This window comes from Vicia villosa, linkage group LG6 (genome assembly GCF_029867415.1).
Source record: "Vicia villosa cultivar HV-30 ecotype Madison, WI linkage group LG6, Vvil1.0, whole genome shotgun sequence".
NCBI lineage: Eukaryota > Viridiplantae > Streptophyta > Magnoliopsida > Fabales > Fabaceae > Vicia > Vicia villosa.
The window spans coordinates 84,258,017-84,330,105 of record NC_081185.1 but is presented as its reverse complement, the minus strand read 5'-3'; the positions used below and the strand labels follow the sequence as shown (position 1 = coordinate 84,330,105).

Below are 72,089 nucleotides of genomic sequence, written 5' to 3'. Positions count from 1 at the left end.
ACCACGACATTCAATTGAACCCTTAAAAACTAGTATATAGAGCTTGTTACCACTCCGCATGAGTTTACTCTAACTCCATAACAATATTAAAAATATCTGACATCTCAACATTATAAAGGGTTGTCATGTATTATACTTTTATCAAGTACAATTGACGTCCCGTTTAGGGACCCAGTAAAATTTTAGGATTAACAAGATTGTCACTAATAAACTGTTTAGAGACATATTCTCCAAAGGATGGGATGTAATCCAGGTTGAAAAGTCAAGGAATGATCTTGGTATCTATATCTATGAAACCTTGTTGAAATCAATGCTACCTAGGAATCATGCCATGATAGAAATGCATTTCTCTCCCCAAAGACAACTATGGCACACAAAATAAGGCAAATTCTTTTATTATGATAATAGATCCCTCTCTAATCTTTCAAGTTTATCCTCATAATGAATCAAAATTCCAAAGAAATTAACCGGAAACTTCCCAGTCAAAGAAACTGATGAACCTAAGAATGTTGGTGAACTTCTTGTGTCCTTGACAAATAAGACCAAAGGAGTTGGTTCCTCTTTGTATGGGAATGTTAAGAGTAACATCACCATTGTTGAACCTTCTAGAGGAAGATCTGTCACTAAGAATATAATGATCAGAAATTTGAATCCCGAGAAGATAAGAAAGATAGAATTGCAGAACTAATGGAATTTCGTGACTCAAGTGATTCTGAGTCAGATGTGGACTGATTAGATTGGATTTTGATCTAAAAAGTTGAGGTTTGGAGCCTTCTACCTGGAGATTAAAGGCTAGTTATTACAAGTGTTTTTGCTTCATTTTGGCCCTTGTATGTGGGCATGTTTTGTTTGATGTTGTAATGACCTGATAGTCTTTGTGCTTTTGTACATATTATTGTCATGATGCTCTAGCATCGTGTTCAACATATGTACTATTGGTTGATGGATTGTATACCCTTGATATGGCGTGTGTATGTACTAACATACTAACCTCTATGATGATTGACCAAAATTACTAGGGAATACCTTTTCCAAATTGTGGCAAAAAGGGGGGGTAATGGTATGTTTAAGGGGTAATTTTTCTAAATACTAACTACTAAATGTGAGGGAGGTGATATTGCTGATCTTTGATGTGTTTAGTACTATATGATGCAATTTGTACTAACTGTTATGGTTTTCTATGGAAAGCACACATGCTGAAGTATCTGACCTTGTCATCTGGCCCAGATCGTATGTGTTGATCTTTCTGTGTGTTAATAGTAGCTCATGATCTTTAACTACTGGCTACTAAGTGTTTGTACATGCATGACTAACTCATCTTGACTGATTTCATTACTAACTGTTTTGGAGCATTTTAATGAATGATAATATAACATTCTCATTTATGTGTAACTACCTCATGACCTCTCACATACAAACTCATGTGTCTACAACTACCTCATGATTTTTGTCTCTGCTACAAATATGATGTTGCTGCTCTGACTACTACTGTTTTTTATATATGCTATGATGGATTTACTTCTTCTTCTGCTGCTGATATATGCTCTGATGGATTGACTTATGCTGGTGTTGATGTTTGTTCAAAGTATGAGATCTTTGATAATCAATTGTGTTTTCTACTGGAAGTGTTATGTTTCCAAAATTTGCCAAAGTGGGAGATTAATTTTCCTTTTAGATTGGTTTCATTATGCAAAACAATACGGAGTTTTTTAAGCTTGTTCTGGTGCGGAGGGACACATGTGGAACCCGATGTTCCAAAATGTGTGTTGTAACATCTAGTATGTTCAACATATAGATGTTATTGAAGTTTTGAGTCAAACTTATTTTATCCAAGATTCACTCTACAAATAAGTTCTATAGATGCATGATTAAAAGTAAATTTGGATGTTCTAGTGCAACATGTGAAACTTGATGTTCCTACATGTGTAGTGCTACATCTAGCCTTGACAGCATTCTACATGGATGTTGTTTGGTGCACAATTTCTGATTGGGATTTAATCACATTTGTGGTAGTTATTTTAGCGATGTTTGTTTGATTTGATTGACATCCACGGATGTTCAAATCAGGTTTAAATGGAGATTTAAATTTGAATTTGAATTAGAAACAAATCATATCTTAATATTAGAGATATTTGAGGAGAAGATCATATCCAATAGAATCAACTATTTTCTGGACTAAATCAAATCAAATAGGCAAAGGAGAAAATCCTAGAATACATTGCTATCTAAAGAGGCTCAAGTCTCATGCTTGAGACATGGATTTTGTGCACAAGGTTTAATATCTTTATGCTAGGGTTTTGAGTCTTTTTAACTTGTATTTTACGCTAATTCCATCATACGGGTTAATGTATAATCTTTGTGTACGCCACTCTATGTTTTAGTAACTTGGCATAATTGTTGGTTTGTTTTAGTTAAGTTGTAAACTTAACATTCAATAGGGTTGTTATTAAAGTTGATCACTTGGGATTAGTGATTGAGAGAAAGTGATATGGGTTCAAATATTTATGAGGAGACCTAAATAAAAGTTCACTAGGATTAGAAAGAGGTATTGAACATCATGGGGTTGGTGTTCATGGAAGACTAAGTGTAATAGTTCGAAGTAGTGAATTTCCTTTCTTGGGTAGAGTGTCTTCTATACATAGGTGTTGTGTACACCGAAATGGGTTACCAATATCCGGTGTTATTTATTTCTTTTACATTAACTCCATATTGCTTCCATTTGTGTGTTAAATCTAGTTTAACTTGTTGGACTAGTTGTTCCAACATTTGTCCCCTTAGGAACATAATTTCAAACATCAACAAACAAACCTAGGGCTTCTAAAATGGGTTCGTGAATATACCTTGTAGGAAAAATCCTACGACAAATCAAAATATCATATTGTTATTGTAGTTCTGAGTCTAGGAAGGTATTCTCGTAGGGTTTAATGTCACTTTTGCTGGTACCCATCTTTCTTCTTGTTTCAACCACTCTTGATGTTTTTAATGTAGTTTTCTTAAGTCCCATTACTAATTAGAGAAGAAGTGAAAAACAATGGTTTTTTAGTGTGTGAGTTGATGTTTGGTTGCTGGTGAGGTGGATTTTCGTGTTTAGGGAGATGTGAGTTATGAGTGGAGGTTTTTGAGTTTTAAGTTTTAGTTGTAATGGAGGATTAGTTATGAAGTTGTTAGGGTTTTTGAGAGAAAAGTGGGAAGACGAAGATTTATGAGAGAGGGAGAGAGAGTCTGTAATAGCTCACAAATTTCCTAAACTAAAGGTATTTTACATTTAGAGACTTTTACTAATGCCACTTACAATAGATTTCATAGTAAAGTTAGTGACTAAGGATGATTGAGCCTTTTGTCAAGAGACAAGAGGGTAGATTGAGAATAAGGTTTTGAGGCGATAACATTTGAGTCTTTTTACTGAGAGGACATAAAGCAAAAATAAGAGAGTATTCATTTCATTCTCCTATTTCATGTTCATAATTTATAGAGACGAGTGAGAGAGAAGGCACACAAAAAAAGAAAGAATAAATTCATCTCAAGTTCTCAATACCACATCAAGCTTTTAAGGATATTTATGCATGTAGGAAGAAGAAGAAGGTCTCAAGCATATAGGAAGAAAATAAAAATACATCAAATATCACAAAATTACCTGTATCCACTTCTTGAACTCATAATCTACATTTGAGATGGGGTTCTTTAGCCTTTAATCTCATGTAAAACAACTTAGGAATCTTACATGTTTTGATTCTTGATGAACACTATGTAGGTTACTTGGTAGGGTCTAAATTGTTGTTCTCATTAATTGGTTTTGAATTGAGGTTTTGAAACACTCTTGAGTGATGCATGTTGGTAAGGGTGAGTGCTGGAAATTTTATGGGTGCATGTTTGATGTGAGAAAGAAGATGAGGTGAAACCTATATTAAACAAGTGACTTCAAGCACAAGAAGGGGGGTTTAAATTATGATATTTAAAATAATTGATTGATGTAAAAACTTTATTACTTAAAACAACAATCTATAATAGTTTCAAAAGAACAGAGAGAAAAGCAGCGGAAAGAAAATAAAACAAGAATTTAAATGACTGAAATTGAACAGATATGTTTAGAGTGATGGTATTGATATTTATGGAGGTTCAACCAAACGATAGCCTTGTATTTCTCCCAAGAGATCTTCTTGAGAGTTTTAATAATAATATAAAGCATTTAAATGTTATGTCCATAATACTTTATTAAAATTAAATCGAGATATTTTTTACTAACTTATCCCCCAACCAAAAAAGAGATTTTCCACGGGATGAACTCATGAACCAATTAGAGATTTTACAGACTAATCTTAATGTTGTGAAATCGATGCTAAGAACATAGTATAATAGGGAACACAATAGGAAGAAAGAAGAACAACATGGAAAATGTTATAACTGTTATTCTTTACTTTTTCTTCAAATCATGATTACAAGTGTTACAAGAATAAAAATAACCCTCTCACCCTAAGTCACGATTTTCCGTATGCAATGATGAGAGACTAGTATGCTATGTACAATAAACTTAACATATTAAACTAATGGGATTTTTCACATATACCCATTAAAAGCTAACTTAGGTACAAGTTAACTTAAACTAGTGGACAAACAAACATGCCCAATTTGAAATACTAACAACCCTAGCATTTCGAAACTCACATACTAGAACACACTTCGACTGCAGTATTTAGGTCTTCGACAGAAGCATGCGAACAAGCTTTGACTTATTGCATATTCTCTGTCAAACCAGAAGCTACCCTTCGACATAATAGAGTTTGATCCAATTCTTACAAATCTCCACCTTAGAACAAACTATATAGTATCAAAGACCAAACTAGCTTTCTTCATGTAACTTTATCAACTGCATACAGTGGAAAAAATTGCAACTCGACAATGTCTTGGTGATCATATCAGCAACATCGTGATCTGTCAAAACCTTCAGCACTTGGACTTCTCCAAGCTCGACAACTACTCTAATGAAATGCAACCTCACATCAATCTACTTTGTTTGCTCATGAATTGTTGAGTTCTTCGATAGGTGTATAGCACTTTGACTATCACATTTAACAATGATACCTCGACCATGAAGTTTCATTTCCTTCGCAAAGCCTTCAAACCACAATGCTACTTTCACGGCTTCAGTGAGGATAATATATTCCGCTTCAATGGTTGATAAAGTAACAACCTTCTAAAGTGTTGCTTTCCAACTAATAATTGTGCCAAACATAGTGAAAATATGTGCAGAAATAAATTTCCTAGAATCCATACAACCTAAATAGTCAGATTCGACATATCCTTTGATTACTGCTTTACTTTCTTCACCCAAGGCTCCAACATAAATTAGGACTCTATTTCGAGACTCATTTATGTACCTTAGAATCAACTTCAATGCTTGCTAGTGAGCCTTTCCAAAATTCTCCATGTACCTTCTTACAAGACTTACTGCATATGCTATGTCAGGTCTAGTACAGACTGATTAATGCATTTTGATGCACATTCCTTTATGTTTGTACTTAGTCATTTCTATGGTTTGGTTTGTTTATTTTTCTAATTTATTATGTTGTTATTTTTTGAGTTTATTTTTATTGTTATTTGATTTTCGTATTTAATTTTCAGCATTTGCAGTTTGCACAGAAACGATCATAACTGGAGCTTCGGGAATCCGATCGATGCGTTCTAGTCATCTTCGAAAAGCTAAGAGAAAGAGCTACAACTTTCGTGTTGGAGTCAAAGTCATACTTGGAGCGCATATTTTCCAGAATCTCGTTTGAATCTGCAACATTAGTTTATTTAGTTTTGGGTCGTTAGTTTTGAGCCTGGGTTATGTCTGATTGACCAAGTTGGGTTATGTCCCGAATTCTTGCTTTTCTCCCATTTACCTAGCATCCGTTTTACTGTTTCGGGGTCACATTCACTATTCACGGATTATTGAGAAGCTTTTGTACGAATTTTTAATGGAGAACTAATCACTAGACTTGTCTATTGTAATCGGTTTCCACTGCAACCTTGAGGTTCTATAATTTTCAGTAATCACTTTTCCCTTTCAATACTATGCTATATATCTTGTTTTCTTAATTCAACTTATTTAGAACAAGTATTGATTAATTTCGATTGTACCTAATATTCCTTTACTTTATCGTGTTTGCTTAATCCGCGTATGTTTGATCGTGTTTTCTTAATTCACGAAGGATTTAACCCGTTTTATTAATTCGGGGTTTAGGAATACAAGTCTTTTAGTGTCAGTTGCGCTTGTAGATTGATACTATTATCAAAAGTGGATTAGAATCCGCTTAGGACGTGGAAATTATATGAACCAATGATAAGTTGGGAAACCGAAACAGTAGATCAGTTGTTTAGCTTATTTTGAGAATCACTTTTGTTAATCTTTTGCTTACACTACGCCAAATTTGGCTTTTAACAGCACACCTACGAAAGCGCTTTTGCCCAAAAGCGCTTTGGTAGGTTTGTCTAAAAACAAAATTAAAAATCACGCTAGAAAAGTGCTCTTATAGGGGGGGGGGGGGTAATGAAAGCGCTTTCTAAAAGCGCTCTTATAGGGGGTGGGTATGAAAGCGCTTTTTAAAAGCGCTCTTATAGGGGGTGGGTATGAAAGCGCTTTCTAAAAGCGCTCTTATAGGGGGTGGGTATGAAAGCGCTCTTATAGGGGGTGGGTACGAAAGCGCTTTTAGTAATAAAGCGCTGGTATAAAGGGGCATATGAAAGCGCTTCTGAAAAGCGCTCTGGTAGCCCTTTTTAAAATTTTCATAAAACTAAAACACGCTATTTTATTCAGAAACACAAAACATATCCGTACATCGTCTTCTTCTTCCTCGCTCACGTACTCTCTGCTTCCTCGCTCTCACTCCCTCCGCCGTGGTCTCAGCCACTCCTCCGTCCCTCCGTCGTCGTCTCACTCTCACTCCCAAACCAACTAGCCGCCGCTGCTACGCCGTTCTGTGGGATTTTAGGGTTTTCTTGGTCAAAATCAACATCTTCTTGCTGCTTCTGTTCAGGTAAAGTCTTCCCACTGTGTTGCTCAGTCTTTGTAAATAGAAACATTTCTGGTTTGTAAATAGAAACATGTTGCTCACTCTTTGCTTTCCGATACACACTACCTATGAGTTTCTTTCATCGATTCTAAATTGTATAACTGTAATCAATGTTTCTGGGTTGGTCTTCCATATGAATTGCAGTGTTATAATTATATATTTGAATTTAGTCTTCCAAGTAGTTTTTTGTTCTAAATTCTAAGGCTGACACTGATATGTTGTATAATTGTATGGATATTTTTCTTCATTTCATAACTTCTACTAATTGTATGGATAATTTTGTTCTAACTTCTAAGGCTGACACTGATATGTTGTGTAATATTAACTCTTGTCTTCGCAAAATAGTAGTTTTCTAAAATTAAATTTGAATAGAAGCTTAAACCATCATTAGTCCATCGTCTAAAGATTCAAATAGTAAATCTATTAATCTAGAATGAGAAGATGGTAATGTAAAAAAGAACACTCTTAAAGGAGTGTTCTTAAAGCATTATTTTAACGTAGTATCTAAATGAAAAGCTAGTAATGTCAACTGTTGAAGATATAATATTTAATGAAGATTTTAGATGAAAGGAGTGTTGTTTAATTGTCAATCATAATTAGTATGAAGCTATAGTTATAGAGTCATAAGAGAGAGGCCAAACTAAGAATTTACATAAGTGTTACGAATTTGAGAATTCCGACAAGTCACGAATTAGAAAAGAAATTATGTCTTATAATTATGGCAAGGTGGGGTACATAAAAATAAATTACATGTTCCTCAAAAGGTATTATTATGAGGAAAGATAGGAAGACAATGCGAATAAAAATGATAGAGGTATAGATGTATATCTTGTTTCTAGTGATAATTCCTTAAACCTTATATGTCAAGGTTAAACTTGGAAAGGATGAACCTTATATGTCAAGGTTAAATATCTTGTAGTTTATGTTAGCATGCATTAGTTACATGAGTTTTGTTTGGTACAGTGGATATTTGTATTTAACTGCATCGTGTGTGTGTGTTTAATTTTACAGTTACTTTGAAGTCTCTGGTTTCTACTTGTACAACGCCGATTCAAACCTACCCATGTCCCACATCAAGTCTAACTCAGGTTACTATCCCTTTCTTCTTGCTTATAGTTTGTTATTTTCTGCTTATAGTTTATTGTTTATGGTTCTATTTAATATCAATTTAGTGTCTCTCAACCAGTTTTTTGGTTTGTGGACTTATATTACCTTGAAATAAGGTAATGTCTTCTTTAAGAAATCGGGTATTCTGATTAGGTATTCTGATTAGGTATTCTGATTAGGTATTCTATTATGATGATAGCTATTTATTATCTTGACAGAATTCCTTAGTACCTGATAGAGAAACCAAGAAGCATTTGTTTAGCTTAATTAAGACATGGATAAGACATGGATGAATTCAAACCGATTGTCGAAAGAGTACGAGAAAGGGGTATGGGAATTCGTTGAGTTTGCGGTTGCGCACTCCGAAGACCCGCTTCGAATGCCGTGTCCTTGCTTGGGTTGCTGTTATGGGGGTAAGGTTGACGGGAATAAGTTGGCATCCCATTTACTACGGTTTGGAATTGATAGAAGTTATACATGTTGGACAATGCATGGTGAGAAAAGTAACGGGAATGCTGAGTCGAGTTGTAATAGGAAGTATGCTTCAAACGACGATTGCACAGACACATACGAGTGCGATCGAGTCGAAGAGATTGCAGAAGCGCTTGAAGAAGATCTTGAGGATTGTCCCAAAATGTTTGAGAGGTTGGTAAGCGATGCAGAGAAACCGTTGTATGATGGTTGTTCAAAATTCACAAGATTGTCTGCGGTGTTAAAGTTGTACAACTTAAAGGCGGACAATGGATGGTCGGATAAAAGTTTCACAGAGTTATTAGCCCTTATGAAAGATATGCTACCAAAGGATAATGTTCTTCCTAATCGAACGTATGAAGCCAAAAAGATGTTGTCCTCTATTGGCATGAGCTATGATAAGATACATGCATGTCCAAACGATTGCGTTTTGTTTCGAAACGAGTATGCAGCGTTGAATGAGTGTCCTAAATGTGGTGCCCCTCGATATAAGAAAAAGTTGTCTCCTGCTAAAGTCTTATGGTATTTTCCTATAATTCCGAGATTTAGACGCATGTATCGTAGTGAGACCGATGCAAGACACTTGACTTGGCATGCAGATGAAAGAATTATTGATGGAAAGTTGCGACATCCGGCAGACTCACCATAATGGATGAAAGTTGATACTGATTATCCTGAATTTGGAAAAGAAGCAAGAAACCTTCGGTTGTCATTGTCTACTGATGGAATGAACCCGCATGGTATTCAAAGTATCTCGCATAGCACATGGCCTATGATTCTTATGATTTTTAACCTACCTCCGTGGCTATGTATGAAGCGTAAGTACATGATGTTATCTATGCTAATTTCTGGGCCTAAACAACCAGGGAATGACATAGACGTATACTTGGCACCCTTAATCGAAGATTTAAAGTTTTTGTGGGAGAACGGTGTGGAGGTTTACGATGGGTATAGGAAGGAAAGTTTCAACTTGAGGGCGATGTTGTTTGGAACAATTAATGATTTTCCAGCATACAGAAATCTATCCGGTTACAGCAATAAAGGTCAAAAGGCGTGTCCTGTTTGTGAAGATGAAACCGATACGACACGATTGGATCTTTGTCAGAAGAATGTCTTTCTCGGCCATCGTAGATTCTTAAATTCTAATCATCACTACAATGGGTGGAGAAAAGCATTCAATGGAAAGGCCGAACATCGTACAGCCCCGCCTTTTTTGTCAGGTGATCAAATTTTTGAAAAGGTGAAAGATGTGAGCACTCAGTTTGGCAAGCCTTTTGCACATTCACTTGTCAAGGGTGGGTGGAAGAAGAAGTCAATTTTTTTTGAACTTCCATATTGGAAGTCGTTGTATGTAAGACATTTCTTGGATGTTATGCATATTGAAAAAAATGTATTTGACAGCGTCATAGGTACGTTACTCAATATACAAGGAAAGTCTAAGGATGGCCTTAACATAAGGAAGGACATGATAAACATGGGAATGAGAACTGAATTGGGACCCGTGACGAAAGGAAGACGAACATATCTGCCACCTGCTGTTTACACTCTATCTAGAAAGGAGAAGAAAACATTGTGTAAGTTCCTCAGTGAAGTTAAAGTTCCAGAAGGCTACTCTTCAGATATTAGAAGACTTGTGTCCATGAAAGACCTCAAGTTAAAGAGTTTGAAGACGCATGATTGCCATGTTATAATGGAACATTTTTTACCAATAGGTATACGTTCTATTCTGCCAGAAAAAGTAAGAAGCGCAATAACTAAGTTGTGTTTCTTCTTCAGGTCAATTTGCAGTAAGGTGGTCGATCCCGCGATCTTACCAACATTGCAAAAGAGATAGTTGTTACTTTATGTGATCTTGAAATGTATTTTCCTCCCTCGTTTTTTGACATAATGGTTCATCTAGTCGTTCATCTTGTGAAAGAGACACGATTGTGCGGACCAGCTTATATGAGATGGATGTACCCTGCTGAACGTTATATGAAAATATTAAAAGGGTACGTGAAAAACAGAAGTCGACCGGAGGGTTGTATTGCCGAACGATACGTTGTTGAAGAAGCGGTTGAGTTTTGTACTGAATATCTGTCAAATGTTCAATCAATTAGACTCCCCAAATCTCATATTGTCGAAAAAAAAGAAGGAAAAAGGCTAATTGGAAATAAAGTTGTGACAGTATCAATGGTCGGACGGGATCAAGCGCACTTGTATGTTCTGCACAATGAGATTGAGGTTGAGCCGTATGTTGAAATGCACAAGGTTGTTCTCCGAGATTTAAATCCAAATAGAAATGAGAGCTGGATAGTACGAGAGCACAATCGAAGTTTCATACCGTGGTTTAGGGATCATATTTATTCAGAGTATCGTTCAGATCCTGCTTCAGTAACAGAAAGGTTGAGATGTTTAGCCTATGGTCCAAGTGTAATTGTGCTTTCTTATAGCGCATACGCAATTAATGGATACACATTTTATACCAAAGAATAGGATGATAAAAGTACTATGCAAAATAGTGGTGTTACCTTGGTAGCTGAAGCAATGCACATATCAAGTGTGAATGACTTAAATCCGAAATTTGCAAATTTGTCATATTTTGGGGTTATCGAGCGCATTTTGGTGTTTGATTACGCGAAGTTTCAGATTCCTCTATTTGGTTGCAAGCGGGTTGAAAATAATAGTGGCATACGAATGGATAAGTCAGGATTTTTGCAAGTGGATCTCAATAGGGTAGGGTACAAAGATGAGCCTTTCATTCTAGCCTCTCAAGCTAAACAAGTGTTCTATGTCAATGATCCGACAAGTACGAAATGGTCTATAGTGCTTTTATCTAACAAAATAGTTTATGAAAACATTGAAGATCAAGGTGATATTGGTGTTGGCATTGAATCTTGTACAAGAAACGATCAAAATGAGAATGAATCTTGTACTAGAAATGATCATAATGAGGGTATTTGGATCAATCCAACCGTCCGCGTTGTTAAGAGACGCTGTGGACCTCCGATTTTTTAATCCCGGGCCATACCTCTGTTCTGTAGAGATACGTGAACTGACTCTTTTTTATCGCTTAATGCTTTCGCATTTTGAAAATTCACAGAGTCGCCACCGACCTTTTATTTTATCCAATTAAGGAAAGGTTTATAAAAGAAACAGAAAAAAGACCTTTAAGAAATTCTGGGTAAGGGGGTAGGTTATACAAAGGGAAGGTGTTAGCACCCTTTGTATCCATGGTTATCCATGGGCTCTTAAGTTTGCTTAGCTCACTTGTTTTTCGATTACTTTTCAATTGCTCTGAAATTGCTCATATGTGGTTTCAAATACTTTTGTAAATTGAATTTTGTAATGATCCGTGTGTGGATATATACAAAATGCTTTTTTATCTTTCGAAAGATGTTTTGAAAAGAACGTTGACTTTGTAATAATCCGTGTTTGGATGTATACAAAGTATTGAAAGTTTTGTTTTGAAAAACAACAGTGTATGAGAATTTTGTTTGTTTTGATTTGAGCAAGCAAACTAGGAGGTCTACCCTGAGTTGTAAGGTCTTTATCCTATTTCCTTTAAAAATCTATCCTTTCACCGGATATAAACGCAAGGTTCGATTTTGTACTCAAAACAGTAGAATTTTGACTTTGATTTTGAAAAGAATGAGAAGGGATTACCTTAAGAGGTGCAAGTGTGATTGTGTTTGTATTCAGATATTTTATCTTTGAAGTTAGTGATCTAACGGTTCAATTTTATCTTTGACATACACGCAGTTTATATGTGCGGGAAATTAAAATGCGGAAATGTAAAGTGCGGAAAGTAAATCTACGCTATTACATCGATTGTGCAGGAAATGTAAACTAGCCTATTTACATGAATTTGACATCCTATACATTTATCTAGGAATTTTAAATTGCAAGAAAAATAAAAGGCATGTTTTTTGATTTTTTATGATTGGTTTTAATTATAATTAATGCATGATTAATTAAATTAAAATGAAGAAAAAAAGATGAAAATAGATTTAAACCTAGAAATTAAGTTTAAAATATGTACAAAATATTTGTCAATTAATTTTAAAACAAAACTAATTTTTTTGGAATTTTTGGAATTGATTTGAAATTGATTTAAGTTAATTAAAACATAATTATGCAAATAATTATACAAATAATTAAAACTTAAAGAGAAAATTATTCAAAATATGTACAAAATTAGTTTATAATATATAAACAATATTTAACATTAAGAAAAATTTTTTTATGATTTTTTGATTGGTTAGAATAATTAAGAAGCAAATATATAAATATATACTAATTAATTATGCAAAATATTGAAATTATGAAGAAAAATAAAATATTTTTATTTCAGAAAATAAAATATTATTTTAGAAGTCTAAAAATATTTTTTGTGTATTTTTTGGATTTTTAAAACTATTTTCAATTAATTTAACAAAGAAATTAAAATAAAATAGAAAATAAAATAGAAATAAAAGGATACTGATCCTGTGTGGTAGGCTGGAGAGTGCATGATAAGGATTGTTTGATCTGGCGCGTTGAATGAGTCATTAAATGAAATCAGGTGGTCCAGATGGTGAGGCACGTGGGATACGTTACACCTGCAAAACACTGGATTAGTGGAAAGTTTAAAAACACGCGCGCGCTTCTGGACCAATGAGGGGGAGACACCTCATCGTCTTCAACCTTCAGACAAGGCCTTTTACAGCGCTTTTGTAAAAAAGCGCTATTGTAAGTGAGCCCTAATTCTGCAAATTAACGAATAGGGGTAAACAAGCAAATAAGTTTGGCGCGATGGTACCATTCAACTCGTTTTGTCCATACGAATCTAATGGTACTATTTAGAATCTCTAATTTTGCCTAATTTGGAAAGCCCTAATTTTGAAGCTATGAACCCTAAAATGGTGATTTCGTTTGTACGTGTCCAAACTTCAATTAAGTTTCCAGAAATGATCTACACCTCAAACCAAACTCAATAGTATGTCTACATCTTGTTAAACATGTGTGAATAACCAGATACGAATTGATTTTAGTTTGAACAAATTTTGACCTGTGTAGCTCGATTCAGTGAGCTTCAAGGCTTGTAATTGATTGAGATAGTTTCAGTGAAGTTCAAGGAAGGTGTATGAATGCTTAGTTTGTATTGAAATGGACTGAAATTACAAATTCGAATTTGAGTTTTCTTTGAATTTTTTTCAAGTGATTACAAGTGTTATGAGCTTATGTATGCTTCTGAACTCGCCTCCTCTTTGTTACTGAACTATGATAGCTTATTTATAAGCATTGAGTGCTTACAATTGAAGCTAAGAAGTGTCTTTAGTTGCCTTTGTTGAAACTTTGGTTTTTTAATATTAAAAACCTTGAATTCTTGACCAAGTCATCTTGCCTTCAATGCACCTTCCTTGCCCTTCAATTCTCTGCAGAAAGATGAAGATTCTTTGAGGTGAGTCATGCTTGATTTGTAAGCTAACCATTATCCATGCATTTTCCTTTTAATTTTAATCTTAAAATAAGATAAAATCATGCAAAAATGGATAAAAAAAGGTATGGGCTTAGTCTTGGTCGTGGGAGGCCCATAACATCATGGAAATGATGTTTGAATGCTGAAAACTTGGCCCCATTTCGAAAAAATACATTTTTGAGCAATGTTGATTTCATGTATTTTCCCAAAATTTAGCCAACTTCAACAAGGTGTAAATCCTTCAATTTTTGTCATATGAAGGAGATCTTGCACTTTTTGGAAACCTCAAAGAGTCCTCTAACCAATGACTTTAGTCTCATGTCAAAATGATTTTTGAAGCTCCTTGTGTGTCCTTTTGAAAAAAGTGTCTTTTTGTTGACTTTGAAAATGACCTGTAATGTCTTTGATCATATTTTTCAAATGGTGAATCCAATGACCATGGGATCAATGGCATTTGAAAGATAATTGAATTTCCTTCAAAACAAGCTTTGGTTTGAATTTTTTGGATGAAGGATGAGAGAGTTATGATCAGTCAAAGTTGAGTTGACTTTTCAGGCAAAAACCCTAATTTTGAATCTTAGGGTTTTGTTGATTTTTTATCTTTCCTTGATGAATTATGATCATCCAATGATCAAATGATGAATCCTTTGACAAAATATGGACTTTGACAAAAAATTTCATTTTTGACTGTCTGTTGACTTTTTTGGTCAAACGGGTCGTCTGTTGACTGTTTGAGCTGCTGACGATGCGTCTGAATGAATTGAAGTTTGAAAATTTGTATGATGGTACTTTGAGATATATGGATGTGTATGAAATCCATTTGAGCTCTCAAAAACTTGTTGCTCCTGTTAAAAACAAGAAAAACCCTGATTAGGGACTGTTTGTGTAGGAGACAGTTAAGCGTACCTGATTTTTGTGCAGTGTTGAGTCTCTGCTAATCGCGTGATATTCAGAAGACTTCTAGAACAAAAATCTTGGAATTTTGAATTGTGAAAGATTGATTTGATTGATGGTACAAAACACTGAGAATTGTACTGCCAGCAGTTTGGCTGTCAACTGACTGTTCAGGTAGCAGTTAGAGTGAAAAATCAACAGTCAAAGTTAATTTTCTCTTTTTTTTTGTTGTTTTTGTTTTATGTTTTATGTGAAAAATGAAAGTTTATTTACATGACCTGTTAAAAACATAGACATAACAAATAACTAATATTTACGGTATGCGGGCAAAATTACCGATAATAACCCCGAAAATCATTTAATGCACAGAAATAGGAATATTTGACTGGCAGAAAACACACAAAATATTATCTTAGTAATTAAGCAATATTATGACAAATAGTACAACATTTAATACTGATAGTACAAGTATCACATACTATATTGAACAGTACGACGAATAAACGGTACATTTAAGAAATAAGAAATACTGCAAATTTTAAGAATGACGATTAATGACCCATGCTATGAACAATAACATGTAGATGATTGGGAGTGCAACCATTGCAGGTCCACACTCTTCAGGACTATGCAGGCAGAAGAAAGTCATGATCACCGTAGCAATGGTGATGACTGTAAGAAATAGTGTCTCTATCCACTTTGCCATTCTTGTCAGGGAAGAAGAGAAAATAGATATGAGATAGGAATTTGAAAGATGAGTTGGAATTTGATGTGAGATTTTATGGAAGAAAATGAGAGGTATTTATAGAATGGAAAGAAAGAAAGAGACGTTGGGGAATGATGTGATTCCGTACAAAAGGAAAATTTGAGTGAAAGTAAGATTTGAAAGAAAGTGGATGATAGTGTTGGGAAAAAGAGAGATTTGATTTTTGAAAAAGAGATTTGAAAAGATTTTTGAAAATAATGGAATATAGTACAAAAATTAGTGGAAAACAAAAGATAATAATAATCTACTTGTTACCAGTACAGTCTGAGTTTCCTGATTCTGCGCCTGCAAAAAGATTTAACTCTGTACCAATTGTGTCAGTACTATTTATCTGTAAATAAATAAATAGCATGTGTGAAATAATAAACAGTATTTGGCGTTTGCGTAAGAATAAATTCAACTGCCAGCCAAATTACTGTAAGAAAAATTCTAAAAACTAAGTATTTCATATGTCAGGATATTTGTTGAAATAAAAATCCATGATTATATGAGACTCTTAATTTTCAGATTGGAGTTTTCTTGAAAAATATGTGGGCAAATTTTGGGGTATAACAGTTGCCCCTATTCAATCTTCTTAAACCTGAAGAGATTGTCTGAAATCTGAAGGTAGAAGATGATTGAATATTTAGATGCCCTGAAAATTTGCACTTACCTTGATCAGAAGAGATGTTGGAAGTTGCATTTGAATGTCATCTGCGAAATGTTGTTGGCAGATTGACACATTACCTGAGATGGGCTTTCAGATGCCACCTGGTGAATGGGTTGATGGTTTGTTCATCAGAATGAATCCATTGATTATATCTTGATGAAGGATTTGAAAGTCTTTGTGTTGATTGTTTCGGAACCGTCCAAGGTTACCGCTTTAAGTCTTGGAGGATGATCGTTACGGAACTTGTCCAAAGTTTTTTCGCTTTAGATTTTGAAAGTTGATCATTGTGGAACCGTCTGAGGTATCAGCTTTAGATCTTTGATGTTAGATCGTTTTGGAACCGTCTGAGGTATCGCTTTTAGATCTGTGATGCTAGATCGTTTTGGAACCGTCTGAGGTATCGCTTTAGATCTGCAACGTTAGATCGTTCTGGAACCGTCTGAGGTATCGCTTTAGATCTGCAATATTAGATCGTTCTGGAACCGTCTGAGGTATCAACTTTAGATCTGTGATGCTAGATCGTTCTGGAACAGTCTGAGGTATCAACTTTAGATCTGTGATGTCTGTTTTTGAGTTGATAAGTGATCAGAATGAATCTTTGGCTTGATTATATCTGAGAGAACCGTTCATGGAATTCAGGTGAACACTGCATGTGATTGAGAACATCTTTGTTGAAGATATTCGTCTACCTGAAAAATCAAGTTAGTGATATGCAATGTTTATGATGCATGTAAATGTATGATATTCCCAGAGAAATATGCAGGTTATGTTGTGTATGAATATGCGTATGAATATGCGCATGATGCATGATGTATGAATGTGAATATGAATGTGTGATGTATGAATATGTGAATGTGAATGTGTGATGTATGAATATGTGAATGTATGAATGTGTGATGTATGAATATGAATATGTGATGTATGAATGTGAGATGTCGAGCTTCTATTTGGGAAAATAAATTTCCGCCAGTCATCTGGATATGACTATATCGTGATCGTTGATGATCTTTTGTCTTGTTTGAGTACCCTTGGCTGGGGAAATTCTTTGAGAATCCTGGTATTCTGTTGAAGGATCTTTGAATATCTCTCGAGAATGAAAGGTAGCTGAAAGTTCTGATGCCCTTTCAAATGGGAATGAGGAAGATGCATAATCCTCCGATGCACTATCTGACCAAGTCCGGGTGCGGGGATCACACCTTCTGAAGATAGTAATCTGGAACAAACCTGCTGGGAGATAAGACTTCTTTTGAAGAGAAAATCTTTTTGAGGAATTTGCTGAGAGATGCTTTTCTCTTGGGGATTCTCTTCTGATGGGATGATGTCCAGATAATTGGGACATTTCCTGAATGCTATTCCTGTTTTTCCTGGTAAACATCAATCATATTCAAATGCACATGTTCATTCAAAATTATCATTGGGACGTTTACGTATTTAAAACAGAAAAAGTGAAAATAGTGATTTTTGAGCCTAAGCTGCATTGATTTTTGAAAAAGAGCCATGATAGGCTGGTTAGCACAGGGAGACAACAATCCTAGAAGTAGGAAATTGTCAGAAAGTTTTGGAAAATATTTATAAAGATAAATAGCTATGTGAAAACGATCCAGTCAAGTTTCAACTCTGCTATTGCCAATCTGTCTTCGAGCATCTCATCCCTCACTTGTTGGAAGAAAGTGATTGGACTGATCGGTGTCTTTGAGGTGTTGAATTTTGATGGTGAGTAGGCAGCTGAACGGAACACAGTTGTATGCTTCATTCCCTAACTTTTGCCTAGGCCGCCCTTTCAGGTTTTCAGCCTACCGGGATAGTATTTGTTTAGTCTCTAATTTTTGCCTGGACCGCCCTTTCGGGTTTTCAATCCACCGAGACGCTCATTTTTTTTTTTTGCCTAAGTTGCCCTTTCAGGTTTTCAACTTAGCGAGCTATTTTTTTCTTTTTAAGAGAAGTATTTTTTGACTATGTCAGCATTCACAGGGTGTGGGAAATCCTCGCCATCCATGGTGGTAAGCAACATGGCGCCGCCGGAGAATATTTTCTTGATTATGAATGGTCCCTCGTAGGTGGGAGTCCATTTGCCTCTGGGATCACCTTGTGGTAAGATGATGCGTTTGACAACCAAGCCACCAGTTTGGTATGCTTGACTTTTGACTTTTTTGTTGAAGGCTTTGATCATACGCTTTTGGTATAGCTGACCATGACAAATGGCTGCGAGCCTTTTCTCATCAATCAAGTTTATCTGGTCCAACCGTGTTTGAATCCAATCGTCTTCGTCTAGATTGGCTTCTTTCATAATCCTTAGGGAAGGAATCTGAATTTCAATTGGAAGAACTGCCTCCATACCATAGACTAAGGAGAATGGAGTTGCCCCTGTTGAAGTACGCGCAGATGTGCGATAACCATGAAGAGCAAAAGGTAACATCTCATGCCAGTCTTTGTAGGTTACTGTCATTTTTTGTATGATTTTCTTGATGTTCTTGTTGGCAGCTTCCACCGCGCCGTTCATCTTTGGTCGATATGGAGAGGAATTATGATGCTTGATCTTGAACTGTGTGCAAAGTTCAGTAATCATTCTGTTGTTTAGATTTGTGCCATTGTCCGTGATAATCCGTTCAGGGATGCCGTACCGACAAATGAGATTGTATTTGATGAACCGGGCCACCACATTCTTGGTGACAGAAGCAAATGAAGCTGCTTCTACCCACTTTGTGAAGTAGTCAATAGCGACCAGGATAAAGCGATGTCCGTTGGAGGCAGTAGGTTTGATTTCTCCAATCATATCAATACCCCACATTGCAAAAGGCCAAGGAGCCGTCAGGACGCTTAATGGAACTGGAGGTACATGTACTTTGTCAGCGTATATCTGGCATTTGTGACATGTTCGGGAGTGATGATGGCAGTCTGTTTCCATGGTAGACCAGTAATAACCTGCTCTCAGGATCTTTTTAGCCATTGTATGCCCACTGGAATGAGTACCGAAGGTACCATTGTGTATTTCTTTCATGATTTGTTCTGCTTCCTTCTTGTTTACACAGCGAAGTAAAGTCGAGTCATGGTTGCGTTTGTATAGGGTTCCATTGCTTAGAAAGAATTTGGCAGCAAATCTCCTTAGAAACTTTCTGTCGTTAATGGATGCCCCTTCAGGGTACTCCTGAGCTTCGAGATATCTTTTTACTTCATGGAACCATGGTTTTTCCTCGGTTCCTTCGGTATTGATCTCATTGCAATAGGATGGTTCATCTTGCCTGTAAATGGTGATCATAGGCGCCTCGTTGTCCCACCTGACTTTGAACATGGATGACATGGTAGCTAAAGCATCAGCTAGTTGATTTTCCTCGCGTGGGATGTGTTCGAAAGTGATTTCTTCGAAGTAAGGAAACAAACTCAGCACATATTCTTTGTAAGGAATTAGATTCGGGTGCTTCGTGTCCCATTCCCCTTTGACTTGGTAGATTACCAAGGCCGAGTCTCCGTAGACTTTCAGGAATTTGATTCTTAGATCGATTGCAGCTTTAAGACCCAGAATACATGCTTCGTATTCGGCTATATTGTTAGTGCAATTGAAGCATAATCTGGCAGTGAACGGTGTGTAACTTCCTGCGGGGGAAATGATCACAGCTCCGATGCCATTGCCAAGTGCATTAGAAGCTCCGTCAAAAACCATAGTCCACCGGGATCCTGGCTCGGATCCTTCTTCTGGTCCTGGTTGTTTGTAGTCATTGACTAGCATAATGTCTTCGTCTGGGAAGTCAAAGTTCAATGCTTGATAATCATCCACTGCTTGATGAGCCAGATGATCAGCTACCACACTTCCTTTGATTGCTTTTTGTGAAGTGTATTGAATGTCATATTCTGTTAAGATCATTTGCCATCTTGCTATTCTTCCAGAGAGAGCAGGTTTTTCGAACACGTATTTGATGGGATCCATCTTGGAGATTAGGAAAGTGGTGTGATTTAGCATGTACTGTCTTAGTCGGCGAGCTGCCCAAGCTAAGGCACAACAAGTTTTTTCGAGTAGTGAGTATCTTGTTTCACAATCGGTAAACTTTTTGCTAAGATAGTAGATTGCGTGCTCCTTTCGGCCGGATTCGTCATGTTGTCCTAGTACACACCCCATTGAGTCCTCTAACACAGTTAGGTACATTATCAGAGGTCTGCCTTCCACAGGTGGCAACAAGATTGGAGGTTTTTGGAGATATTCTTTGATTTTGTCAAAGGCTAACTGGCATTTGTCATTCCACCTTTCCACTTGATCTTTCTTCAACAGTTTGAAGATCGGCACACAAGTAGTAGTCATGTGGGCAATAAATCGGGCGATGTAATTTAGACGTCCCAAGAATCCTCTGACTTGTTTCTCGGTACGAGGTATAGGCATTTCTTGAATGGCTTTAACCTTGGCGGGATCAACCTCAATACCTTTGCTGCTTACGATGAAACCTAAGAGTTTGCCGGATCTTACTCCAAAGGTACACTTATTTGGGTTCAGTCGCAACTTGTATTTCTTGAGTCTGTCAAACAACTTGTGTAAATGACCCAAATGTTCTTCCTCGGTGTTGGATTTTGCAATCATGTCATCGACATACACCTCTATTTCTTGATGAATCATATCATGAAATAGCGCTACCATTGCACGTTGATAGGTTGCTCCTGCGTTTTTCAGACCAAAGGGCATTACTTTGTAACAAAAGGTTCCCCAGGGTGTTGTGAAGGTTGTTTTTTCCATGTCTTCGGGTGCCATCTTGATTTGATTGTACCCTGAGAATCCATCCATAAAGGAGAATACCTTGCATTGTGCGGTATTGTCAACCAGTACATCGATGTGTGGTAGAGGGAAATCATCTTTGGGGCTTGCCCGGTTCAGATCTCTGTAGTCCACGCACATTCTGACTTTCCCGTCTTTTTTAGGTACAGGCACGATGTTAGCTATCCAAGGAGGATAACTTACAACTTTTAGGAATCCGGCATTGAACTGTTTTTCAACCTCGTCTTTGATCTTTTTTGACATATCAGGCCTACTCCTTCGTAGTTTCTGTTTGACTGGAATGCTACCTTCTTTGATTGGCAGGCGATGAACTACGATGTCCGTGTCAAGGCCTGGCATATCCTCATAGGACCAGGCGAATATCTCGACGTAGTCTCGCAGCATTTGAATCAGTCTTTGCTTGACGCTGTGTTCTAAATCAGCCCCTATTTTGACTTCTTTCATTTCTTCGTTGCTGCCCAAGTTGATGACCTCAATTGGCTCCTCATGAGGCTGTATGGCCTTGTCTTCTTGTTCTAGCAGCCTTGCAATTTCTCTTGGCACTTCACAATCTTCCTCACTTTCGTCCTCAGTTTGGTAGATCGGATTTTCAAAGTCATGACGGGCAATAGCAGAATTGTTGTTGACTGGATCCAGAGTGTATGTGAATCTGCATGTTAATTATGTGAGTATGTGTGAAGAAAAACATAGCTATTAGAAAGCGAAGAAAGAAGGAAAAAGGATCACAAAATTTAAATATGCAAGCGTCCCATGATTTTATTGAATGCACATGATCATGATATGATAAGCCCTTATAGAAGGACCGGTGTGCTAAGGCACACGGCTTTCAAGCTCATGGTTCGATTGTTCAGGAACCACTTTTATCTTTGCACAATATACACAAAGAAAACAGGAAATGGCATTTACTCCTGGTCAAAGGAGATCACATCCTCGGCTTTCCAGTTGTTCAAACCACTGTTGTGAGCAGGGGGTACCCAGCTGTTCCAGTTGCAGTTGTCTTTTTCATCTTCCACAGCATTGATTTCATTAGTGGGAAAATGAGCCGGTGATCCTTCGGGATAAGGGATATACTCTGCTGGATACGAGAGCCCAGGCTGAGATATCTCTGTTGGTTGAGCGAGATGCTCGATAAGGCCGTCCCATGCAGTCGGGATGATGTTTTGAATAGAGACTTCTGCATCCTGATAAGGAGTGTATGCTGACAGAAAGAAACCCTCGTTATTTGGTATTTCCCTGGCTTCTTCGAAAGCGAAATTGTCATCGTAATGTTCATCCCATCCAGTTGGGACAATGTCCTTCATAGCAATTTGTGAGCTTGGAGGAGCGGAATATTTCACCATATAGTCATATTTGCCGCTGGGTTCTCCTAGCGTGTCCCATACTTCTTTGGGTGGATTTTGATATTGCTCAGTGACGGGACTTGTGAAACTTTCGTCATTTTCAATTTGATCACCCCATCCAGTCGGGGTAAGGTCTTCCATAGCAATATAAGAATTCTGAGGTGCGGCATACTGATAATTATACCCTCCGTTTGGTTCTCCCACAGCATCCCACATTCCCATGGAAATGGGTGGAATCTCATCTGGATATGGCTGAATGATATGGTTCAAGAACACTCCTTCATCTTCAATAGCGTTTACTTCTTGGCTGACGAAGTGTGACATCAATCCTTCAGAACGAGGACCTTGATCATTCTTTTGATTTTCACTATCATAGCCCAGACCTAGTTTGTCAGACTTGTAGGGTATATCGGGAAGTTGTCCCCATACTGTGCAATCACCCTGTTCCATCATGGCTTTGGCATCTTTGAGAGAAGCCATAGCTGTAGTTGGAGTAGCAGGAATATGCTTGGTGGTAGAGACATCTGGGGAGACCACCTCAAATGATTGGCATGGAGTTTCGATGAATTCGTCCTCCAACTCAACATATTTGGCATTGCTTAGGTGACTAACCACATATTCCTCTTCGCCATAGACTGTGACAATCTTTCCTTTTACTGGATATTTTAACTTCTGATGCAGGGTAGAAGTTACAGCGTTTGCCCCATGTATCAAAGGGCGTCCAAGTAAACAGGAGTAGGCTGGGTGAATTTCCATTACGTAAAAGATAGAATCGAAGATTTGAGAACCCACTCTGATTGGGAGATTCACTTTTCCGTATACCGTTCTGGTTGACCCGTCAAAGGCTCTTACCACAACATCACTTGGTTGTAACACAATTCATTCGAAGTCAAGCTTTTCTAGCACTGTTTTCGGTAACACGTTCAAAGAAGAACCGTTATCTACTAGCACATGAGATAGAGTGGTGCCATTACATTCAATGGAGATATGTAAGGCTTTGTTGTGATTTTTTCCAGCAGGGGTTAGATCCACATCGGAGAAACCGAGACCATTGCTCACGGTTAGATTGGCAACACAATTCTCAAATTGGTCGACTGAGATCTCTTGAGGCACATGCGCAGCTTTCAGGAACTTCATCAGAGCTTTGGCATGAGCTTCTGAATATTTTAGCAGAGATAGCATTGAGATTTTTGAAGCAGTGTGCCCCAGTTGCTCAACAATATTGTAATCACTCTTGCAGATGATTTTCAATATTTCCTCCATTTCTTGCTTTGATGGATCCTCAGCAGTGATCTCCACCGGGGTTTGAATTTGTTCAACTTGTGGCTCTTTGCCTCGAGCGTTGACATTTTGATTAGGAACTGGGACTCGGACTGGACCAGCAGCAACATTTGGAGAAATTTCTGGCGAAAAGATTCTTCCACTTCTCGTGATCTTGCTGGTACCCACAATATTACCCACAGTTGGAGTAGTTAACTTTGCGGTCTCTGCAGTCGAGGTACTCTGCTTAACTCCATGAATGTAAACATTAGTGTCGTATCCCCATGGGACAGCTTTGTCTGAGGAGTATGGAAATGGAGTTGGACTAGCAATGACTACTGATGCCACTTGGAGTGTAGCAGAAATTTTGAATGGAGCCTTAGCAGAGATTTTGAATGGTAAGCTGGATATCACTGAGGCATCCTCTATTCTCATCCCGTTTGTAAAGACTTCGCACAGCACGTCCATAGAAGGGAGCCTCTCAAACATAATGATACGGCGATCCATCCATTTTTGAATTCCCATCCTCAGATTTTCACAACCATTGGGCAGGCATGAGCAATAAAAGCAGTCGGGGTCACACCCTGGAAAGTAACCAGCTCGGATTAGCTTTCCTTTGACTTCGCATAGTGGAGTTGATAATTCGTTCACATCATAGATGTAAACAGTGTCCAGGATAGCGTTGACAGTTTTGTCATGCTTTGGCATAGGTGCAGTGATGACATTTGGAGTTTCTGGAGGATCGAACTCAATTTCCCCAGTATCTATCATATCTTGTATTTTATTTTTCAGGGCCCAGCAGTGATCTGCGTCATGTCCTGGACAGTTTGAGTGATAGGCACATGTCGTATCAGGGCGATAATTCGGAGAGGAAGTGTTGACATTCTTTGGAGGACCTTTTAATGTGATCAGATCTGCTTTTAGCAAGTGTTGCAATGCCTGAGAGATTGGCATGTTGATTTTGGTGAAATTTCTTCTTGGTGCATCTGGTCGATGCGTATATTTTGGCTGTTGATCTTTTTGAGGTGCAGATGCGGAGATCAGAACTGCCCCAACAGATTGATGCTGCTCACTTTTGCGACTTTTCTGAATTTGTGTTGCATTGACCTCATTTTTCCCGCTGATGGGCCTTTTTGTAGTACCAGAGGAGGAACCTATTTGAATTTTTCCATTTTGAATGCCACTTTCGACACGTTCTCCGGTCAGTATCAGGTCAGTGAAACCTGATGATGAGCTGCCCAGCAAATGGCTATAGAAAGGGCCAGTTAAAGTGCCCATGAACATGTCAACTAGTTCGCGATCAGATAAGGGTGGTTGAACCCTTCCAGCCATATCTCTCCACTTTTGTGCATATCCTTTGAAACTTTCTTTTGGTCCCATAGACATGCCCCTTAGTTGAGTACGGGTTGGCGCAAGATCAGCATTGTATTGGTACTGTTTGTAAAAGGCAGCAGCTAATTCTTCCCAAGTATGAACCTTGGTATTTTCCAGCTGATAGTACCACTCGAGTTGTGTACCCGACAGACTTTCTTGGAAGAAGTGAATCCACAATTTGTTATCCGTTGTATGAGGTTGTATCTTCCTCACATAGGATCTCAGATGTAGTTTCGGGCAAGAAACTCCATCCTATTTTGCAAAGACAGGAACTTTGAATTTTGGAGGGATAACAACATCCGAGATGAGCCCTATATCATTGAAATCTAGGCCAGGTATTTTTTGTATCTCCATAGCTTTCATACGGTCTTCCAGCTGTTGGTATTTTTCATCATCCGGTTCGTCCCCAGAATGATCATTTTCTTCATTTGAAGAGAGAGAGGGTTTAGCAGAACCCTGGTTGCTTTGATTGTCTTCTTGTTCATCATCACCGACTGTTTCAGGGATCGGTGGCTTTGTGAACTTTTTGACTGGGATTTTGATCTTTCTTCTCAGGTGACTCACACCTACAGATCCTTTGGGCTTCTTTTTCTTCTTGATTATCAGGGCTTTCAGTTCTTGCTGCCCCTTTGCCAGTTCCAGAATTGCCACTTGAACTTGGGCATTCTGTGCTTCGAGGTTCTTGATGCTTGTCTCGGATTCCATCTCTTCTGACTGAAATAAACAGCGAGAAGATGAGAAATCCGTCATGTGAACCTGTTATGCAATGTGTATGACTGGATGCCATGTGTATGCAATGTATGTATATGTATGTGCAATGTATATGAATGCAATGTATGTATATGCCATGCATGAAGTGAAATGTGTGTGCAATGTTTCAAGGATCTTAGAGTTTAGATTTTTCAAAGAAGAAACAAACGTTAGTTAATCAATTTATTTCTCTTTTTTTTTTTGCTTCTTTTTTCTTTGCCTCATTTGGGCTTACAAGACAGAAATAAAATAAATGATCCTTCAGGTCTCCCATGGACGCTTTCTCTTTGCCCCCAGGAATGTGTTGATCTGCTGTTCTTCTTGAAGCTGTCCGGTGAGCTCCAATATCCTTCTCTCATAGTCTTGACAGTATGATTTGAAGGTGTCTCTTTCCTCTTTGAGTTGAACCCAAGATTTTTGCAACTCTTCTAGGTCAGTTGGCATGTCCGGGTGTAGAATAACTTGAGGTTCATATCCTTCGACCTCTGGTTCAATAGTCACAGGTAGAACAGCAGGATATGGCATAAGGAGTTTCTGAGCATGAGTGCGGACCCATCTGAGGTAGGGTTCCATAGGAATAGAATTCCATTGCCCCAGAGTTTTGCTTTCTATTATATAGACACTGCCCCATGCATGTATGAACCTTCGTCGGTGTCTATGAGAATCATTCCCGTAATCAAACACAATGCCATGGATAATCATGTCATGAGGACCGTTGCTCCTTGCATATCTGAATTGGCGTAGAGCTAAAGAGGGATTGTAAGTGATGCCTCCTTTGATGCCAAGGAGTGGCACATTAGGGTACTCTCCACAATGATCAATGATAGTAATGTCTCTTTGAAAGAAGTTGTTCCACCGGATATCTGAATGAGACAAAGACATAATCCTGCGAGACCATTGCATTCTTTGTTCATTTCTCAACACTGATCGGGGAAGATGAAATGTAAACCACCTAGCCAGTAGTGGTATACAGCACATGAGAGTTCCTCGTTTCTTCATGGTACGAGTGTGTAGAGAATGTAGAATGTCTCCCAGCAAGGTTGGTACCGGGTTACGGATTAGGAAAAGGTTGATGATGTGTACACTTATGAACTGGTCGGGATTAGGGAATAAAACCAACCCATAGATCAAAAGTGCCATAACTTCCTCAAAAGCTGGATAACTTTTGTTTTCTAGCAGTAGTCGAGCCTTTTCCAACAAGAACTTGGCAAGCAAACCCTTAACTCCACTCTTTATTTCCCAATTGGATTTGATTTCTGATTTTCGCAGATGTAAAGCAGCAGCAATGACTTCAGGTTTTGGAATCCTTTCTAAACCAGTGAAAGGTAATTGATTTCGAACAGGCAATCCCATTAGTTCAGAGAATTCTTCCAAAGTGGGTACCAACTGGTAATCAGGAAAGGTAAAGCAATGATGTTCAGGGTCAAAGAACTGGAACAGGACCCGTATCATGTCTTCTTCAAATTTTGAGGTAACCAAATGGAGTAGGTGACCAATAGGTATACGTTCTATTCTGCCAGAAAAAGTAAGAAGCGCAATAACTAAGTTGTGTTTCTTCTTCAGGTCAATTTGCAGTAAGGTGGTCGATCCCGCGATCTTACCAACATTGCAAAAAGAGATAGTTGTTACTTTATGTGATCTTGAAATGTATTTTCCTCCCTCGTTTTTTGACATAATGGTTCATCTAGTCGTTCATCTTGTGAAAGAGACACGATTGTGCGGACCAGCTTATATGAGATGGATGTACCCTGCTGAACGTTATATGAAAATATTAAAAGGGTACGTGAAAAACAGAAGTCGACCGGAGGGTTGTATTGCCGAACGATACGTTGTTGAAGAAGCGGTTGAGTTTTGTACTGAATATCTGTCAAATGTTCAATCAATTAGACTCCCCAAATCTCATATTGTCGAAAAAAAAGAAGGAAAAAGGCTAATTGGAAATAAAGTTGTGACAGTATCAATGGTCGGACGGGATCAAGCGCCCTTGTATGTTCTGCACAATGAGATTGAGGTTGAGCCGTATGTTGAAATGCACAAGGTTGTTCTCCGAGATTTAAATCCAAATAGAAATGAGAGCTGGATAGTACGAGAGCACAATCGAAGTTTCATACCGTGGTTTAGGGATCATATTTATTCAGAGTATCGTTCAGATCCTGCTTCAGTAACAGAAAGGTTGAGATGTTTAGCCTATGGTCCAAGTGTAATTGTGCTTTCTTATAGCGCATACGCAATTAATGGATACACATTTTATACCAAAGAATAGGATGATAAAAGTACTATGCAAAATAGTGGTGTTACCTTGGTAGCTGAAGCAATGCACATATCAAGTGTGAATGACTTAAATCCGAAATTTGCAAATTTGTCATATTTTGGGGTTATCGAGCGCATTTTGGTGTTTGATTACGCGAAGTTTCAGATTCCTCTATTTGGTTGCAAGCGGGTTGAAAATAATAGTGGCATACGAATGGATAAGTCAGGATTTTTGCAAGTGGATCTCAATAGGGTAGGGTACAAAGATGAGCCTTTCATTCTAGCCTCTCAAGCTAAACAAGTGTTCTATGTCAATGATCCGACAAGTACGAAATGGTCTATAGTGCTTTTATCTAACAAAATAGTTTATGAAAACATTGAAGATCAAGGTGATATTGGTGTTGGCATTGAATCTTGTACAAGAAACGATCAAAATGAGAATGAATCTTGTACTAGAAATGATCATAATGAGGGTATTTGGATCAATCCAACCGTCCGCGTTGTTAAGAGACGCTGTGGACCTCCGATTTTTTAATCCCGGGCCATACCTCTGTTCTGTAGAGATACGTGAACTGACTCTTTTTTATCGCTTAATGCTTTCGCATTTTGAAAATTCACAGAGTCGCCACCGACCTTTTATTTTATCCAATTAAGGAAAGGTTTATAAAAGAAACAGAAAAAAGACCTTTAAGAAATTCTGGGTAAGGGGGTAGGTTATACAAAGGGAAGGTGTTAGCACCCTTTGTATCCATGGTTATCCATGGGCTCTTAAGTTTGCTTAGCTCACTTGTTTTTCGATTACTTTTCAATTGCTCTGAAATTGCTCATATGTGGTTTCAAATACTTTTGTAAATTGAATTTTGTAATGATCCGTGTGTGGATATATACAAAATGCTTGTTTATCTTTCGAAAGATGTTTTGAAAAGAACGTTGACTTTGTAATAATCCGTGTTTGGATGTATACAAAGTATTGAAAGTTTTGTTTTGAAAAACAACAGTGTATGAGAATTTTGTTTGTTTTGATTTGAGCAAGCAAACTAGGAGGTCTACCCTGAGTTGTAAGGTCTTTATCCTATTTCCTTTAAAAATCTATCCTTTCACCGGATATAAACGCAAGGTTCGATTTTGTACTCAAAACAGTAGAATTTTGACTTTGATTTTGAAAAGAATGAGAAGGGATTACCTTAAGAGGTGCAAGTGTGATTGTGTTTGTATTCAGATATTTTATCTTTGAAGTTAGTGATCTAACGGTTCAATTTTATCTTTGACATACACGCAGTTTATATGTGCGGGAAATTAAAATGCGGAAATGTAAAGTGCGGAAAGTAAATCTACGCTATTACATCGATTGTGCAGGAAATGTAAACTAGCCTATTTACATGAATTTGACATCCTATACATTTATCTAGGAATTTTAAATTGCAAGAAAAATAAAAGGCATGTTTTTTGATTTTTTATGATTGGTTTTAATTATAATTAATGCATGATTAATTAAATTAAAATGAAGAAAAAAAGATGAAAATAGATTTAAACCTAGAAATTAAGTTTAAAATATGTACAAAATATTTGTCAATTAATTTTAAAACAAAACTAATTTTTTTGGAATTGATTTGAAATTGATTTAAGTTAATTAAAACATAATTATGCAAATAATTATACAAATAATTAAAACTTAAAGAGAAAATTATTCAAAATATGTACAAAATTAGTTTATAATATATAAACAATATTTAACATTAAGAACAATTTTTTTATGATTTTTTGATTGGTTAGAATAATTAAGAAGCAAATATATAAATATATACTAATTAATTATGCAAAATATTGAAATTATGAAGAAAAATAAAATATTTTTATTTCAGAAAATTAAATATTATTTTAGAAGTCTAAAAATATTTTTTGTGTATTTTTTGGATTTTTAAAACTATTTTCAATTAATTTAACAAAGAAATTAAAATAAAATAGAAAATAAAATAGAAATAAAAGGATACTGATCCTGTGTGGTAGGCTGGAGAGTGCATGATAAGGATTGTTTGATCTGGCGCGTTGAATGAGTCATTAAATGAAATCAGGTGGTCCAGATGGTGAGGCACGTGGGATACGTTACACCTGCAAAACACTGGATTAGTGGAAAGTTTAAAAACACGCGCGCGCTTCTGGACCAATGAGGGGGAGACACCTCATCGTCTTCAACCTTCAGACAAGGCCTTTTACAGCGCTTTTGTAAAAAAGCGCTATTGTAAGTGAGCCCTAATTCTGCAAAATAACGAATAGGGGTAAACAAGCAAATAAGTTTGGCGCGATGGTACCATTCAACTCGTTTTGTCCATACGAATCTAATGGTACTATTTAGAATCTCTAATTTTGCCTAATTTGGAAAGCCCTAATTTTGAAGCTATGAACCCTAAAATGGTGATTTCGTTTGTACGTGTCCAAACTTCAATTAAGTTTCCAGAAATGATCTACACCTCAAACCAAACTCAATAGTATGTCTACATCTTGTTAAACATGTGTGAATAACCAGATACGAATTGATTTTAGTTTGAACAAATTTTGACCTGTGTAGCTCGATTCAGTGAGCTTCAAGGCTTGTAATTGATTGAGATAGTTTCAGTGATGTTCAAGGAAGGTGTATGAATGCTTAGTTTGTATTGAAATGGACTGAAATTACAAATTCGAATTTGAGTTTTCTTTGAATTTTTTTCAAGTGATTACAAGTGTTATGAGCTTATGTATGCTTCTGAACTCGCCTCCTCTTTGTTACTGAACTATGATAGCTTATTTATAAGCATTGAGTGCTTACAATTGAAGCTAAGAAGTGTCTTTAGTTGCCTTTGTTGAAACTTTGGTTTTTTAATATTAAAAACCTTGAATTCTTGACCAAGTCATCTTGCCTCCAATGCACCTGCCTTGCCCTTCAATTCTCTGCAGAAAGATGAAGATTCTTTGAGGTGAGTCATGCTTGATTTGTAAGCTAACCATTATCCATGCATTTTCCTTTTAATTTTAATCTTAAAATAAGATAAAATCATGCAAAAATGGATAAAAAAGGTATGGGCTTAGTCTTGGTCGTGGGAGGCCCATAACATCATGGAAATGATGTTTGAATGCTGAAAACTTGGCCCCATTTGGAAAAAATACATTTTTGAGCAATGTTGATTTCATGTATTTTCCCAAAATTTAGCCAACTTCAACAAGGTGTAAATCCTTCAATTTTTGTCATATGAAGGAGATCTTGCACTTTTTGGAAACCTCAAAGAGTCCTCTAACCAATGCCTTTGGTCTCATGTCAAAATGATTTTTGAAGCTCCTTGTGTGTCCTTTTGAAAAAAGTGTCTTTTTGTTGACTTTGAAAATGACCTGTAATGTCTTTGATCATATTTTTTAAATGGTGAATCCAATGACCATGGGATCAATGGCATCTGAAAGATAATTGAATTTCCTTCAAAACAAGCTTTGGTTTGAATTTTTTGGATGAAGGATGAGAGAGTTATGATCAGTCAAAGTTGAGTTGACTTTTCAGGCAAAAACCCTAATTTTGAATCTTAGGGTTTTGTTGATTTTTGATCTTTCCTTGATGAATTATGATCATCCAATGATCAAATGATGAATCCTTTGACAAAATATGGACTTTGACAAAAAATTTCATTTTTGACTGTCTGTTGACTTTTTTGGTCAAACGGGTCGTCTGTTGACTGTTTGAGCTGCTGACGATGCGTCTGAATGAATTGAAGTTTGAAAATTTGTATGATGGTACTTTGAGATATATGGATGTGTATGAAATCCATTTGAGCTCTCAAAAACTTGTTGCTCCTGTTAAAAACAAGAAAAACCCTGATTAGGGACTGTTTGTGTAGGAGACAGTTAAGCGTACCTGATTTTTGTGCAGTGTTGAGTCTCTGCTAATCGCGTGATATTCAGAAGACTTCTAGAACAAAAATCTTGGAATTTTGAATTGTGAAAGATTGATTTGATTGATGGTACAAAACACTGAGAATTGTACTGCCAGCAGTTTGGCTGTCAACTGACTGTTCAGGTAGCAGTTAGAGTGAAAAATCAACAGTCAAAGTTAATTTTCTCTTTTTTTTTGTTGTTTTTGTTTTATGTTTTATGTGAAAAATGAAAGTTTATTTACATGACCTGTTAAAAACATAGACATAACAAATAACTAATATTTACGGTATGCGGGCAAAATTACCGATAATAACCCCGAAAATCATTTAATGCACAGAAATAGGAATATTTGACTGGCAGAAAACACACAAAATATTATCTTAGTAATTAAGCAATATTATGACAAATAGTACAACATTTAATACTGATAGTACAAGTATCACATACTATATTGAACAGTACGACGAATAAACGGTACATTTAAGAAATAAGAAATACTGCAAATTTTAAGAATGACGATTAATGACCCATGCTATGAACAATAACATGTAGATGATTGGGAGTGCAACCATTGCAGGTCCACACTCTTCAGGACTATGCAGGCAGAAGAAAGTCATGATCACCGTAGCAATGGTGATGACTGTAAGAAATAGTGTCTCTATCCACTTTGCCATTCTTGTCAGGGAAGAAGAGAAAATAGATATGAGATAGGAATTTGAAAGATGAGTTGGAATTTGATGTGAGATTTTATGGAAGAAAATGAGAGGTATTTATAGAATGGAAAGAAAGAAAGAGACGTTGGGGAATGATGTGATTCCGTACAAAAGGAAAATTTGAGTGAAAGTAAGATTTGAAAGAAAGTGGATGATAGTGTTGGGAAAAAGAGAGATTTGATTTTTGAAAAAGAGATTTGAAAAGATTTTTGAAAATAATGGAATATAGTACAAATATTAGTGGAAAACAAAAGATAATAATAATCTACTTGTTACCAGTACAGTCTGAGTTTCCTGATTCTGTGCCTGCAAAAAGATTTAACTCTGTACCAATTGTGTCAGTACTATTTATCTGTAAATAAATAAATAGCATGTGTGAAATAATAAATAGTATTTGGCGTTTGCGTAAGAATAAATTCAACTGCCAGCCAAATTACTGTAAGAAAAATTCTAAAAACTAAGTATTTCATATGTCAGGATATTTGTTGAAATAAAAATCCATGATTATATGAGACTCTTAATTTTCAGATTGGAGTTTTCTTGAAAAATATGTGGGCAAATTTTGGGGTATAACAGACGCGTAGAACACAATCCTACCAAGAAAAGAAAGAGACGTTAGTGATAAAGGTAATATTATACATATTCCGACTAATTTGCTTTATTCAATTTGTACCGATTGTTTTATTCAATAGTATAGTACTTATTCAATTTTGGTGCATATTCTCGTTTTGTACATAACTTTTGAACCATGTATCCGTTTGTCGACTTCTTTACATGTAACTATACTATTTTGACGATTCCGGAGCTGCTCATGCACTTATCTTTACATTTCGGGACTGTTTTTTTATCGGTTTTGCTTCTGCCCGTAATCAAAAGTCGGGCTTAGGGTCTGAATTTCGGAAAACTGACTTTATTTTTGAGTCCGTGGGGAGTTTTACCATAGCCGTGTAAATTTCGTTCAATTCTGACAACTTTCTTTTTTGACGCTTATTTTGATTTGTACCGATAGAATTTCCCGATTTACTTGTACATGCATGGTTTGACTTCCATTTGACTTGTATAGATTGTTAGCTTATTAATAGTGTACTAATGTGCTTTAGTTTGTTTGATACAGGTTCAATGGCTCCGGATAGAGATGCTCCACCTGAAAACTCACAAGAAAACTCACAAGAAAGAGATGCTCTGGGTACAAATGCTCCACCTGATACTGAAGCAAAAGAAGTTGCACGAGGCATCACCATTATGAAGGGAATCATTCGACATAGAGACCAAGGATTAGTATACCATTTGGAATGGAATTCTGAAAACCAACCAATTGGTCCTAATTCTGCAAAGTTGACAAGCTATATTGGTACACTTGTTCGTATGCATATTCCAGTCTCCGTAGCTAAATGGAATCTGAAAAGCGAAGAGTTGGATGCGAAAAAAAAAGCGATTTGGGACGAGCTTCAGGTATATATCATATATGGTTGTTGTTATTATCTTGACGATAAATTGTTTAAATTACTTATACTAACACACTATGCGTATGTTTTTTTGCAGAGGACTTTTGAGATACCAGATGATCGTAGATGCTACATACTTAGTTTGGCCGGGAAAAGATATAGAGGGTGGAAAGCTTTTTTGACAAACACCTATCTTAAGGATAAAGATGGAAACTTTCTTGAAGAGGCACCGGGACGGCCAAAAAAGTATGAGATCTTCATTGATGAAAAAGATTGGGTTGAGTTTGTAAATCAAAGAGATGAAGATTTTCGGAAAAGGAGTGCCACGAATAGTGCGAGAGCATCCAAACCCGTGTATCCATACAAAAAAGGGCGTTTGGGATATGCACGCTTAGAGGATAAAATTGTAAGTATATAGAAATGCGTTTTAATTAATTGTCTAAATGTGTTTTATTTGACGATTTTATCATTTGTGTCAATGCATAGTTAGAGGAGTCTAAAAGTGAGAAACTTCACTTCCTGAACATGTGTTGTGGAAGGAAGCTCGTGTGGGCAAGAATCGAGCTGTCGATCCCGATGTTCAGAGAGTTTATGCTGAATGTGTAAGTATAATACTGTGTCTTTAATTAAATCAAATGTTTTTTAATATATAAATGATTTTTTATCTCCACTAATAATTATTGAAATGTAAATGAATTACAGGAGACCTTGTCGCAATCGGTGTCCACCGGTGAGGACCAGGATGATAGGAGCATACTTAGTAGAGCACTAGATGCTCCTGAGTATCCCGGTCGGGTGAGGGGTAAGGGTCATGGTGTGACTCCAACCTCTTTTTACAAGCATCCTAGGAGAAGAAATCCTTCAAATGAAGAAGTGTTGCAAAAATTGCAGGAATTGCAAGCACAAGTCTCTGAATTGCAAAGAGATAAAGATATGTATATGAGAGAAAAGTGCAATACTGCATCGGTGAAAGAAACTAGTGATAAAGCTAGTTTCAACTGTCAAAGAAAACTTCCCGAGGTAATTATAAATTTCTTTTCCTTAAAAATTGTTCTATTTTATTAACGATAATGACTTTATATTTACTATTGGTTTAGGGCATTTCTTCTTGCCAACTATACTTATCGTCACCGTCTTATCGCCTAGTTGGCAAGGGAAAAATGCACAACACTGTGGGAGATTTACTTCACCATAGACCGCTCCCGGATGGACACCTGAAAGTATCAGTTGATGTTGTATTAGATCATGATGCGGTGCTACCAGTACCTGACATGGTCTTAGAGACAACATTGATGCGAGATGCAATAGGGTCATTTGTTGCATGGCCCTCGGAGCTCATTATCATTGGTGATGAGGTATATTCAAAACCATTATGAATCATTTAGTTTTCGAATGTCAATTTTGCACCGTTACGTTAATTATTTTTTACATTTTAATTTTAGACTGCTCCTACAAAACCCGCAATTAAGGGCAAAGGGATTTTACAGGAGGAGGAGTCTGTTGCATCACTAAAAGAGGTACATTTAAGGTGTTAATATATAATTTGAATGTAAAACTCCATGATTTTATATTTTATCGATCGTTATTTGAATTTTAGGCATCTGCTCGGGAGTCACAACAAGTGACACAGGTCGTTCGTAGCGTACCGCCTCAGGGTCCTCCGAAGCAAGCGGCAAAAGAAGGTGGTGCTTTTTTTCCTCGATATCGGACGACGCTCGGAACACTTGTTGATATGTCCGATTTGAAGGAAGGTGCTCTCCGTCAAATCAATATGGAGGAAGGTATCTTTGGTGTTGAATTCATTTCACATATTGGAATAGATGACTTGGAAGAGATTTTTACGCAAGAACAACTAGGCGTCGCTAATATGCACTCGTACATCCGGTAATATTCACTCATCCGATATATTATTTAATTAGTCGAACAATTTATTTACACCTTATGTTTATTATGTTTTTCACTCATCCGCTAATATGTTTATAATGTTTTTATTTAAGGTTGTTGCATGACAGAGTGTTGCGCGGGACTGCATTGTCAAACAGATTCCGTTTCGTGTCTTCCGCCCATTGCAGCGGAATGACAATTGATTCGAAACCGGAATCAGTTAGACAGCGCTTAGTCGATAGATTCATGTCATCCGGCAATACAGAAAGCCTGATTCTTTGGGCGTATAATACCCGACCAGTAGGGTTAGTTTCTCATTCTTGGTTCATTTAATCTTTGTTTCTTTTGCGTAGAAATTTTTTTATATAACCTATTGTTTTAATTTATAGAGCACACTGGTTGTTGCTTGCTATCAACCCGATAAGAGAAGTTGTATATTTTCTGAATTCGGTAGATGGTGAGTGGAGCAATTATCCGGCTATGAAGGAAATTATTGATTTGTAAGTGGGATCGTTCTAAATATTCTTGTATATTTATATATTTAATTATTTGTGAGATTGATCTAAATATATGCTTTTATATTTTTGTTAGATCAATACAAGTGTTCCGAAGTCAACGAGACGCACAGGTATCCCGGACTAAATCAAACAACATTACTTGGATCAAAGTGCAGGTACATTATTTTTCACAATTTTGCTTATAATATTTATGCTACTTGATAAAACAAGACAACTATAATTTCTTATTTGTTTTTCTATGTAGTGTCCGATACAGCGGAACAGTTCAGACTGCGGATACTTTGTTTTGAGGTTTATGAAAGAAATCCTTCAAATGAATCAATTAGAGATTCCAATCACGGTATGGATTTATAACTTAATTAGATAACTTCTTATAATTTATTACATTTAACTAAATCATTCATATTATGTTTTTATTCTGTAGTACTTTGACGAATTTCGTGCTGCTTCTTACCCGAAACTTAAGTTGGAAGAAATCAAAGAGGAATTGTGTCAATTTTATATTCATCAGCTATTCATGTAGTAGGATTTGTGTCGATTTGAAGAGAATATTATACTACTCCCGAATATATGGTTACTAATTTTGTTCATATTGTTGCCAATTAATATTTGAAGTATAATATTGTTGATGTTAGAGATTTAGTTTGATTGACATAATGATGTATATATATATAATTTTGGATATTATAATGGTATTATATTAGTATATATATAGTCCTACCTATGGTTGAAAATATATCGTCGAAAATATATTACTGGTCGAAAATATTACAGGTTGAAAATATATTACAGGTCGAAAATATTACAGGTTGAAAATATATTACAGGTCGAAAATATTACAGGTCGATATGGGAGGCTAAAATTATAGGCTGCACTTTAAAATATCTCATTTAGCAACGACAGCGCTTTTAAAAAGTGCTCTTAAAGGTCCACATACATAGCGCTTTGTTACAAAAAGCGCTGCCAAAGATCAAAAAAAAGAAAAAAAAACGCAACCTACCAAAGCGCTTTTGGAAAAGCGCTCTAGTAGGGGGGGCTACCAGAGCGCTTTTTCCAGAAAAAGCGCTCTTATAGGGGGTCTACCAGAGCGCTTTTTCCAGAAAAAGCGCTCTTATAGGGTGGTCTACCAGAGCGCTTTCTGTAAAAAGCGCTCTTATAGGGGGGTCTACCAGAGCGCTTTTTCTGGAAAAAGCGCTCTTATAGGGGGGTCTACCAGAGCGCTTTTAAAAGCGCTTTCGTAGCCTACGCCAGCGCTGGCTTTGGCAGCGCTTTAAAGCGCTGTTAAAGGCCAAAAAAGCGCTTTTAAAGCCCACGCGTGTTGTAGTGTTAATCGAAAATCAAACCAAAATCCCCTAAATTGATTTTCAATTGGTTAATAACAATTAAGAATCCTTGCGATACGACTCGAGCCATTGTCGCTATATTACGTTTTTAAAATACTCGTTTTTGATCCGCGCGCGACAGCGTATCACAGACCATAGCATACTTCAAAGAACCTACTATATTAGCATATGGAATAATATTCATATAAGCTCTTTCAACATCAGTACGAAGACGCTGATTCACACTTAGCTTGAATTGAGGGTTTGCGAGGTCACAACACGTTTTGAATTCGACATACCAAAATTTTCGAGAATCTTTCGTAGGTATGCTTCTTGAGATAAGCATAATTTCGAGTGCTTTCTATCTCTTCAAATGTCACTCCCGAGAATCCTGGATACAGCTCCCATATCCTTCATATCAAATTCCTTATTGAGTTCAGCCTTCACCCTAGTTAGATCTTCGACATTGTTGCTTTCTATGAGAACATCATCCATATAAAGCAATAAAATAACAAATGAATTATTAAGCCAAAATCAGAAGTAAACACTGTGGCCGAACTGGCTTCTAACGAAACTTATGTGTGCCATGAACTTGTCGAATCTCCTATTTTCTGTCGAGGAGATTGTTTCAGTTTATATAAAGATCTCTTTAGCTTGCACACATAATCTTTCTTCTTGTTCAAGATCGAACTGTGCCACCATGGCAAGCAACATTAGAATGGACATATGCTTTTTGAGTAAAACCCCTTGCGACCAACCTTGCCTTCTATCTCTTCGGCGCCACTCCTTTGATTCCTTCCCTAACTTTGGAAATCCACTTACAGATGATTTGTAACGCCTGAAAAAATAATTATTGGCTTAATTTAGACATTTGTGATGTTTACTGAAATTTTCGCGTTTTGGGGCAATTTAGTCGGTATTAGTTCGGGATAGCGGATCGACATTTAATCAAAGATTTTAATATTTTTAGAATTAAAAATATTAATGAGTTAATGTTTAGCGTTTTGGTAATTTTCCGAGTAATTAAGATTAGACCGGAAATATGAGGCATTGAGTAATAAGTCGATATATTAAAATAATTGGATTTTATTTTAATGGAATTTAAGTGGAAGTGTTATTTTTATATTAAGTGTAGAAAAGATATTGGGCTTAAATAATGACATCTCTAAGTATTAAGGGGTATATTTTATTAGGCCCATTAGGAAGTGGTAACAAAGTAGTAGTATCATTTTGTCATTTTGGAGAATAGAAAAGAAAGAAGGAAACGAGGAAAAAAAATGAAGAAGAGAATAAAAAAGGGGTTAGGGCTGTGAAGAGGAGAAGAAGGAGACCCAAAGTGTTGCTCTAAATTGTTATTTTTTCTCTAATTTTTCATTCAATCTTCTTAGAGCTGCACTCAATCCAAAGTAAGGGGGATTTTTTCTACCTAAATGGGAATATGACGGATTGTATGTGGGTTTATGGTATAGATTTTCATTGTGTTGTGTTAATTTTGTTTTCTGTTACTGTTTGGAATTGCTATTGATTTCCATAAGTAAATGTTGTTGTTCATTAATAATAGTTTCTGGAAATTGTTGTTTTCGTTTTAGACTATCTACTATGTGGTCTCTTGTTTTCATTATGTGATATTCGTTGTTATATGCTATGTGCCATGACAGTATGCTCTTAAATTGCTTTGCTGTTTCCACATTCCATATGGTTAACTAATATGTCATAATGGTATAACATAGATGAAAATGGACCATAGTCATAAAATAGAAATATATAATAGAAGCACACCATTATGAAATGGAAATATATTAATATAATAAAAGTGAAAATAAAAGTATAGTTATGAAAATGAAAGGTGAAATGAAATTAAATTGGAAACAGTAGTATGCTAGAGTGGGAAATAAAACAGTTCCATTTGATCAAAATAGTCGAATTAAGCGGTATAATTAGTTGTTCGGAATTTGATGAAAATTTACGTGGTAGCTAAGTTTAATTAGTAGATTACGAATCGACCGAAATTGTGTTTGATTTAAATATTCTTTATAAATAGATGTTAGTTTTGTGATGGAAATTGACACACATTTTAGGAATAGAATATAATTGAATTGAAATTAATTTGGTATGATTATTAATTGGTTGATTTAATTAGTAGATGAATTAATTTCAATTAGTCTAATTAATTGGAATATACTTAGACTTGGATAAATTATTCGGTTTATCGGTAAATTACGGTATCTTGAGAATGTGACCGTAATTGTGATTTGCTTGAATATTTATGTTGAGAATAATATATTGCTATGCCAATGATGTTGTCTTGATAAATAATATTATGTCTAATTGAATTAGTTGATAACTGGAAGTTGATTCGGTTTACTTGATAAATTAGCATGTTGAGATTATCTTACGAATTGATTGAAAGTGGTTTTAATTTGGATGACTTTGTTAATATGTGAAATTGAGTAACTGTGCCGATGTGCCGAAACGTGATGATAATTGTAATAATCTTGATGATATGTGAATTGTATATTTGTGACGATTTTGTTAACACACGAAGTTATATGTTTGTTGTGATATGCCGAAGCATGAGGATATATATGTAATGACTTGTTTATATGCGAAGTTGTATAATTGCGATGATGTGTCAAAACATGATGATGTTTTGTGATGATTTGTAATACGTGATGTTGTATATATTTGTGATGATGATTTTGTGACTAAGTGAAGATGAAATAGTATGGTGACGTGAATTACCTCGTATAGATGGTAATTGATTGTGATATAAGCTTATGCCTTATGACGATATGAGATTGTGATGAGTATGCTGTATTGTCTTGTGTGTCAAGTCACATTTCATATGCATACTCTGTGACGGCATGGATTGGCAAACTAGTGACGAAGATTTATGCCTTGTGCCTCTGAATTGGGCAATTGGTGACAGGGGCTGATGCTCAGATTGGTACCACATGCAAATGCACAGTTGAGTCGCATTTGAGTCGTTGTCCGTTATTGTTGGTTGAAGTTGTTGATTATGCATTGTGATGCTTATATGACGATATAGATGCTTATATATTGACTTGTTGAAAATTCTTATATATTGATAATGACGCTTATATGTTGACTTGTTGAAGATGCTTATATGTTGACTTGCTGAAGATGCCTATGTGTTGACTTGTTGACGATGCTTATATGATGACTTGTTGAATATGTTTATATGTTGATATCATGACTATTCATTGATGATGTTCTTTGTGCTGTTTATGTTGATGTTGTGTGAGGCGGTGATTCATTTATATTATTTACCTAATATATGATTTATCATGATCCTATATATATAGTTTGATATCTCACCCTTGCTTCTGATGTTTCCCCTACCATGGGAAATGGGCAGGTACTCAAGTATAATTGTGGAAGTTTGTTGCTTCATCAAGCTCAGTTGGTGTGTTGCTCTGATACGTAGCACTCGGGGGGTTTCTTATATCATTATTTCTAGGTTGTTGATGTTTTAGTTGTTGTTATTATACCGTTGATTCAAAGTTGAATAATGTAAAGTACTTATTATACTTCAAAGTAGTTTGAGTTGAGATAAGCTGATAGTTGATTGTTAATTCGAATGCTATATATCAGTGTTGAATGAAATACAAGTTGAAGTTTTAAGTTGATATGTGATACTCCAATGTGTTGTTTGAAATTTTTAAATACTCTGATATTTTCTGCATTATAATTTTTGGGTAGAATTTGGGGTGTTACATGATTAACCTTGCTCCAGCACGTTTCTTGATTAGTTCCCAGGTGTAATTATCATGAAGAGATTTCATCTCATCACTCATGGCCTTTATCCATTCAATCTTATTTTGACTCCTCATAACTTCATTATAGTCTCTAGGTTCTTCGTAGAAAACCCCACTTGTAGAGATTAAGTCATAAGCAATAAGATATGCATACCAAGCCTCTGAGGTGGATTGGTGACTCTTCTCGACCTATCTCTTGATAATAGGTAGTCATCGACAGTTTCCTCAACTTCCTCAACATCTTATGCTTCTTCTTCGACTTCATCTAGGATATGCAATTTAACATCAACATGCTCCACCTCAACAGGACTCTCTACCTGTTCCAGCTCTTCATTAGATTTTTATGCACTTCGATTAACATCGTCAGTTTTCTCAAAAGCCATTTCAACTTCATTGAAAACTACATCTCGACTGGTGATACTCTTCTTGTGACCTGGCTCTAGGCACCATAGCCTATAAGCTTTGACTCTTTCAGGGTATCCTATGAACATGCATTTCGGAAATCTAGGTTTAACCTTGTCTTGCTTAATGTGAGCATAGGCTACACAACCAAATACTTTCAATTGTTTGAGATCTGGTGAATGTCCCGATCAAACTTCTTCAGGTGTATTCATATCTAACATAGTCAAAGGACATCTATTTATCAGATATATTGTTGTCGAAACACCCTCAGCCCAGAACACTTTCTTTAACCCAACACTAGTCAATATGCATCTAACTCTCTCCAAAATAGTTCGATTAAACCTTTCAACCAAACCATTTTACTATGGATAGTTTCGTGCCTTGCAAAACCAGAGGCAGCCAAAAAATGTCGAACGCCTCATTGCAAAATTCAAGGCCATTATCAAGTCTCAACCTCTTGACCTTTCTGCCAGTTTCATTTTCAACCAGAGTCTTCCAACTTTTGAAATTCTCAAAAGTTTCATCCTTAGTCGTCTAGATAAATACCCATAAACTTCTAGAATAATCATCCACTATGGATAGAAAATACCTTGCTCCAAAAGGTGATGGACACCTTATAGGCCCCCAAAGATCAGCATGGATGTAATGAAGGGATCCATATATTCTTTGTTTTCCTTTGTTGAACTTCACTCTACAAGATTTTCCAAGTACACAATGTTCACAAAACTCCAGCTTTTTGACTTTGTCTCCACCAAGCATATTTTGTTCTCTAATTCAATCAGACCCCTTTCACTGACATGGCATAATCTCATGTGCCAAATTTCTATCTTCAACAAAGGTTCCATGGATGCAACATTTGTCGAACCACTTACAACTTCAGCCTCAAGGGTATACAAGCCTTGTTTCTTCACGCCTCTCAAGACTTCCTTCGACCCCTTCATGACTTTTAGGACACTCTTCTCTCCTTGAAAAACATACCCTTTCTTGTCAAATTCACTAAGAGAAATCAAATTTCTCTTCAAATCAGGTAGAAACCTGACTTCAGTCAACAACTTTACTGACTCATCATTGAGCTTGAATCTCACATATCCAACACCTGCAATCTTGCAAGCTTTGTTGTTTCCCAGCAATGCGGATTCACCATCTTGATCACATAATTCCTCGAACAAGTCTTTGTTTCGAGTCATGTTCCAAGTGCAACCTGAATCCATAATCCTCTCCTTACTAGAGTCAATGCTTAAAATCACAAGAACATTAGATGATTCAAAATAATCTTTAACAATGGCTGCATTGTCATTATCCTTACCTCCACGATCATTCAGAATTTCAGGGCACGCCGTTCTTGTGTTTCCCTCCTTCTGTCAATGATATCATGGAATACCAGATGCTTTGCCACTGTAATACTTCTGCTGACTTTTACCTATCTTCTTGTCGAACTTACCATCCTTTCGCAAGAATTTTCTCTTAACGGCCAAACCTTCACCAACCATCAAAGGTTTATGCTCCTTTCGTTCGTTCAAGTCCTTAGAATACAAGGCTAATTGAACTACTTCGAAGTTCAGGGACTTCGTTCCATACAAGAGACTTTCTTTTAAGTGAGCATGTGACCTAGGCAAAGCGCACACCATCAACATCGCAAGATCTTTATCATCGATCTTCCCATCAATATTTTCAAGATCAAGAATCAGCTTGTTGAACATATCCAACAACTCAGCCAACACTTTATCCACAATCATCTCGAATGAATACAAAGCTTGTTTCAGGTAGAGTTGATTTACCAGCTATTTGGTCATGTACAAACTTTCAAATTTCACCCAAAACCCTGACGCCGTTGTCTCCTTTGATACCAGTCGAAGAACCTTATCACCAAGGCTCAATATAATTGCATTGTGGTCTTTCTCGATCATGGTCGTCTTTTCTTTTGCTGTTAACACAACGTCCATAGCTGCCGCTCCTTTCAACGCTTCCAAGCAACCCTGCTGGACCAGTAGGACTTTCATATTCAAATTCCATAGACTGAAATCGTTCACTCCGGTGAACTTTTCAATCTCATACTTTGTTGAAGTCATCTTCTCCATGCTCACTGCAGCAATTTGTTGTGAAAAAGATGCCAAGAACATGTTATAATAGGAAACACAATGGGAAGTAAGAAGAACAACAAGGAATTGGTTATAATTGCTATTCTTTTCTTTCTCTTCAAATCAAGATTACAAGAATAACAAATAACCCTCTTGTCCTAAATTAAGATTTGCCGCATACAATGATGAGAGACTAGTATGTTATTTATAATAAACCTAACATTCTAAACTAACGAGTTTTTTTCACAAATATCCATTATAAGCTAACTTAAACAATTGGACATTACAAACAAGCCCAATTTGAAATACTAACAACCCTAACATTTCGACACCCACATACTAGAACACACTTCGACTGCAGTATGTAGGTCTTCGATAGCAGCATGCGAACTAACTTCGACCTATTACATATTCTCTGTCAAACCAGAAGCTACCCTTCGATATAATAGAGTTCGATCCAATTCTCACACTTAATAATCTAATACTTATTTTGCGCAAGTATATATGAATTTGTGTTTTCTTTTATAACTCAATTTTATACACATTATTAATTATTCTGGATGTTAATATGTTCCAAGAAAAATAGTGTAACTATGTAATTCTTGTTACATTATGATATTGATTCAATTATTCAAGACGTTTTGAGCGCGTAAGTGGTATTATTTGTAATACTCAAATTGTACTTCTAGTTTTGGATAATTTTCATTCATGTTTAATTTTTACCAACATATATATATATATAGAGATACAATTTAATGTCTCGTACATTAAGACTTAAAAAGCCAAAGTTCTTTTTCCTAAAAGAGTATTATTTATGTTTTTTGACATTATTTTTTTTTTCAATGTATTACTTGTGCTACTTGTGCTTTATGTGTATTAATAACTATGTAAAAATTATTTATAGACGCAGAAACAACCCACCGAATATTGGAGTGGATACTATGTTTGAAACATATTCTGCATGTTGTCTTCAAAAGTATTAGTAATTCAAGAGTTAAAAGTATTACCTTTATTCATTCATGTGCATGTAATTTATTTATAGTTATTAAGTTAATGTTATTGTTAATTAGGAAAAGATTTATGTTAAAAGGTTTATAATAAAGAGTTATTTTAATTTAAATTTTATTTAAATTATAAGTATTTAATAACTCAACCGAGATAAAAGGATTTCTCTCGTAGTAGTGTGTCCAATTATCTCAATTTTAGCAGAATATATTGATGAAAGATTTGTGAGGCTCAAATGGTGGAGAGTATTATTTCTATTGTTGCAACTCAAATGGCTCGAAGACTTCATTCTAATCATCATTGTCATGCACGTGTATATGTAAGTAGTTGTTAGTTTTTAGATTTGTAAAAAAGTTTTTTCGCAGTAGTATATCCAGTTATCTCAACACTTAAAAAAAAATTGACTTTCGGTGACACTCATTTATAGTGATGGATCAATATTTGTCACTAAATACCACTTTTACCAACAGTTTTACTCAATCACTAATATTTGTCACTAAATACCACTTTTACCTACAGTTTTACTCTATCACTAATATTTGTCACTAAATATCACTTTTACCTACAGTTTTACTCCATCACTATTGTCCTATTAGACAAAAAAATATAGAATTGATTTTTACTCTTAAGCAAACAATATTAACTTTATATTTTTAAAAAATATTACTATTTCCATTAAAAATAATTAAATTATTTATGATAACAAAAAATTAAAATATTTTTTTATTTAAACAAAAATTAATTTTGCTCACAAAATAATTTTTGACCAAAATTAATTGTAGACTGTAAAACAATTAGTCAATTATTATAAATAAAAATATTATTTTAATTTATTCTCACCATAACAATTTTTACTTATTACTAAAATATCTTTTTATTTAATATCTTTTTTCCTTTTATTTATATTTATAAAATTTTAATGATTAATTATTCAATATTATTTAATTATTTAATGTGAATTGTGTTATTTTTAAATTTTAATTTTAGTTTTAAACTTAGTTTTTTTAATAAAGTAAAAGCTATGAGAATTTTGAAAAAAAAAATCTAATAAATCTCATATTGTGTGTATCAAACCCTTGTTTGTATATATGTCTACCAAGGAACCAACCACTAAGAATAACTTTAGATTTTAAAATTCTGAAACAAAACTTATATATAATCTATTAATTTCTCTTTTAAAATCATTTTCCCTAATAGTTACTTTGATTAATCTAATCGTTTCCGAAATCGCTTCTCACTTATCGCGCCTCTCACAGTCTCACTTTCATTTATAAAACGCTTCTCATTTCTGCACATTCTTGTTCGAGAGCTTCTCACTTCCAAGTTTCTTCTTCGAGCATAATCTTGACGCCAATCAAACAATGGTAATATTGTTTCTTTCTCATCCTATTTATTTATGTAGTTCATCACAAAAACACTTTAATTAATCGATTACTGAACGTGGTTTTGTGTCTAGTGACCTTCAACTACTGAACGTGGATACCGTCGTAGTTCAAAAGGAATTTACTAGGAGCAGCAATCCAGTGACTTGTCCTTGTAAGTTGTTGTTCTTAATCGATTCTTGCTTTATGTTGTTAGCTTGTGTTTTGTTCTGCCATAGCAAAATTGATTTGAAGAGAATAATTATGTTTTGATGTTTTCATGCTAAATTGTGTTGAAAATAATTGGAAAACTGATTTTTGTAAACAAGGTGTTTGTTGAAATGCCACAATGAGTTTACTTATATTGGTTTTGAATATAACTCGATTATAATTGTCGTACCAACCAAAGTCAAAGCAAACATCTACTACGAGTGTCTTTCCATCCTTATTTTGAGTCTTACAAATCTTTAGTTGGCAGCATTCACATCATATGCATTGGCATTTCCTGATAACTTTCTTGCCCTTGTAGACACTTATGGTGTAAGTATTTAATATTGTATTAGTTACCGACTTACCGTATATTTCATACAATAGACACGTATAACCTTGGCATCAGTATAATCTACATTGTTGTGGCTTAGTCCAAGTTTAGATTAGCTTCTAGCTTATGGGAGCTTCTCAATTAAAATCCATTAATGGTCCAACACTTATATAAAGCCTGTTATTTATGGAGAAATTATGTGAAATAACTTCCAAAGAAATTGAGATGTAGAAGCTAATTGCATATAGCAACTTATAGAATAGGCCATTGATTGAAGAATTTATTGCAAGATTCTCTTAATATTTCTTAATTCTTAACCAGAGGGCTAAGTATGGAAAAATAAGCTTTATCTGTTTCTGCATTTAATCACATTCATGTCTGTTGGCAGGTTGTGAGAAGTGGAGTTCCTAACTTTTGTGCTGTTGCATTAGCTCTCAGTGATTTAGGGTATGTTAAGACGTTTTTCATGTCTACCAATATCATTTGATTATAAGGTTTACTTAACGATCTGAACTCTTGTATTTTCTTATTTTGCTTCTATGAGTTGCTTCCTTGATTACTAAAATCGTCTATTTTTCTGCGCATGCCTGTTTTTTAAGCAAATGTTTCTTATGTTAAGAAGCTTGACCTGTGCAGATACAAAGCAGTTGGCATTAGACTGGACTCGGGTGACCTTGCATACTTGTCTTGTGAGTCAAGGAAGTTCTTTTGTTCCATTGAGAAGGAATTTGAAATGCCCGATTTCAGGAATATGAGTATCACTGCTAGTAACGACCTTAACGAGGATTTGCTTCAGCAATTATAAGTGAGAAAGATATCAGGGCAGAGTTTGTGTACAAAATGGTGAGATTTTTCCAGGAATGTTTTGGTTATATATGTATGTGGTTTTAGTATTCAAAAGTGGTGATGTGTGGTTTTTATTTTTGTAGAAACACGGGCATGAAGTGTATGCGAGCAACTCTCACAAGCGACATGTGATAAAGGTTAGAACCACGATACAGTTTTTGGTCAACAGGTGACATACTCTTAAATTGACTCAAATAAGATTAGATTTGTTCAATGCATCTTTTTGATTTGTTTTTGGACAAGGAGAATGTTATCTGATGGATGGTATGATCTATTCCATACAACAAACACTATATTATCTTATCGCAACTTAACAATTCAACATTTTCCTCTATATGCAGGTTATGGACATTCTTGGTCCAAGTTTGTAGGATGTATGGTATACCTCAGGCCAATGATTAGTATAAGCTTAACTGATGCGGGTCATGATTCTAAGGCAAAGGTTTTGACGATTCATCCTACGAGTTTGGAGAATTTCTTTGTATGTCTTGTCTTCTCATGTCCTTTTATTTGTAATTGTTCTTTTCATAAAAGAATACAAGTCATTTTGTTTATTTGATAGCATTAATTTTAATCTTTTATGAAGTAATTTTGATCAATATTTTTCTATTATTTCAAGAAAAATTTAGATGAGTTTAGATGCTGAAACATGAAAGTGAAGATTCAAGAACATTCAAAGTTGTAGATAAATTAACATATGTAGGAATTTTATATTTTATATGAAAATTCAATATAGAAAATAGGAACATGGAGTTTGATTTATAGTAAGATGTTGAATATATGATTTCTTTTGTAGTTATTATTTTTAAATATAATATGAAATCAAACTTTATATGTTAAACTATATTTTTTTTTATAGAGTGGTCTCCTTCCTTCCGTACCGACTAATCCACCCGAGAGCATTACTACCCCACGTAGCCTCCGAAAGTTGGTCCTAGGCACCTTCGAACTCAGGACCTCAAGGGGAGCAAACCCTTGAGACCCAAGCATCCTCCCACTAGGCCAACCCTCTCGGGTTATATGAATTTACTTAATAGAAAATGGTATAATGGTTTAATTTTAGTTATTTAGCTTGTCATGGTTCAAAATGCATTGTAAACATTTTAAATGAGTAATTTTTTATTTTAATAGTAATATTTTTCAATTATATTAAAAATTGAATTTATAAATTTATTATATATTTAAATAGTAAAATTATATTAATTGAAGTTATAGTGACGGCTAGAAAAATCTGTAGGTAGAGTTTTTATTATTACATACATAATATACAGTGACATTCACTATAACCGTAGGAAAACGTTTGGCCGTAGCTAAAAACTACTGTGACATTCAATTTAGGGTCACACTATGCCTCCTTATAGTTGACGCCAAAGGTGGGTGTCACTCAAAGTACAATAGACATTTACCTACAAATTATTGACTTTTAGTGACATTTTTTGAGTGTCACCAAAAGTCAAATTTCTTGTAGTAGTGCAACTCTTAGCAGAATATATTAGTGGGGGGTTTGTTTGAATTAGGCTCAAATGGTGGAGAGTATTATTTCTATCGTTTCAACTCAAATGACTCTTACACTTCATTCTAATATCATTGTCATGTCATGCACATGTATATGTTGTTGGTAGTTGTTAGTTTTTAGATTTGTAATTTTAGGATGGATTGGAAGTAAACAATGTGATATTTCTTTTAAGTTTGTACTAATTTTGTCTCTTAATTATTAAATATTGTTTCAATTTTGAAAGATTTACTTAGGTGGCATTGTTTATAGTACTTTGATAGTTTGAGATGTTTGTAAGATTTATTTATTTATCTATTTATTTGAAAATTTCTTTTATAATTATAGTGGGTGTGGTGTTTAAAAAAAATATTGACAACTTTTTTTAATTATTAAAATAATGCAAAAAAATATTGCCAAAGAACATATGTGTGCGTAACTCAATTTATTGAAGTGTCAATGTCTGAATATAAGTTTGAGATTTAATTTGTTTAGACTTACCACAACTATAGGTTATTGGAACGGAAAATTTTTGTGAGTATAAGAAAATCAAAGTATACAGAACAAAGTGTTCGTCGATATAGGTTTTACAGCTTATACCAACGGTTTTGCAACATTTTCCTATGGAATTATGCCGTGACTATAAGTCAAATTTCTTTATGGTATGTTATTAGAAGAGGATCAATTAACCATATACAAATGCTATACCACCTAACTACCTTATTTTCACGGAAAAAAATTCTCTTGAGTTTTAGATTTATAATTCAGGCCAACACATCTAGATACTAAAATAATAAAAAAGAAATTAGGACAATTCATTGGAGCACTATGTACTTGGTTGAACATGAGTTATGAGTTATGACTAATCCAAATTTTAAAAATCACAAATATTATTATTATTATTATTATTATTATTATTATTATTATTATTATTATTATTATTATTATTATTATTATTATTATTATTATTATTATTATTATTATTATTATTGTTATTATTTAACTAAAATGGAGTACATAAAAGAAACCACAAATATACCCTCACCATTCTTTAAATCAAAACAAATTTTATCCCTTCTTCATTAACATAATTCGATGCCCTTTGCTTTCTGTACTTCACTTTAAGCTTGTTCCCAGCTTTTAAAATTCTACATTTACTAGGACATCACAATATGTATATAAGGTTTAATTTATTTTACTTATTCGATTCTTTTTCTTATCCGATTACTTATTCAACCTTTATTAAACATATAAAGGTGTTACAAAATGTAATTTATTTCAATTATTATCCCATGCAGCAACAAACCAATCCAATACATTCTCCTTTTGGAAATCCCATGACCGATGCAATCAATTGAGTCAATATCTGCATCATTCTTTAGACTTGGTGTTGATCCTGCTACAAAATTAAAATCAATTCTTATTTTAAGCTATGGATTTATATGTTAAGAATGAATGAAAAGAATATATAAAACTTTATTTTGGATTAAAAGATATTTAATTATAGATTTAAGCAAATATTTCTATGAAAAGTACAAATAAGCAAAATTAAATAAATAAATAATTTGAAAATTTTTTATTAATTGAATGTTAGAAGAAGTAGAACTTAATGTGCAAAGTTTATTTGTTGCTTACCCGAAGACATGACCAACCCAGTGCATAAAAGTCCCATGAGAAAAGATTGGTAAATGTGCATTCCCATATTTTGTGAAGATTTTATCTTTGAACTCTCCTTTCTTTGGTTTTTACAATATGAAGAGAACACTTTACATTCCTTATATATCATTCATTTGATGATACAATGTTGCTAGGTTTAATTTATAGATATAAATATTTTATAGTGACAGTGCATTGATAATTAACCTCTATTTTAAAATACATTTTGTTTTTAATATTTAAAAGTGAAAAAAATTTTAAAAAAAAATCATAAAAATTAGTACTAATTTATTCTATATTAATACCTTCATTTTTTTACTATAAATTATATAATGATGCTATATGAAAAATATAAAATATAAATTATAAAATTACTTGTCAATAATATATAGCATGGAGAAGATAAATAAAATTGACTAAAAAAATTACATTAATATTTATTAGTATTGGAAACCGACTTATAATTTTGTATAATTTTTTTTCAAAATGACATATAATAAAAAATTAAATAAAGGGTATAACATAAATTTTTACCTTTATTTAAAAAAATTAGTTAATATAAGCGACTATATTTTTTATTCGAGATAGAAAAAAAAAACACATAAGCTTTTAAAGCTATATTTTTTGGAGCTTGAGTATTCTTTTTTGGAACATTTTAAAACAGTCAGAAAAGTCCATTTGCAAAAGGTTTTATAGGTTGCTTGTGGGAGCTTTTGGTAGTTGGAAATTTAAGATTTTTTCAAAGTGACTGGTACGTGAGTTTAGATTGACGGTAGATAGAATTGATTATAGTATAATTAAATTTAGTAGAATTGATTTTAATAGAATTTAGTGTAATAGAATTGGTTTATATTTAAATATATTTATATGAGTTGAACAATAAACTTCAGTGTAAAAATCACCTAGAATCAATTATGAAACCGAAAAACTATAAACTAATCTTCTAGTAAAATCATTTCTGGAGATTATTTGGCGGATGGGAGGTTCCTGTTAAGATTAAATCTTTTGGATGGAAATGCTTTGTCAACATTCTGCCTTCGAAAGATCTGCTTTCTTTTAGAGGTATCACATCTTCTTCTGCCAATTCTTGTGTATTTTGTTGTCGCAATGGCGAATCGTCACTGCATTCCTTTTTGCTTTTCCATATTGCGGATTTGGTTTGGAAGGATATAGCTGAATGGATCTGTTTGCATGATTATAAAGCTAATAGTTTTAAGGAGAGTTTCATGAAGTGGATTTCGTTTTGTAAACTTTTTAAAGTTAGGAGAGGAAAGGAGGGAGTCGTTTGGTTGGCGACATGTTGATCCTTATGGTTGTCTTGAAATGGGATCGTGTTAAGAGGCGACTCGTGTAATATTTCAAATATTGTTTGGGGAGTGAAAGCTTTGGTTTGGAGGTGGACTTTTATAGAAAAAATTATACAACTCAATTGTAACTTTTACGAGTTTAGTAAAAATCCTTTGTTTTATTTATCGTATGTTTCAATTGACGTGTAATTTTTCGTGGTTTTTTTATTATCTTTGTGATCTTCGGATCTCGTATGAATGGATTCTTGCTTATATAAAAAAAAATTCTGAAGACAGAGTTATTGCAGAATCAATTTTGCATTTTAAAAATATTTTTACCTCTTCTAAAATTGAAACCAATCATCAAATGTTAAATCAAAGTCTGACCGATTCTAAAGAATTAAACTCTTTAAGCAACATATCAATTTCTGGTGGAAGAACTAAACATCAATTCCCAAAGAGACTATCATTCAAAAGAGTATAAGATGCCAAAACAATAGAGAAAACTCCTTCCTTTCCATGACTCTCCTATTTTAGAGAATAACTAGTGTTCTCTATAGCTAGAAAAAAATTCCTTTCAAGATTCTGCTCTCAAACAAAAACTCTTTTTTTTTTTTTGTAAGCAAGATATATTATATGGAACAAAAGTTCACAAAGACAAGATTACAAAAAAGAGGAGCAAGATTCAAAGGAAAATTACCCACCAATTGGAACCTAAGATAAGTAAAACAATGGGTTTTTGTCAAACTCATAAAAATTACAATTGGTACGGGGAATATTCCCGATAAACAACCATCTCCAAACAAGAGTCTTGCAACTCCAAACAACATCCCTAGAACTCCACACCCAATTCTTAAAAATCACCCCATTCCTACCAAGCCAAATACTCCACACAATTGCCAACCACACAACACCCACCTTTCCCTTATTAACTTTCTTCAATTTACAAAAAGATCTCCAAATCCAATAACTCTCCTTAAAATCCGGCTTTTTATAATCAACCAAACCTATCCAATTTGCCATTTCTTTCCACACCTCATCCGAATTATGGCACTCAAAGAAAAGATGAACGGGAGATTCAAAACCATCATCACATAAAGAACATAGAGGATTAGAAGAAGATGGAAAAATACCTCTATTCATAAGCAAGACTTTTGTAGGAATCCTATGCTTGAAACAACGCCATCCAAATGCTTTGACTTTTAACGGAATATCGCCCTTCCAAACATAAGGAGTCACAAAATCGAAACAATTAGGCGGCCCAAAAGACAAATTAGAATTTTCCATGATACTATAAAGAGAGGAAACGGAAAAAGATCCATCTTCCGACGGACCCCACACAACACGGTCCTTCCCACCAATCGCTACCGGATTACAAGAATTCAACAAAGCTCTCATTTTGACCTCCTCATTCCCCAATACCGAAGGTATAAAGGGAATTCCCAAATCATTCCACTCCCACACCTCCCCTATCCAAGCTCCCATACAAGCTACCGAAACATCCTGTAAAAGAGAAATAGCAAATAAAAGCGGAAATAAATCCTTTAAGATACCTTCCTTCATCCATTTAGAATGCCAAAAAGAAATAGAGAAACCATCACCAATCCGGAAAGAAATATTATCCACAAAAACACCAACGGGCATTCTCTTCTCTAAAGATAAAATATCCGACCACCACACCGAATACGTGCCCTTACTCTCCACCTTACCTCCTTCAATAGCCATCCTAAGATTAATATCACCGTAGCGAGCCTTTAACATCCTATACCAAATAGAATTAGAATCCTCCAAAATACGCCATTTCCACTTTGAAAGAAGAGCCAAATTGAATTCTTCGAGTCTCTTAATACCAAGACCCCCCTTATCCTTATTAGTACAAACTTCCTTCCAACCCACCCAATGAACTTTTTTCCTCTCCTCCAACCCCCCCCAAAGGAAATTGCTTTGGATAGAATTAATCTCCCTAATTACCTTTTTCGGTGCCAAATAAAAGGAGAAAGTAAATATAGGTAAACTTCCTAACACCGAGTTCAAGAGAGTTAACCTTCCACCGAAACTAAGAAACCTACCTTTCCACGAACTTAACCGCCTCTTAATGTTTTCAACCAAAGGACTCCAAAACTTAATCCTTCTAGGATTAGCACCAACCCGAATACCTAAAAAAGAAAACTCCTTATCTTCCCTCTTACAAGAAAGAAAAGAAGTTGCCACATCCAAAAAACGAGAATTAATATTTACTCCAATGAGCTTACTCTTATTGAAATTAATCCCGAGACCCGACACCATCTCGAAACCTCTTAAGACCGCCTTAATAGCCCATAAATGCTTCCAACTACCGTCGCCGACCAAAATAGTGTCATCCGCAAATTGAAGAATGTCAACAAAACATCCCCCTTTTACGTTAACACCAACAAAGTCCCCGTTTAGCACCGCTTTATCCACCAAAAGTTTTAACCCCTCCGCCACTAAAACGAAAAGAAAGGGTGATAAAGGATCGCCTTGTCTAAGCCCCCTTTCAACCTTGAACTCTTTAGTAGGACTACCATTAACGAGAACGGACATATTGCTAGAGAAAATCAACACTTCCATCCACCTAATCCATAGCTCCCCAAACCCCATCCTTTTCAACATAAATCTAAGGAAATTCCAACTAACCTTGTCATAGGCCTTCTCAAAATCCACTTTAAAGAGAAGACAATCTTTGCCTTCCTTCGAACAAAAATCCAACAATTCATTAGCTACAAGAACCCCATCAAGCAATTGCCTACCCGGAACGAAGGCACTTTGACACGAAGAAACTATAGAATGCAACACCTTTTTAATCCTACCGGCCAAGACTTTAGAAATAATTTTGTAAATACATCCAACCAAGCAAATAGGTCTAAAATCATCCAATCCCAAAGGATTGGAAGATTTCGGAATAAGAGAAAGAAACGATGAAGTGATAGACTTTGAAAGAGCTCCACCCAAATATAGGGCCCTAAAACAATTCATAAAGTCCTTCTTAAGAAAATACCAACACTTCTTCACAAAAAGAATAGAAAAACCATCCGGGCCCGGACTTTTCGTTCCATCACAACTCCAAACCGCTTCCTTAACTTCCTCCTCGGAAAAAGGTAGCTCAAGAGAAGCACTATCTACCATAGATAACACCTTAATCGGGACATTAGCTAGCTCCGGTCTTCTAAAATTATCCTCACGAAACTTACTATCAAAGTGACGTCTCACTTCTTCTTTAACTTCCTCCACACCATCTATAATACCTCTAGATGTGGAAATAAAACTTATATGCTTCCTCCTCCTCCTTTCTTTCATGACACAATGAAAATATCTACTATTAGCATCACCATCATTAAGCCACTTCAACCTAGACTTTTGAATAAGCATATTCTCTTTAATTCGAAGATTCAACCATATTCTACTATTGGCATTTCTTCTTGCCTCTTGAATATCTTCATCCAACACATCACAATCATCCGCCTCATTCAACTCCCTAACCCCTTCCTCCACTTCTAGATCAAACTTACCAAACACCGTAGTATTCCACCATCTAAGCTTGTCCTTAATGATACGAAGTTTTTCTTTTAGGACAAAGTCACCTCTCCCTCTAACATTAATCGCCTTCCATTCAACTTCCACAAAATGCAAGAACTCCTTTACTTTCAACTAAAAGTTCTAAACAGGTGGATTATTTGAATTAATAGACTTTAACATTTTATTAAACTTTTAATATTGAATTTAACTTATTTTTATAAAATTAGCTTCATTTTTATAAACCCTAATAAAATTTTATCTTAAATAAACGTGAGTTTTTTTAAACTAATTTCTTTTTAATTTTTAAGTTTGTAGAAAAAATTATTGTCAATTTCGTTGTAGAAAATAATATACGTTATTTGTGTATATATATATATATATATATATATATATATATATATATATATATATATATATATATATATATATATATATATATATATATATATATATATATATATATATATATATATATATATATATATATATATATATATACGCGTTTATTGATTATAAAAAATTAGTTAAAAAGTAATAATTTATTCATATCAGATTATATATATAAAAACTCGTATATTAGACAACTAGTCATTATATTTTCTTAATGACAGAGACTACTCAATATATTTGATCTGTTCATATCATGTAAATATCCAAAAATTAGTGAAAGAAAGAAGTGGATTTTTAGTATTATTTTTCTAAATGAAGTTTCTTTTTAAGGGACTTGTCGTGAAGAATGATCATCTCATCATTTATGGTTATTTATCCCATCGGAAAGTGACGACAATATTACTAAAGTTTATTGTTTTTACTTTTTTCCTAACTTCTCAAACTCTTAATTACCATATCAAGAAAATAAGTAGCAGGTGAAATATATTTATTTCTTTTTTTTTAAAAGGTGTTTTATATGCTTCTTTTATACTAAACTTTTAATTGCATCCTTAAATCAAGATGACACTAATCCAATACAGTTTTTACTTATAGTATGGAGTTGTTGGGTGACGAATTTGTGGATTTCTTCCGTAACTGCGCTAAAATTAAGTGTTTGTCCAAGAGGCATATTAGGTTAGTTATTTGGCTTGCCACGGTTTGGAGTTTATGGCTCAATCGTAATGCGGTAATCTTCAAAGATGAATCATTTAGCTTCATCGATTGCATGACGGAGATCGTTTTCACCTCTTGGAGATGGATGTGTACTTTTTATAACCGAGTAAACCTTTATAATTTTTACTCTTGGAATATTCTACCGCTCTCGTGTTTTGAGATGTAGGAGCTTTCCGTTTGTTTTGTGGGTGGAGTATCCCTTATACTCCCATTAATTCCATTGCTTATTAAAAAAAAACTAATGTTACCGCACTATTAAAATTTATGATTTTTTTAATTAGAATTTCGATAAATTAAAATATCCTCAAAACTCGATAAATTAAAATCTTTTTTTTAATAAGCAAGATATATTGATTCAGAGTACAATGGGAACTCATGCCCAATTAATTACCCATTAAAAACTATTTTAAATGATAAGAAAATTACACCAATAATAAAAACTACAATACTTGCCACATTGTCACATGATAACACTGAAACGCATCAATATTTGATTCGATATGCACATGTTTTTATCATTGTTTTGTTATTATTCCTAGTATTATGTTGGCGTTTTATCTGTTTTTCAGGTAAATAACCTTATTAGAGGATTACACGAAGAAATGAAGTCAATGAGACGAAAAACGGAGGAAATTGATTAATTCACACTAAAGGCGTTCGTGATGGCATTTTTTATGGAGAAAGCCAAGAGGCGAGTAACTTGGTCCACCCACCAACGTTCAGGAAGACCAATTCTTTCCATTTTTTGAAGATGGCGTTCGCCATGTAGGGGTGGCGCTCACCACCATTTGATTTTCCATGTAGTTACAAAAGTGAACTTGTGCTTGTTCTCCACTTGCTCCACTCGTTCCTATACTTTCTCACACGTTTTCAGCAACCGTCATGACATGATTTAGGGTTTCTATGCATTATAAATAGGATTTTCTTTTCACTTTTTATCCCATCCAAACTTAGTACAACTTAGGAATATATTCAAATTCAAAAGGCTTTAATTCTTCACACCAGAGGATTATCACATTGTTGTTGTTGTCGAGTTTGGAGCAATTCTATTTTGAAGCAGTTTATCTTTTCGCATTTGCATTCCTCAGAAGTTTATTTCCTGCAGTTACTTTCAATCAAAGTTTATTTCCATTGTACTAGATTCAAGCCCCCGTTTGGAGTAGGTTCTTATTTAATTCACCTTTATTTATGTTTTATCTATTTACTTTATTCACACGTTTATTTTTCTGCACGTTTTTATTTATCAACATGTTTAATTCCATCTTCCACACAAAACCTTCTTCATTTACCGTAATCATGTCGAGCTAAATTATTAGTGCTGGAATGTGAGGACCGTCAAATCTACGGTACTCTGTTTGTTATTTCTTATGATTGATACCATGGGCGGATTTGGTTTTTATTCAATTTCTTCTGAATTTAATTTGGCTAGCAGTTACGAAAGTAAAGCCAATAATACATCAGATAAGATCGAAAGCTTTCTAATACTTAAGATTAAAATTGATTTGTTTTTGGTTAACAAATACCGTGATAGTACTTTGTTAATTAATTAGGAAAGCTTAATATTTCTAGAAAGTGATTTTGAAACTATTAGCGGGTGCGTTTCTAGATTTAAGATCCGGGTGTCCGAGCATATGCTGGAAACCTTTTTAAGATAAACTTTCCAATCAAAACTACTTTTCAACTGAGTCAAAAGTTTAATTTCTTAAAAAAGATTTACTACTTTAATGCAGTACACAACTTGGGAATGTGACAACTTCGTTAAAGATTAGAGAGTAAAATTCGATTCTGAATACGTGAGAACGACAATTCCTCTTCATTAACTCTTTTTTTCAAAGTAGTAAATATTTCCTAGTAAGTAATCCTATCTAGAAATAGTAAGAGTATTGTTTGGTCAACGAGAATCACACTCTAGCATTATCATTCCTTATTACTTAAAAGTTTATTGCTTTATTTTATTCTGCTCATTGCAAACCTTCTAACGATAGCCTTAGACAAACACCATAACAATAGTAACGATAGATTGACCATTAGGTCTCAGTGAGTTTGACAATATTTTATACTACTTTAATACACTTTGTATACTTGCGGATACACGCGATCACCATGCACTCTTAATTTTTGAATTATCTATCATTTCTCACTCTCCACAAGCACCAAGGGGTTGCCATCTGAATATTGTTTTCATTCTTCTTCCATGTTGTCCCTTTTAAGGAGTTGAAATATTTTTTCAAAAAGTGACACTACTATGGAAAACACATATAATCACGGTTGTGAAAGCCCTATAATAACAATTGTGAAACCCCTATAATCATGATTAAGAAACCGTGGTAAATTTTTGTATGGTCATAAGTAGGCTATATAGAACCACAGTCTATTGGTCATGGTAATAAACTGAAAAGTATGCTACATATAATCACGGTTGTAATAAATACCCGTGGTGAAAGGTTAGTCATCATTTTTCATCTTTTTCCACATGTTTTGCCAGATACATTGATAACTTTCATCATAATATATAATATTAAATATTTTTAACTCGACAATAACAAGAACAACAAGAACAATAACAAGAACATTACATACAACGACAATAACAACAAAAACAACAACAAGAACACGAACAACAATGACAATAACAGCGACAACAACAAGAAAAACAACAACAACAAAATAAATAAATAGAGTTGTTAAACAAGAACAATTTACCTGACACAACAACTAACGTTGCTAAGTTGAACCTATGCTTTACATGCCTTGACGAAGTTTGGAGGCAGAAGATGAAGTTTGTGTAAGTACGTCTAGGGCAAATTTGAAAGATTTAGGAGCGTTATATATCTTTTAAAAAAGTAGGCGCCACTTTTCACCGTGGTTGGAATTCCATCCATGGTGAAAACACTTCTAAAAAAAGGAAATTTAGAGAGGGTAGAAATTCTTCACAAAAGTGTAAAATTTTTGTCACAAACTATTTCAGTGAGGGAATTGGCGACAGTCCAAAATTCGTAATGAATTTCGATGTAGCAAAAAATTAGTGAGTACATTTTTAATTTTTTTTAAATAAGCAATGGAATTAAACAAGGGAGTATAAGGGATACTCCGCCCACAATACAAAAAGGAAAGCTCCTACGACTCGAAACAAACGAGGGTAGAATATTCCAAGTATGCAAATTAGAAAGCTCCCCTAACTTGTAGTAAGATAAAAGCCAATTCCAAGAAAAAAGGATTATATCTGACATACATTCAGAAAAACTAAATAACTCCTTAAAATTAATCGCATTACGCTTCAACCATAAACATCAAACCGTAGCCAACCAAATTACCTCCATAATGTTCCTCTTGGACAAACACTTTGCTTGATCAAAAAAGAGGAAAAAATGGACAAACTCCTCAAAAAACAACTTCGCGACGTGGCCTATCCAACCAAACACCCTCCTCCAAATACGCGAAGAAACCTCACAATCACCACATATGAGATATAAATTCCTCCTCCTTCACACACGAGACACACATTAAGTCAATATTATCCATCAAAACTCCCCTTTTGAAGAGTTGATCTTTTGTTGCAATTCTATTGTGTATACACCTCTAACAGAAAAAAATAATTTTAGAAGGAACTTTAACCTTCCACAAAAAATTCACAGCTTTAACCAAACCCGGATTTAAAGGTGGCCCCGATAAATTAGACTCGAATCGATCATATCATGACTTCACCAAAAATTCGCCCGTGGAATTTTCTCTCCAAGCGAACTCGTCCGCGATATCTGCCTACATACATCGCTGCTGCAGCAGCGTGAGAAATTCCTGCACCAAAAAAAAGGCACGAAGTTGTCCTCTACCAGCAGCTGCTCCATTTTCCATTACCAACTGTCTGCCTCAACCTTACCACCATCAGCCACAGCCATCAAATGATTTGCTGCCGCCCGTAACAGCTTTGGGAAAGCCTCCATGATGGGTTGTTGGTCTAACCAATAAGCATACCAGAAAGGAGTAGCTTCTCCATTCCCCACTCTAATATCCACCGTCCCCGCAAAATGTTTGTCAAGTAAACGATCATAATTATCCTAAATCAAAACATCTCTCCACCAAATAGAGTCTTTATTACCCACCACCGAAATATCACCAATTAAAACCCTGAGTTTCACATTCCCATATCTAGCTTTTAGGATTCCACACCAAACCACCTCATTCTCGACTAAAATCCTCCACTTCCACCTGCTAATAAGCGCCACATTCATTATTTCCACATTTTTGACACCTAAACCACCTTCCTATCTAGATTTACAAACGGTATCCCAGCTCACCCAATGGATTGTTCTTTTTAAATCTCCCCCGCTCCATAAAAAATTGCTTTGAATAAACCGAATCTCATCAAGCACCTTCGTTGGTGCCTTGTAAAAAGATAAAGAATATATAGGAATAGCATTAAACAACGCATTAATCAACGAATCGGTGCCAAAACCTTGAGCAGAGATGGTTCTTCTCTCAGATTAATAAGGAACGAAACTCCATCGATCACTGCTTTAACTATTTCATTGATCGCTCCTTTCCACCCTGATTTAATAGAAATTCTTGCATCTTCCATGCTAGTGCGTGCCACCGTAGCCTCATCACTCTTAACATAGGTGCCACCGTTTTTCGCTAGAGCTTTGAAGAAGCTTTCTCCCCACGCATGGCATGGAATACCTGATATTCTCAGCCGCAACAATCTTTCTGAATCCACATCTTTTGGAACCCAAGGTCTAATGGAGCAGAACCAATGTTCCCACCACTCTTTCCACTCCTCAATGAATGTTTCCACCTCTCCGCATACCAAATCTTCAAGGATGCAAAGATTAGGTCCCTACACGGTGATCCTGATTGTGAAGAGGCCTTCTTCATGAAAAATCTTCTTGATGATCAAAGCATCCCTAGGGTATTTATAAACACCTGTATATGCCTTGCTATAACAATAAAGCTCGTCCTTCTCGGAAGAAAAAGCCACGCTTTTAACCCCCATCACATCCTCATCTTTATTATCCCAAGTTTTCCGATTATGAACGACGTTCGCAAATGATCTTATATCCGTCCAAGCCTTTGTACATTGTTGATCAGTGCATTTTAATGCACGTTCTTCCATGTTTGTACTCAAGTATTTCTTCGGTTTGTTTTATTTATTTTTATGTTTTAATATGTTTTTATATTTTATTTTATTTTTGCACTTATTTGTTTTTCGTATTAATTTTTCAGCAATAACAGTCTGCACGGAAACGATCATATCTAGAGTTCCAGGAGTCCGATTGAGGCGTTCTAATAATCGCCGGAAAGCTAAGAGAAAGAGCTACAATTCTTATGTTTGAGTCAAAGTCAGAATCGGACTGTAGAAGGGCCAGAATATGCGTTGAAGTTGCTGCACTAGCTTTAGTTAAGTTTCGGGTTAATTGGTTTTGGGCCTGGGTCGTATGTTTGACCCAGTTGGATTGTAAAACGGGTTGTGGCTTTGACTTAGGTTAGGCATCCGCGGTTACTGTTCATCTATCACTATTCACGAAAATATTTTGAAGCTTTGGTACGATCGTGTAATGGAGAACTAATCCGAAGGTGAAATCTGCCGGAGTCGAGTTCCAAATACTTTGAGGTTTTTTTATCAATTCCAATTAAATTATTCATTCCTTTCAATATCGTGCTCTATGTCTTGTTTGCTTAATTCAAGTTCCATAGAATATATATTGATTTGATTCGATGATTGTTCTTCCTATAATTTAATCGCGTTTGCTTTATCCGCGCAATTGTGTTTGCTTAATTCACAATACTTTAATCCGTTTGCTTAATCCGGACATTAGGAATTTATAATCTTGTAGTATGAATTGCGCTTGTTAATTCGAAATTACAATCGAATAGGAATTGAAATCATTTAGGGACTGGAATTATATTGACCGATGATAAGTTGGATGTCGAACCGGCAGATTAACCTGTTTTAATCACTTATTTCAAAACAGCTTATTTTCAGAATCACTTATTTTAAGCGTTTTTTTTTGTTTAATCGAAACCAAACCAACCCCCCCCCCCCAAATTCGACTTTGCTTTTAGTTAATAAAATCAAGAATCCTTGCGATACGACTCGAGCCATTGTCGCTATACTACGTTTTGAAAACTACTCGTTTTGACCCGCGAGCGACAGCGGATCAAATTGGCGCCGTTGCCGGAGATTCTTGTGAATATTAACTGATATTAGAGTCTTAGGTGTAGTGTTTGTGCGTTTTGGCCGTAGGTTCCTCGCGGTTTAGGCCATAAGGCTTTTATCGCGAAAAAAGCCTTTTTACTATTTTTAATGATTTATTTTCTGTTTTCGTAGAGTCGAAAAATTCCGAAAAAATATCAAAACTTTATTTTTACGTCATTAGATTATTTTCGGTGTCAGTTTATTTTTTTGAATTATTTTTAATCGATTTGCTTCATTGTGTTGTTTTAGGGACATAGTTGGCATTTTCACGATTGTTGCTGCATTGTTGTGCACTAGTCCTGGCTACTAGGTCTTCCTGTCCTGAACTTGTTGCTTTTGATCCTGAGGTAGAGAGAACCTTGCACACACTTCGTAGAGCAGGCCAGGCTAGCAATAGTTCACCTTCACCGACCATAGCTGAGTCTGATTCTGAGTCTGACTATTTGCATAATTTGTTTGATTCTGATTCTGAACTTGCTTTTGAAATGGCTGAAAATAGAACTCTAAGGCAACTTGCAGCCCCTGATGTTAATTATAATGGCTTGTGTATTGAATATGATGCTGTTGCTGTTCCTTTTGAATTAAAATCGAGTTTAATACACTTGTTGCCAAAGTTTAATGGTCTTGCAGGTGAGGATCCACACAAACATTTGAAGGAGTTCCAAATGGTGTGTTCTACGCCATTGAAGCCTGAAGGGATCACTGAAGATCATATCAAACTTCGTGCTTTTCCTTTTTCTTTGCAGGGTGCAGCAAAGGACTGGATATATGATCTCGAACCAAATTCAATCACAAGCTGGAATGCTCTGAAGAGAGTGTTCTTGGAGCGATACTTTCCTGCCTCTAGAGCTGCTTCAATCCGAAAAGAAATATGTGGCATTAGACAAGATAACGAGTCATTGGCTGAGTACTGGGATAGGTTCAAGAAGTTAGTTTCAAGCTGTCCTCAACATCAGATTACCGAACAACTTCTCATTCAGTACTTTTACGAGGGGTTGTTACCTATGGAAAGAAACATTCTTGATGCTGCTAGTGGTGGAGCACTTGTTGACAAAACTCCAGCTGCTGCCAGAGCCCTCATTGAAAATATGTCCTTAAATTCCCAGCAGTTCACCACTCGAACCAATTCTGTCCAGATCAAGGGTGTACATCAAATTCAAGGTTCCTCGAACAGAGCTTTAGAAACTAGACTTGATGAGCTGACCGCTTTAGTTAAATAACTTGCAGTAGCGAAACCTCAAACAGCAACTGTATGTGGCATTTGTACAGCTCATGAACACCCCACTGATACTTGTCCTCTTCTGAAAGATGATACTGTTACCGAGCTGCCTCAAGCTTATGCAACCAACCTTTACAACCAGAACAGGTACAACAACACCCCTGACTTGTCTACCAACAAATATCACCCCAATTGGAGGAATCATCCCAACCTTCGATATGGACATCAGCAGCCTTCCCAACAACAGCTTACCGTTCCATTACCCCAGCCACATCACACCCCTCCAACTACTACTTCCGGACCATCCTTGGAAGATCTTGTTAAGCAAATGGCCGTGAACAACCTTCAGTTTCAACAAAGAACCGACACTAGCATTCAGACCTTGACCACACAGATGGGACAACTTGCTACTCAAATAAATAATATGCAAGCTCAAGGTTCAAACCAACTTCCAGCACAAACTGTTGTCAATCCGAATGGTAATGCTAATGTGAGCGCTATTTCTTTGCGATCCGGAAAAGTTATAGAAACAGCCCCTGAAAAGAATAAAAAATTCATTGAGGTAACTTCTGAACTTTCTCCATCTGAACCTTCTCCAGCTGAGCTTTCTTCTCCTTCTTTTGTTGTGGTCGGAACTGAAAAAAATAAAGAAAAGGAGTATGTGCCACCAGTTCCTTTCCCACATAGAGTTCTGAAAAATAAAAGAATTGAGGAGGGAGACAAAGAAAAAGAAATTTTGGATATGTTCAGAAAAGTAGCGGTAAATATTCCGCTTCATGATGTGATTAAGCAAGTTCCAAGGTATGCAAAGTTTCTGAAGGATTTGTGTACAAACAAGAGAAAAGTAAAAGGAAGTGACAGAGTCAACTTGGGAAGAAGCATCTCTGCTTTCATTCAGCCCGAACAAAGTGTTTCGGCCATCTCTCAGGTCTTGCCACAAAAGTGCAAGGACCCGGGAACTTTTACTATTCCTTGTACCATCGGGGATAAGAAATTTGATAACTGTTTGCTTGATTTAGGAGCGGGCATTAATGTTATGCCTACTTCTATTTATAATAACCTTTGCCTTGGTCCCATGCAGCATACAGGTTTAATCGTTCAACTGGCGAACAGGAGCAATGCACGTCCCACCGGCATAGTGGAAGACGTCCTCGTTCAAGTTAACGATTTAATTTTTCCTGCAGATTTTTACATTCTGGACATGGAAGGAGAAACTAAGTCAAGCAGAGCTCCCATCATCTTAGGCAGACCGTTCATGAAAACGGCGAAGACAAAAGTTGATGTTGATGATGGAACCATGTCCATGGAATTTGGTGACATCGTCGCAAAATTTAATATCTTTGATGCCATGAAACACCCCGTGGAGGAGCATTCGGTTTTTAACATTGAGTTGATTTCTGAATTAGTTGATGAGAGTTGTTCTGAATTATTTGCACTTGATTTTCCATCTCTCTCTGATTTTGATGATAATTATTCATGTCCTGACTGCACTGACACTAACGTTTGTGTCCTTTGTGCTGAGATTGATGCTTCCTTGCAGCCTGATACATTTCCTACAGGTGAAGTTGTTACCGATGAGGTTGTTTTTGCCGTCGATGCTCTTGACATCCCGGCTGCCCCAAGCCTTCCATCCATCATTCAGCCCCCGTCCTTAGAGCTAAAAGAGCTCCCTGGGAACCTGAAATATGCTTACTTGGAGCATAATGAAAAACTTCCTGTTATTATCTCTTCTAACCTTGATTTAAATCAAGAAGACAGACTTTTGCAGGTATTGAAGAGGCACAAGAAAGCAATCGGGTGGACATTAGCCGACCTTCCAGGTATTAGTCCTTCGATGTGTATGCACAGGATTTTACTTGAGGATGGAGCGAAAACAGTAAGGCAGCCCCAAAGGAGGCTTAATCCTTTGATTCTTGATGTTGTAAAGAAAGAGGTAACCAAACTCTTGCAAGCAGGTATCATTTATCCTATCTCTGACAGTAAGTGGGTAAGTCCAGTGCAGGTTGTACCTAAGAAATCTGGACTCACAGTGGTAAAAAATGAAAAGAATGAACTTGTTCCCACTAGAGTCCAGAACAGCTGGAGAGTTTGTATTGATTACAGGAGACTGAACCAGGCTACTAGAAAGGATCACTTTCCTTTGCCGTTCATTGACCAGATGCTTGAACGGCTAGCTGGTAAATCACATTATTGTTTTCTTGATGGTTTTTCAGGTTACTTTCAGATTCATATTGCACCTGAAGATCAAGAAAAAACCACTTTCACGTGCCCATTCGGTACATTTGCTTACAGGAAGATGCCTTTTGGCCTTTGCAATGCTCCTGGCACTTTCCAACGATGCATGATGAGTATTTTCTCTGATTTTATTAAAAATTGCATGGAAGTGTTTATGGATGACTTTACTGTTTATGGTTCTTCTTTTGATGCATGCTTGAACAGTTTAAACTTGATTTTAGAAAGATGCATCGAGACTAACCTTGTGTTGAATTATGAAAAGTGTCATTTTATGGTTGAGCAGGGAATTGTTCTTGGTCACATTATTTCTGAAAAAGGAATTTCTGTTGACCCTGCTAAGATTGATGTGATTTCTACACTGCCTTACCCTTCTTGCATTCGCGAGATTCGTTCTTTTCTTGGTCATGCAGGTTTTTACAGGCGTTTCATCAAGGATTTCAGCAAGATAGCTCTTCCACTGTCGAACTTGTTGAAGAATGACGTCACTTTCGAGTTTGATGACAAATGCAAACAAGCGTTTGACTTCTTGAAGAAAGCATTGACCTCCGCTCCCATCATTCAGCCCCCTGACTGGACACTTCCTTTTGAGCTTATGTGTGATGCTTCGAATTATGCTGTTGGGGCTGTCCTTGCACAAAGAGTTGACAAGGCTGCCCATGTTATTTACTATGCTTCTAGGACTTTAGATTCTGCACAGTCTAATTACACTACCACTGAAAAAGAACTGCTAGCTATTGTTTTTGCTCTTGACAAATTCAGATCTTATTTGCTAGGTTCCAAGGTTGTTGTTTTTACTGACCATGCAGCTTTAAAGTACTTGCTGAAGAAGCCGGATGCAAAACCGAGATTGATTCGGTGGATGTTGCTGCTCCAAGAGTTTAATGTTGAGATTAAAGACAAAAGTGGAGCTGAGAACTTAGTGGCTGACCACTTGAGCAGGATAGAGAGAGATGAAGATCCTTTTCCTATTAAGGATGATTTTCCTGATGAGCAGTTGTTTCTTTTGCATGGGATTACACCTTGGTTTGCTGACATTGTTAATTTTCTTGTTGCTGGTATTTTTCCTACAGGTGCATCTAGATCACAGGTTCACAAACTCAAAAGTGATGCCAAATATTATGTTTGGGATGATCCATATCTATGGAAGTTTGGTAGTGATCAGGTAATCAGGAGATGTGTCCCCGACAATGAGATTGAATCTATTTTAAAATTTTCTCATGCATCTCAAGTCGGCGAACATTTCGGTCCTCAAAGGACTGCAAGAAAGGTCCTTGATTCAGGCTTCTATTGGCCAACTATTTTTAAGGACGCTTTTGAGATTTATCGCACTTGTAAAGAGTGCCAGATAGCAGGTACCAACATCACTCGCAAGAGTGAAATGCCTCAACAGCCTATGCTTTTCTGTGAGGTATTTGATGTATGGGGGATCGATTTCATGGGTCCCTTTCCTGTATCATTTGGTTTCCTTTACATTTTGCTTGCTGTTGATTATGTTTCAAAGTGGGTGGAAGCTATCCCCACTAGTACTAATGATTCTAAAGTTGTTTCAGAGTTTGTCAGGTCTAATATCTTTTGCAGGTTTGGAATACCGCGAGCTATCATAAGTGACCAAGGCACTCATTTCTGTAACCGCACCATGGAAGCCTTACTCCGAAAGTATGGAGTTGTGCACAGAGTCTCTACTGCATATCACCCACAGACTAATGGGCAAGCTGAGATCTCCAACAGGGAGATCAAACAGGTTTTAGAGAAAATGGTGCAGCCAAATAGGAAAGACTGGAGCCGTCGTCTAGAAGACGCACTTTGGGCTCAAAGGACAGCTTTCAAGACACCCATTGGGATGTCTCCTTATCGACTTGTTTTTGGTAAGGCATGTCATCTTCCTGTTGAGATAGAACACCGTGCTTTTTGGGCGGTGAAGAGTTGTAATTTGGAGATGCAACAAGCAGGTATTGAAAGAAAACTCCAATTGCAACAGTTGGAAGAGCTTAGATTAGAGGCTTATGAGAGCTCTAGGATTTATAAAGAAAAAACTAAGCACTTCCATGATAAAATGATTTCTAGGAAGGAATTTTCTATGGGCCAACAGGTTTTACTATTTAACTCCCGCCTTAAGCTTATGGCTGGGAAACTTCGATCCAAATGGATTGGCCCCTTTGTTGTTACTAATGTTTTCCCTCATGGTGCAGTAGAAATAAAAAGTGCAGGTACTGACAAAGTCTTCAAGGTTAACGGGCAGCAACTGAAGTTATTCCATGAAAGTTCGGTGCCTGAAAATGTCAGCATAGAGGAGCTTTCTTTAGAAGCACCTGACTACACTGCAACTTGATCAGGGAGTCCTTCTTTCCTTCTCTCTACTTTATTAGTAATGTCTTTTCATTGAGGGCAATGCTTAGTTTAAGTGTGGGGGAGGAAATTGTGTGTTTTATTTGTTTTTTGTATCTTAGTATTTTGTTTAATTTCAATAAAAAATGCATCTTCTTGAAAGTTTTAGGCTACACACTGATTTGAGTCGGGTTTGCGGAGACTTGGGAAAAATTCACAAGATCGGTATCGTTCTAACACCGTAAGTCTCCTGCATACGGAAATTGATTTGAATTTTTTATTATGTTTTAGCCTTAATTTCTCATTCTTTGACAGCTCTTGAGTAGTTTATTTCAGCAGTGGGCACCATCTCTCACACACTTTACGCAGGAAGCCGATGAATATAAGTGAATGTTCCGAAAATAAAAGAAAAAAAGAGAAAAGAAAAAGGTAATACACCTTCTAAGTTTGGTGATCCTCACCCGGTCACCTAACCCAACGGTTGTGTAATCTTCAAAAAAAAAAAGTTTTCAAAACTCTTTGTTAGTTGGTTCAGCGGTTTCTGGTGTTGAACTTGGTAGGGAGGATTACGGTCCGATCCCCCACAACTACATCTGAGTAAGCAAAGGGTTATGCCACGCAAGTACCGGAACCCCGTGCAAAAGGATCAGAATCACTAACCGGTTGTCCTGCTATAAGTGTGTGGAGATAACGGGCTTAATGTGATTGCGCCTGAATGAAAAAGAGCAAAAAGGATGAGTAAGTTAGGCTATGGTATAATAATATGATTTGAATTGGTTTGTGTATTTAGGAGCCTTATGTCTGCATATCTGTGGTTAGTGTTCTTACAATGTCCTTAGTGTGCAAGATTAGTACCTGTCGATGCAAACTTACCCGAAGAAGATTTGTAGCCTAGGATGAGTAACTGTTGATGTAAACGATCATAATTATCCTAAATCAAAACATCTCTCCACCAAATAGAGTCTTTATTACCCACCACCGAAATATCACCAATTAAAACCCTGAGTTTCACATTCCCATATCTAGCTTTTAGGATTCCACACCAAACCACCTCATTCTCGACTAAAATCCTCCACTTCCACCTGCTAATAAGCGCCACGTTCATTATTTCCACATTTTTGACACCTAAACCACCTTCCTATCTAGATTTACAAACGGTATCCCAGCTCACCCAATGGATTGTTCTTTTTAAATCTCCCCTGCTCCATAAAAAATTGCTTTGAATAAACCGAATCTCATCAAGCACCTTCGTTGGTGCCTTGTAAAAAGATAAAGAATATATAGGAATAGCATTAAACAACGCATTAATCAACGAACCGGTGCCAAAACCTTGAGCAGAGATGGTTCTTCTCTCAGATTAATAAGGAACGAAACTCCATCGATCACTGCTTTAACTATTTCATTGATCGCTCCTTTCCACCCTGATTTAATAGAAATTCTTGCATCTTCCATGCTAGTGCGTGCCACCGTAGCCTCATCACTCTTAACATAGGTGCCACCGTTTTCCGCTAGAGCTTTGAAGAAGCTTTCTCCCCACGCATGGCATGGAATACCTGATATTCTCAGCCGCAACAATCTTTCTGAATCCACATCTTTTGGAACCCAAGGTCTAATGGAGCAGAACCAATGTTCCCACCACTCTTTCCACTCCTCAATGAATGTTTCCACCTCTCCGCATACCAAATCTTCAAGGATGCAAAGATTAGGTCCCTACACGGTGATCCTGATTGTGAAGAGGCCTTCTTCATGAAAAATCTTCTTGATGATCAAAGCATCCCTAGGGTATTTATAAACACCTGTATATGCCTTGCTATAACAATAAAGCTCGTCCTTCTCGGAAGAAAAAGCCACGCTTTTAACCCCCATCACATCCTCATCTTTACTATCCCAAGTTTTCCGATTATGAACGACGTTCGCAAATGATCTTATATCCGTCCAAGCCTTTGTACATTGTCCATGACGCATACCTCCCTTCTCCCCAAAAGTTGTATCCCTTCCCACCTTACCATTCTTCCACGCCAGTTGAGCTGGTTCCTTAACCATTCTTTGAAACATAGGCAGGTTCCCATACAACTTCCTTCCCTCCAACACCAAACTATCCAGTTTAATGGCCAACATCTTTTCATCCTCCACATCAAAGAAACACACAAAACCATACCTCCTCCCGCGTTTATCCCTTCTCGGAGGAATAACCACCTCATCAATGTCCCCCAACTCCTTAAACTCAAACAACAAGTCCCTTGCCTTTCATTTTCTCCTAAATTCCATAGAGAACTAAGAAGTAACCGTTGTTCCCTCCTCCTTCCTCCATCGTCCTCCCGCAACATCCCATCTTTCTTCTACAACCCTCCTATAGAACCCCCTTCCAACCTTAGTCCACCCTTCCCGTTGTTTGTTCATGGCTCCCAACCACACGCCCAAAACAAAAAGGCGAGAGAGAGGAGAGAGTTTCTCTCTCTAAAAATGGACAGTGAGAAAATTTATAATCCTTCACAAATAGCAACTTAATAATTCCGTCACAAATTAATTATTCTCGTCACTTACAACTGACCATAAGTATATTATACATTCTAATAATTTCTTCACTGATTACTGAAGGACTTCAATTTCCCTCAATAATTAATGAGCTTTCAAATTCCCTTACTAATTTATGACATATTTCCAATTTCCTCACTTATAGTTTTGATAAATCAATTTATTATATCAAACAAAAAATTATAAAAATATACATTTAAGATATACTAACATTTATGAATATAATCTATAATTGTCACATATAAAATAATTACAATGTATAATAAATACACCGTAAATATACAAAAAAATATATAATTCTTACAATGTATAATAAGTAAATTCAAGTAATTTTAAGAAAAATGAGTGAACCGTACAACTACAACATTTTAGTGTAATAATAACTTGACACAATACTCCATTTCCTTCAAATATGTTGATTCCTCATACTTCAGTCTTTTTTTTTTTTTTTTAACAGCAAGAGGAAAATATATATATATAAAGCAGGAGAACCAAAGTTCTCACAGCCAGCAAACAACAGTTCATACAATGCACCACGAAACCACACAGAACCACGCTACCACTTTACGACAAATAAAAATGGGGTTCCTACTAAACTCGTAAAAATTACAAA

At 35.8% G+C, this 72,089-nt stretch overlaps 1 protein-coding gene and 1 long non-coding RNA gene across 2 annotated transcripts; one reads left to right on the top strand and one right to left on the bottom strand.

The window, feature by feature from the left end:
* Window positions 1–46,289: 46,289 nt before the first annotated feature.
* On the top strand, window positions 46,290–48,088 carry LOC131611793 (uncharacterized). Its single transcript, XR_009287143.1, has 5 exons — window positions 46,290–46,513; window positions 46,606–46,685; window positions 47,440–47,498; window positions 47,688–47,894; window positions 47,981–48,088. It is a non-coding gene; the product is annotated as an uncharacterized LOC131611793 (long non-coding RNA).
* Window positions 48,089–53,027: 4,939 nt separating this feature from the next.
* LOC131614021 (uncharacterized) lies at window positions 53,028–61,959 on the bottom strand. The gene is made up of 6 exons (XM_058885651.1): window positions 61,890–61,959; window positions 61,423–61,778; window positions 60,825–61,024; window positions 60,284–60,452; window positions 53,136–55,997; window positions 53,028–53,045 (listed from the first exon to the last, which is right to left on the bottom strand). Exons 1-6 carry the CDS (start codon window positions 61,957–61,959, stop codon window positions 53,028–53,030), a joined length of 3,675 nt encoding a protein of 1,224 aa, XP_058741634.1.
* Between the last annotated feature and the right edge of the window lie 10,130 nt (window positions 61,960–72,089).

Coding starts and splice junctions, on each gene's coding strand:
- LOC131614021 (XM_058885651.1), bottom strand. CDS start 61,959: ATGGGGGTTAAAAGCGTGGCTTTTTCTTCCGAGAAGGACGAGCTTTAT. Junction 61,779..61,889: donor TTATAGCAAGGCATATACAG/GTGTTTATAAAT, acceptor GCATCCTTGAAG/ATTTGGTATGCGGAGAGGTG. Junction 55,998..60,283: donor CCAAGAGGAACATTATGGAG/GTAATTTGGTTG, acceptor TAGAACTTTTAG/TTGAAAGTAAAGGAGTTCTT.